At 39.4% G+C, this 72,089-nt stretch overlaps 1 protein-coding gene across 1 annotated transcript; it reads left to right on the top strand.

Moving 5' to 3' along the window:
- The first annotated feature begins 20,515 nt into the window (after positions 1-20,515).
- On the top strand, positions 20,516-71,211 carry znf366 (zinc finger protein 366). The gene is made up of 5 exons (XM_063047673.1): positions 20,516-20,651; positions 39,506-40,799; positions 59,444-59,635; positions 66,462-66,636; positions 68,988-71,211. The coding sequence occupies exons 2-5, from the start codon at positions 39,528-39,530 to the stop codon at positions 69,452-69,454; spliced, it is 2,106 nt and encodes a 701-aa protein (XP_062903743.1). The 5' UTR covers positions 20,516-20,651; positions 39,506-39,527; the 3' UTR covers positions 69,455-71,211.
- The last annotated feature ends 878 nt before the right edge of the window (positions 71,212-72,089 follow it).

Below are 72,089 nucleotides of genomic sequence, written 5' to 3'. Positions count from 1 at the left end.
TTCTTGATTGGTAAGGTTTCAAAGGAAATGGGGACAAGCCAGGAAAATGGAGTTGAGAGGGATAGTAGATCTGCCATGATGGAATGGTGTTTCAGACTCGATGTGCTAAATGGTCTAATTCTGCTCTGATGTCTGATGGTCTAAGTAGGCAGAGGGTGGGAACCATACAAACAGTGCAATTCCTAGAATCATGCACTTTATAGCCATCATAGAATCACATTTATGATAGGGAATAGTTGATGCCACACTGGAGAATATGACATTTTAAAAACAATATTTGCATTGTCACTAGCTGTTTTGATCATAGACATCTCACCCGGTGATATGACAGGTTCACTTATCAAACCAATACACTGGAACTGTACAACTCAAGATTTTTGGGCTTGTTTCCCAACATAAGTTCTAGATTTTGGCAAGGGATCAAGAACATTACCAAGCAGAGAACAAGTATTTCCTGCAAGAGCAGGAGGGAATGGAAGCTGAAGCACAGGTCATTCTGACACATTTCCCAATCAGATTACCAGAGAAGGAGCTTTCCTGTCTGCAATTTTTACTGGGATAAAACAAAAAGACAATCAGAAAAACTGCAGGGGAGGAGGGTAATGACACTGCCCTGAAAATAGAATATAACCGGATCTTCAGCTGCATGGAATAAGTGGGTGTGACTGTAGCACTAAGTGATGCTTCCACATATATTGTCCATGCAGCTAAGCAGCACTCCAATCTCAGTTAAAGCTGGCATAAATTGCCCTAGCGGTTCTTTCTAATTTATAATCAATAATCCATTAATCACAAGCAAGTATCGACATTTCCTGTAAATAATTTTTTTTTAAACTGCAGAAGTTAACGCAGAATTGCTCAGCAGGTCGGGCAAGAACGCAGAGGCACTGAATCAATATTTCATGTACAGGACTCCTTGTCATGAATGATGAAAAGGGAAAAACAAGTCAGTTTTCCGAAGGAGAGAAGATGGGGAAGGAATGCACTATCTATGGTAGGGTGGCCCCAAACGGAATAAAGGCTCAGTTTACATTAAATCTGCAACGTGTTGCAAATGGCAAGTTTTGGGAACATGCCCAGCAAATTGGATTAGACATTGGCTTTGTGGGAGAAGGCAGAGAGTCGTAGTAAAGGATTGCCTCTCTGAATGGAGGCCTGTGACTAGTGGAGTACTGTAGGGTCCGTTGCTGTTTGTCATCTGTATCAATGATCTGGATGATAATGTGGTAAACTGGATCAGCAAATTTGCAGATGACACCAAGACCAGGGGTGTAGTGGACGCAAGGAACACTATCATGGCTTGCAGTGGGATCTGAAGCAGCTGGAAAAATGGTAGTTGGAACTTAACGCAGACAAGTGCAAGATGTTGCACTTTGGTAGGACCAACCAGGGTAGATCTTACACAGTGAATGGTAGGGCACTGAGGAGTGCTGCGGAACAAAGGGATCGGGGAATACAGGTCCATAATTCACTGAAAGTGGTGTCACAATGGATAACATGGTAAATAAAGCTTTTGGCACATTGGACTTTGTAAATCAAAGTACTGAGTACAGGAGATGGGATGGCTATGGTCCCGGTGCGGATTGATGCAAGTGGGCAGTTTAAATGGTTCAGAACAGACTAGATGGGCCAAAGGGCCTGTTTCTCTGCTGTATTTTTTTATGACTCTATGACTCTAAACTAGACTATGAAAATAAAATAAGTAAAACTGACCCAAAATGAAGTCAGGCAGAAATGGTCAGTATTGATACAGAACAAAAGAGAGAGTGAGATATCTGAAGTTAGAGAATTCAATACTGAGTCTGAAAGGCGACAACATGCCCAGAGGGAAGATGAGATGTTGTTCACTGAACTTATGTTGCACTTCATTGCAACAGTGAAGGAGGCAACAGATAGAAAAGTCAAGTAGAATGGGATGCTGAGTTAAAGTAATAGACAACTGAAAACCTAACCTCAGCTGCAGTATCTATCTTTCCTCAGTGGCATCATAAGATCGCTTGCTTTCTTGAAAGGTGGCCATTTAGAAGGACACCCTGTGACAGGAATGCAATCATTTTGCTCCTCTTTAAAATCAGCATTTTGGTTTATGAAGAAACACAATGAGTTTCCCATGGGCTTTCAAGTCAATGTTAATAATAAGGTAAATAGTTTTGAGACTATTTTTATTTCCAAGGCAAGCCAGTTCAGCTCTATTGTTTAATAGGCACTCCCTCTAATTGGGAAATTCCTTCCTGACTGTCCAATATCAACGAAAATTCCTTCAAAATATTCATTTAGCTGTTGAAAACTTTAACTGAGTGCAATCACATCTTCAGTAGATGTGGGGAAACTTTTATAGAACTAAGATTTGTGATCATTAAAATAAGTTCAACTTAATTCATCTCCCCTTTACTGGTTGGAGGTATACAGAACATATGTAAATCTGGATCATTAAGACTATTTTTGTTTGTTTATGGATTCCTAGATATTTCACAGCATGGTGGATTGATAAAAATATTTGGCTCTCTTTGAGCCTCAATTTTACATGAATCTCACTTGTAACATCTTTCTACACATGCACAACAATTTGTCCACTAATAACTCAAACTTGGCTCATTTCTCAGTAAGAAAGGAAACTGTGCTTGAGGATCAGATTAACCGAAAGCTGAAAAGACTCTGATGGAAATGTTTCATCCATCGGGGAAGGGGAAGCAATTGAACTATGACTAATTTTCAGCTACCAGTTCATTAAAGTTAGAGAAGCAAGAAAGCAGCTGGAGAAACTCAGCGAGTTGAGCAGCATCTGTGGAGGAAAAGAAGTGTTGACATTTTGGGTTGAAACCCAACACCAGTTCCAATGTACGGTTTTGACCTAAAATATCAAAAAGTCCTTTCCCCCGCAGATGCAGACTGGAGGTGCAAGAGTGCAAATGCTGGAAACTGGAGCGACAGACAAAAAGCCTGAGGAATTATAAAAAGGTTGGGATTGATACAGAGAGCGTGGAGGAGGTGAGGTTGGAATGGGTGAAGAGGGTAGAGATGTTGAAATGGTAGGTGTCCCATCAGCAAATAGTCCAATCCAGATGAAGGGGCTCAATCTAAAACACTGACTGTCCAATTCCCTCCCTGGATGCTACCTGACAGGTTAGGTTCCTCCAGCTTTTTGTATGTTCCTGTTCCTGCAGTTAGTTTGTTGCTCTGTATTCTAGCAGTCTCTTATCTCTCCATTAGAGCTCAAGTCTAGCTATTCACTGAACTTTGCAAAACTGGGCTGGGTCTTCAGGAGTTGAGTTGAGTTACAGGGAAAGATTGAACAGGTTAGGACTTTATTCCTTGGAGCGTAGAAGAATGAGGGGGGATTTAATAGAGGTTTACAAAATTGTGAGGGGTATAGACAGAATAAATGCGAGTAGGCTCTTTCCATTTAGATTATGAGAGATAAATACGAGAGGACATGGCTTTAGGGTGAAAGGGGAAAGGTTTAGGGGGAACATGAGTGGGAACTTCACTCAGGGAGCGGTGGGAGTGTGGAACGAGCTGCCATCTGATGTGGTAAATGCGGGCTCACTCTTAAGTTTTAAGAATAAATTGGATAGATACATGGATGGGAGAGGTTTGGAGGGTTATGGACTGGATGCAGGTCAATGGGACTAGCGGAATAAAGTTTCGGCACAGACCAGAATGGCCGAATGGCCTGTTTTCTGTGCTGTAGTGTTCTATAGTTCTATGGGACATTTATCAACTGATTCCCTTCATAAAAAAGATATAAGTGCTCTCGGAGAACAAAGATCAGCCAACTATGGGAGAGAGCTTGAGAGTGCACATAGCTCTTCTACAGACCCAAGGCAGACTCAATGGAATGAATGGCTTCCTCTATAATATCATCTGATGATTGCATGAGATGAAACTTGACCTTAATTTCCAAGGGTCAATTTAAAGAAAGCATCAATGATGGTGATATAGTTTGTGACTTCCTTACATTGTTAACATTTGTGATTTACTTCTTTCATAAATCTAGAGTCATATGACAAATGACAAGTCATAGAGTTATACAGCATAGAAACAGATCCTTCAACCTAGCTGGTCCATGCTGCCTTCATGCACAGTCAACTAGTCAACAGGAAAACATTGGTTAGGCCACAGCTTTATTTTAAAACCCTTCTTTTAAATAGTGACCACAACTCCCCCCCAAGTTTTAGATTAAAAGACAGAGCATCCTCTCCACATCCTCCCTGTCAAAATACTGTATCTCAGAATCTTCTATGTTTGAAGCAAGTCATCTCTCACTCTTCTAAAATCTAGTTGATATGTCTAGCCTCTTCAAACTAGATATAGTCTGATTGAAACACTATAAGTAGAGGATATTCTCCAGAATGTAACCTGGGAGTGTTTCAGTTTTGAGGTGAGACTGTAGAGGCTGAGTTTGCTTTGCTTGGAGTGGAGGAAGTTAAGGGGAGGACCTGATCAAGGAATACAAAATTAGGAGGAGCATAGGCATGGTAGATTGTTTAAAAAAATCCTTCACAGAGACATTATAAATCAGAGGAAATAGGTTCAAATTAATTGGGTAAGAGTTTAATTTATTATTATTTTCACACATCTCAAGATACAGTGAAAAGTGTTTGTATTCATCGAGACAAACTATGCTGTATGTAAGTGTTGTATATCAAAGAAGCAAAAGCAAATCGAGAAAGCAGAGATAGTGTTGCAGTTACAGATAAAGCGTAATGCAAGTTGATAAATGAAATGCAACGCCATGTCGTAGTAGATTGGGAGATCAAGAGTTCATCTGCTGGTGTATGTGGTGTCCATTCAAGAGACCAATAACAATGCAACATAAGCTGCTCTCGTGTCTTTTGTACCATGCTGTCAAGCTCCTGTATCTTCTATCCAATGAGAGCAGAGAACATAAACTGACCGAGTGACATGTTTATGATGGCTTTTGTCTCGAGGCAGGAGGAAATACTGTAGCTCTGTAATTCTTGAGTTCTTGGGTAGAGCAGATGCCACAGCAAATTTTAATGTAATTGTAATGCTCTCTATGGACAATCTGTAAAACTTGGTAAGGATCACTGGGGACATGCCAAGTTCCTTACCTTTTGAGGAAGTAGAAGCATTTATTTGCCTTCTTAGCCAGAGTGTCCATGTGGCAATAACATCTCCTCCACAGTCTCTCCTGGCACAGATAAACCACAAAGCTGTGCACTTAGCTGCCTGCTCTATTCACGTTAGACTTTTGACTGTAAGCTCCAATGGCATATTTAAGTTTGCTGATGACACCATTGTCTTGGGCTCAGTCAAAGGTGGTGATAAATCAGCAAACAGGAGGGAAATGGAAAATCTGGCTGAGTGGTGCCATAACAACATCTAGCTCAATGCTAGCAAGACCAAGGAGGTAACTATTGACTTCAGGAGGAGGAAACCAGAGGTCCATCAGCCAATGCTCATCAGGGGACCAGAGGTGAATGTTATGTTTTGACACTCCAAAACATAAAACTAATTTTAAAGGAAAACAGGAGTGCCAGAAATATGAACCACAGTTTGTTTTTTTATGTTGTGGATGCTTTCTTACTCTTGTGGGATAATGTCTTTTCTGACAAGGGGTAGCACCCTGCTTGGCAAGAGAGACTTGTGGCTATGAATCTCAGGTTCAGAGGCCTTCTCCGTGGTGGTTGTAAGAGTTGACTCTGGGACTGCTGGAAGTGGTTCTGACAGCTCTGGACACCTTTCTTCTCCAACAACTAACTCTGCTCTCCTCAACTGATCAATGTGTTGTCTCTAGATGACATCAGACACAATCTCCACTGTGTAGGAAAGTGGTCCAGTTCTGTCCCTAATCTTTGCGAGTACCCACTGTTGATCACCTCTGCAGTCTCTCACCAGGACTGCTTGTCCAAGAGTGAAACATTGAACCTCCTTGTTTAAAAAGCATTGAATTTGTCTCAGCTGTTCGTCCTGCATACTCCTTCTGAGATTGGGTTTGAGGAGATCCAAGTGTGAACATGAGGGACAACCCAGGAGCAGCTTAGGTGGTGAGTTGTTGGTTGTGGAATGTGCTTCACTGAAAAATGCAAGGATGAAATTGGAAACCTTCTGATTCAGTGTCAGTGTAGTGCGCTCAGCTGACATTGCTCACAGTGCATTCTTTAGACTCTGGACAAACCTTGCCACCAAACCATTTGTAGCTGGGTGGTACGGTGCAGATGCAATATGTCTTATTCCATTCATTTTCAGGAATGACTGAGGCTGCTCCACAACAAATTGTGATCCATTGTCACTGACTGAGTGTCCTGGGACACCAGTCCTTGAGAAGAGGCTTCTCAACACATCAGCAGTGTGTGAGGTTGTCAGAGGCTATTGAGAACACCTACAGTCACTTCGTAGCTGCATCTACTGCTACGAAGAAATTTGTGCCCATGAATGATCTAGAAAAATCTACATGAATTCTGTGCCAGGGCAACACAGGCCATTCCCAGGGATGAAAAGGCACTGCTCTTGGCAACTTCTTGATGTGTTGGCCTCCCAAACAATGCATGGCAAGCTGCTCGGCCTGCTGATCTATCCCAGACCACCAACACTTGCCTAGATGATCGGCATGTAGCTCCTCCAACACTTTAGCCCTCAGGTGGAATGGTACAGCAACTCTCAATCCCCACATAGGCAACCCCCATCAAGGACAAATTCATCCTGGTGCTGATAAAAATGGAGGACTAGGATTTCTGCTGTACATTCTAACCATTTGGGATGGCCATTTAGACCTGATACAACATGGAGTCTTTTCTAGTTTCCCTTTGGACCAACTCTGTCATAATAAGGAGACTTTCAATATGGAGAATACGTCAAGAGGAGTGACTTTTTTGTAAATTTCTCCAGTATTTCCTTTTTGAAGGGTAAATGTGACAACCTAACAGCATTTCCATGATTAGTCATCCTCTTGAATTCAATCTTGTAATTGAGTCCTCCAGGAAACAGAGCCCATCCCTGCATTCGTGCTGCTTCTGTTAAGGAACACCTTTCTGTGGATTGAAGATGGACACCAGTGGTTGGTGATCAGTAACAAGGGTAAACGCTCTCCCATACAAATTCAGGCTGAAACATTTTATATCCCAAAAGAAGACACAAGGCCTGTCTGTCAAACTGTGCCTAATTTTTCTTTGCTGGTAAGGGAATGTAGTCCAAAGGCTATGGGGCATTCACTTCCATCACTCATAACATGTGACACTACTGCACTTATGTCATAGGGTGAGACATCACAGGCAAGCTTCAATGGACGATGTTGATCATAATGTATGAGTACAGTGTCTGATGTCACCATTTCCTTTACCTTTTTGAAAGCTACTTCACACTGCTGTGAAACAGCCGAGCCAGTGTCCAATTCCATTTTAATTAATTTGCCGTTTACTTCTGGTGTAGGCCAAATGCTTGTCGATTATTAGTTTTCACGCTGCAAATCTTAAGACTACTCAGTCCTGTGTCACTCTCATTATTATGTGAGCCCCTGCCACAATGGTAACACAACTTGTACAGCCAAGTTAGTCTCTCTTTAGACATTACAATTTTGTTCACATTCACTTTCATTCCTCATTGCAACTCATTTATGTCCCTGTTTGCTGTTTCCATCGATATAGCTATTTGAACTGCTCTTTTAAATGTAAGTTGCATTTCAGTTATGAGCTATTTTTGAATGCTTTCTTCTTGGATTCCTCAAGCTAAATAATCTTTCAGTGATCATTAAGCCCAGTTTTGAACTGACAACGCTCAGACAAAGGCTCCTTTTCAGCTGTGTATGCTGAAATGAACTCCCCTTCCTTTTGATTCTCCTTATGCAAACTAAAGAAGTCTACTATCAACAATGACTTTGTTTCCAATTGTTTCCGCAATATTTTCATGATTTTAACAAAGCTCATTTCAGCTGGTTTACTTGAAGCATTTAAAACTTTGAAGCAAGTAGTATGCCATTAAACCCAATGCACTCAGCAAAACTAATACTCTTTTCTGATTAACATACATCAAAGTTGCTGGTGAACGCAGCAGGCCAAGCAGCATCTATAGGAAGAGGCGCAGTCGACGTTTCAGACCGAGACCCTTCGTCGTCAAGGGTCCTGACGAAGGGTCTCGGCCTGAAACGTCGACTGCGCCTCTTCCTATAGATGCTGCTTGGCCTGCTGCGTTCACCAGCAACTTTGATGTATGTTGCTTGAATTTCCAGCATCTGCAGAATTCCTGTTGTTTACTCTTTTCTGATTGGCTATTTTATTTGCTTTAAAATACTGTACATTACAGTTATCTTTTGTGCAATCAAACACATCAATCTTTCCAACGTAGCCAGTCACTTCTGCTGCTTTTTTATGATTATTATCACTCAGTACACATTGTTTATGAACCTGTGAACACTTGCATTTTCTGACTTTTTGTTACTCAATCACCTTTCTTTTTGCAAAGAAAGCATGCTGTTCTGAAGAAAAAAAACTTTTTTAAAAAACTCGAACATCTCACTGCACTTCAACGGGTAAGGTAGTCATTTCAGATTCATTTTACAAGTACCCTGTCGCCACTGTTACGTTTTCTAACTCCAAAACGTAAAACTAATTGAAAGGAAAATGAAAGCTGGGAATACGTGTCTCTGTTCGTCTTTACTTCAAGCAAGGTGGCATGCATTATGTAGTGTTGTGATGATGTATACCACTTACGTACTTTTACAGACAACCCATTATGAAAGCAACAAAGAATGCTTGATCAAACAATATATTAACAATATTCCTCAAATATCACTGAAATATTAAATACACAACAGTGCAGAGGATCAGCAGCATTAATTTCTCAGTGTTATCATTTCAGAGGATCTGCCCTGGGTCCAGCACATAAGCACCATTACAAAAAAACAGCAATGCAACACCTCTACTTTCTTAGCAGTTTGCAAAGTTTCAGCATGTTGTCTGAAACCTTGACAAACTTTTACAGTGTGGTGGAGACTAAACTGACTGGTTGCATCATGGAAACACCAATGCCCTTATACAGAAATGCTTTCAAAAAGTTGTGGATACTACCCTGTCCATCTTGGGTAAAGCCCTCCCCAACATTAAGCACATCTGCACAGAGCCCTGTCACAGGAAAGCAGCATCCATCATCAAGGACTTCCATCATCCTGGCCATCCTCTGTTCTCACTGCTGCCATCAGGAAGAATGTATAGGAGCCTTAGGACCCACACCAGCAGGCCCAGGAACAGTTATTACTCCTCAACCATCAGACTGTTGAACCAAAGGGGATAACTTCATCCAAGTTCACTCACCCCATCACTGAACCGTTCGCACATCCTATGGACTCATTTTCAAGATCTCTGCATCTCACGTTCTTCATTTTTATTTCTTATTAATTATTATTATTGTTATTATTATTACTACTTCTTCATTTCTCTTTCTTTTTGTATTTGCGCATTGGTGTTGTCTGGGTGCAGTCTTTCATTGACTCTGTTGAGTTTCTCGTATTTACTGTGAATGCCTGCAAGAAAATGAATCTCAGGGTTGTGTATGGTGACATATATGTACTTTGATAACAAATTTACTTTGAACTTTAAACTTTTTGGCTGGAGCAGACCAAATTGTTGTAATATTTACACCTAGGGAGTTGAAGCTCTCAGCACCACTGATAGAGACAGTGGTGTGTACTCCACCCTACTTCCTGAAGCTATGATTATCCTCAGAACAGGTGCTCTGTAAGGATACATTCTCATGCCCTTACTTTACCCCCTACATACTCACAAATGTGTACCCAGATTCTGCCTTAACTTCATTACAAGTTTACAGATGACATAACTGGACTGTGCTGGATTTCAGACAAGACAAATCCGAGGAAGGGGTTTAGGAAGCATATGGACATGGTGTCAAAACAACAACCTCTCCCTCAACGCTAGCAATTGAAGAGCTGGTCATTGGTTTCAGGAAGTGAGGCCAGGGTTAAGAAAGGAATCAAAAGAAAAAAAGAAACCAAAAGCACTAGTGATTGAGAATATTGACCACCATATTGGTGAAGCCATGCCCGTATCCTATTCCCAAATCTGAAACGCTGGAGACTTCATGAAGTCATGCAAAATTTATCTGCAATAATCTACAAACTTGGGGATCAATTCACTGTAATCAATAAAAGGAAGAGGAGGAGATTTAGAAATCATTACAAAGTGGAAGTAGCAATTGAAACTCAGGTAGAACAGTAGATGTGGTGTATATGCATTTCAGCAAGGCATTTGATGAGGCACCCCATGCAAGGCTTATTGAGAAAGTAAGGAGAAAGTAAGGAGATATAGGATCTAAGGGGACCTTGCTTTGTGGATCCAGAATTGGCTTGCCCACAGAAGGCAAAGAGTGGTTGTAGATGGGTCATATTCTGCATGGACGTCAGTGACCAGTTGTGTGCCTCAGGAACCTGTTCCGGGACCCCTTCTCTTCGTGATTTTTATAAATGGCCTGGATGAGGAAGTGCAGGGATGGGTTAGTAAACTTGCTGATGACACAAAGGTTGGGGGTGTAGTGGGTAGTGTGGAGGGCTGTCAGAGATTACAGCAGGGCATTGATAGGATGAAAAACTGGGCTGAGAAGTGGCAGATGGACTTCAACCCAGATAAGTGTGAGGTGGTTCATTTTGGTAGGTCAAATATGATGGCAGAATATAATATTAATAGTAAGATTCTTGGCAGTGTGGAGGATCTGAGGGATCTTGGGGTCTGAGTCCATTAGACCCTCAAAGCTGCTATGCAGGTTGACTCTGTGGTTAAGAAGGCATATGGTGCATTGGCCTTTGTCAACCGTGGGATTGAGTTGAAGAGCTGAGAGGTAATGTTATAGCTTTGCAGGACCCTGGCCAGACCCCACTTGTAGTACTGTGCTCAATTCTGGTCACCTTACTACAGGAAGGATGTGAAAACTATAGAAAGGGTGCAGAGGAGATTTGAAAGGATGTTGCCTGGATTGGGAGCATGCCCTATGAGAATAGGTTGAGTGAACTTGGCCTTTTCTCCTTGGAGCAACAGAGGATGAGAGGTGACCTGATACAGCTGTGTAAGATGATGAGGGGCATTGATCATGTGGATAATCAGAACCTTTTTCCCAGGGCTGAAATGGCTAACATGAGAGGGCACAATTTTAAGGTGATTGGAAGTAGGTACAGAGGATATGTCAGGGGTAGGTACAGAGGAGATGTCAGGTGCGTGGAATGGACTGCCGGTGACAGTGGTGGAGGTGGATATGATAGGGTCTTTTAAGAGACTCTTAGATAAGTACATGGAGCTTAGAAAAATAGAGAGCTATGAGTAACCCTAAGTAATTTCTAAAGTACATGTTCGGCACAGCTTTGTGGTCTGAAGGGCCTGTATTGCGCTGTAGGTTTTCTACGTCTCTGTGTTTCTAACGTAACATTGCTGTTTTCTGATGTAACTTCAACCATTTTTGGAAACAGAATTTCTGCCCCAGGAAGAAAGGATGGAAATGAAGAGAAAACATTAAGATAAAGAAAGAAAAAGTAAAATAAGAGAAAATGCAGTCAAGGGAAAGAGTGAGGGAGACCATCAAAAAGGAACCACAACAGAAAGAGGAGAAGGATAGCAACAGAGGAAGGACACAGAATGGTGGAGAACATCATGATCAAAGGGGGAAAGAGAGGAATAGAAAGAGGAAATAGAAAGGAAGGAGGACAATTGAGAAAGTACAGTATGAAAGGAAAGATTAAAAGAGCAAGAATAACAGGGGAGAGGGAAAGTAACCAAGAAGAATACCTTTCACCCATGTAACCTAATATTGAGATGTTGTTATCCAGAAATGATCAAACTTGAAATAGTCCAGACATGTTTTAAACTAATATTCTCTGAGTATAAGAAATGCTCCAATTTATACCATGTTGCATTTGAACAATTGGATTTCCCAAGCAATGCTCCAAAAATTCCATTTGTTCAGTATTTGATGCGCAGTATCTGAGGGTTTAATTCATACAAACGTGAAGGTGAATATATAAGCCAGAAGCAGGAACAGGCCTCTCCACCCTGAACCTGATTTACTATTTTATAAGATTGTGGCTGATTTTGAATGTAACATCACTCTATCTTCCCATCTACTCTTGAACTTCATTTGTTAAATGATGGACTCATAAACTTCTGATCTCCCAATCTGCCTCAGTGTAGCCCCTGCACTTTCCCTTTCTCTGTAACATGATATTCTGCATTCTGTTTCCTTTCCTCTACCTTGATGTACTAATGTATGGCATGATCTGCATGAATGATCTGCAAACCTTTTCACTCTATCTTGGTGTATGGGATGATAATAAACCAATCCCAATTTGTGGATTAGTCCTTAATCCCTCTGCTTATCACATATCCATATAGTCCTGCCTTAAAAATATTCAATAAACTGCTTTCACTGCCTCTTGGAGGTAAGGGTTCCAAATGCTCGTGAGCTTCCTCCTTCTGTCTTATAAAATACTGCTAGGTTTGCTAATTAATTTCAGTGCTTGCATACCAGCCTGCTGTGACTCATGTGAACATCTGAATCACTCAGCTCTGCCAACCCTCACCATTCCGATAGTGTGAAAGGAATATAACCTTCACTAGGAATAACCCTGAAGTTTGTCCAAGGAAAGCTGTGGTCATTCTGTCAACTGAGAAGCAGTAAAGTGGAGAGCTTTAAAAAGTGGGATTAGTATACTGTTTGGTAAATGTTGGGACTGCTGAATGAAATCCAAAAGTAGAGGTCAAGCCTTCGTATCACAAGCACCATTCAGGAGAAACTTCCCAGTGTTTACTAATTTTTCTTTCTTTGTCACAGTTCGTCTTCTTATGCACATTGGCTGTTTGTCAGCCTTTGTGTGTCGTTTTTCATTGATTCTATTGTATTTCCTTGTTCCACTGTGATTGCCAGGAAGATAATGAACCTTAGGGTAGTCTATGGTACCATACAGTTATTTTCATAATAAATTTATTTGAACTTTGAATTTAAGAATCCATCTTTTAAATAAGCACTGGGTCAATTCAAAGAAATGTCCTTCTTCTGTACTAGTGACACAGAGCTCTGTGCAATTGGATGCAGGCTTTTATTGTTTTGTATTCAGGTTTTGGGATATTGGTGTTGCTGGCAATGCCAGTATGTACTAATCGACAGTAATTGCTCCTGAGATGATGGTGGTGAGCTATCTTCTTGAATCTTTGCAGTTGTCCTGGTGAATGTACTCCCAGAGTGCTTATTGAGTGACGAGTTCTGGAATTTAGATCCAGGAACAATGCAGAGACAGAAAAATACTTCTGTATTAAGATGGTGGACAGCTGGGAGGGGAACCTGCCAAATGGTGCTGTTCCTTGCTGTTGCCCTTGTCCTTCTTCAGTAGATCTCAGGCTTGGGGAGGAGTAGACTGGGTGAACAACTCAGTCTATAGTTCAGATGAAACACATTGCAGTTGCTGTGTGCTGGAAATGCAGTAAGTAGGGATATATAAATTCTTTGGGATAGGATACATAAGCATTTGGAAACCTATTGCCTAATTAGGGAGAGCCAACATTGTTTTTGTGTGGGTCAGATTGTGTCTTACTAACTTGATTGAGTTTTTTGACAAGTTGACGAGAGAGATTGATGACGGTAGCAATGTGGTTGTTGTCTGCGTGGATTTTGGTAAGGTGTTTGATGAAGTCCCTCAAGGGAAGCTAATCCAGAAGATTAAGATGCATGGGGCCTGCGGCGAGTTGACTGTTTGAATTCAGAACTGGCTTGCACAGAGAAGGCAGAGGGTGGTGGTCGAAGGGACTTACCTGAGTTGGAGGTCTGTAATTGGTGGTGTTCTGCAGGGGTCTGTACTGGGACCTCTGCTGTTTGTGATGTATATAAATGACTTAGATTAAAATGTAGATGGGTGGGCTTGTAAGTTTGTGGATGATATCGAGATTGGTGGAGTTGTGGATAGTGTAGAAGACTGGCAAAGAATACAGCACGATATAGATATGTTACAGATAGGGACAGAGAAATAGCAGATGGAGTTTAACCCAGACAAATGTGATAAATGTGACCTTGGTAGGGTAAGTTTAAGGAGACTGTACACTGCTAAGGGCTAGATCCTTAACGGTGTGGTTGTGAGATATCTTGGGATCCAAGTTCATAGCTCCTTGAAAGTGTCTACAAAGGTCCATAGGGTGGTTGAGAAGGCTTGTGGAATGCTTGCTTTAATTAGTCACGGCATTGAGTTCAAAAGTCAAGAGATTATGTTGCAACTTTATAAACCTCTGGTCCGGCCCATCTGGAGCATTTCATACAGTTCTGGTGGCTGCACTGTAGGAAGAATGTTGAAGCTTAGGAGAGGGAACAGAAGAGTTTTACTAGGATGCTGCCTGGTTTAGAGGGCATGTGCTATCATGAGAAGCTGAATAAACTTAAGTTGTTTTGTCTGGAGCACCAGACACTAAGGGGAGATCTGATAGAAGTTCATAAGATTATGAGATACATTGATGGAGTAGACAGGGAGTATTTGCTTCCCAGAGTTGAAATGTCTAATACCAAAGGGCATGCATTGAAGGTGAGAGGGGGTAGGTTCAAGGGGGACTTGGTGGGTAAGTTTTCACTCAGTGCCATGAATGCCTGGTTTGCACTGCCTGGTATGGAGGTAGAAGCAAATACGTTAGAGGCCTTTAAGAGACATTTGGATAGGCACATGGATGTAAGGAAGGTGGAGGAATATGGACATTGTGTAGGTCGGAGGGATTAGTACTGAGGTGTTTTTGATTTGCTGATTCAGCATAAGGTTGTGGGCCGAAAGGCCTGTTTCTGTGCTGTACTGTTCTATATTCTATGTGGTGTAAAAAGAGAGCAAAAAGTGAGATAGTTTTCATGGGTTCAGGAATGAAAGGGTTAACATACGAGGAACTTTTGATGGCTCAGGGCCTGTACTTGCTGGAGTTTAGAAGAATGGGGGTCAGGGGGAGAGATATCATTGAAACCTATCGAATATTGAAAGGACTAGGTAGACTGGATGTGGAAAGGATATTTCCTGTAGTGGGAGAGCCTAGGACCAGATGGCACAGCCTCAGAATAGAAGGATGTCCATTTAGAACAGAGATGAGGAAAAATTAATTTAGCCAGAGTATGGTGAATCTGTGGAATTCATTGCCACAGACGGCTGTGGAGGTAAATCATTGCGTATATTTAAAGCAAATGTTGATAGGTTCATGATTAGTAAAGGTTTGAAAGGCTACGGGAGGAAGGCAGGAGATTGGGATTGAGAAGGATCAGTCATGGTGAACAGACTCAATGGAGCAAATGGCCTAATTCTGCACCCATGTCTTATGGTCTTATTGCTCTACTAAACATAATAGTTATGGTGAAACTTAGCAGTCTACTAGGTCATTTAGGAGTCAATTGCATTGGTGGGTCTGGAGTCACATATAGCTCTGTGACAAGAATACACATAGATGTTAGCTGTCCTGTGTGATCAGCAGTTGGTCTTCCACCTGTCTTCGGGAGAGAGAGAGATAAGGAAGACAATGGAACTGCACTTGGAGATGTGTAATGAAGGGACGGGAGAGAGAGCTGTCTAGAGCGGCTCCCCCTTTGAACCCTGAACTGTTTGAAGTGATGGACAGGCGATACCCCAGCAGGGGGATAAAAAGGGACAGGTTCGCTAAGGCAGGACACACATGACACCCGAGCTAACGAGACCCTGGAAGCGGTGCGCCTCTCACAAGTCGGTGGGAAGCTTTTGGACGGCTGATCGCGGGATCAAGTCATAAGCGCACAGGGTGGAAAGGCATGACCGGCGGGAACCTGGTGTGTGTCCACCCTTGCCTGGGTGCCAGGTTCAGCGCAAAGAAATGGTCGTATCTGGAAACAGAGGGGTCACGGTCGGTGACCTCAGATGACATCACAAAGGGCTCGCCCGAAAGCTGACTGCGAAGGTCTGTGTGGAAGCTGTGTTGAATATTCATTCGTTTTGCTCTCTCTTCCCCCCCCCCACTGTCCATCGCCATGGCAACGATTACTGCGAACTGAACTAAATTGAACTGGACTTTGTGTCACTTTGAAACTGGTCATTTACCCCTAGACAATGATAGAGCTTGATTAATCTTGTTTTCTTAATTCTGTGTACATGTGTGTTTATCATTGCTGAACTGTTGCATTTATTATCCTTTTTGATTAGAGTACTGTGTTGCTTGTTTTTTTAATAAAACTTTCTTAGTTCTAGTAATCCAGACTCCAACTGAGTGATTCATTTCTGCTGGTTTGGCAACCTAGTTACGGGGTACGTAACAGCTCCAATTAGGTAAAAGTGCCAGATCTCTTCCCATGTGGGGCATTAGTACAACAATTCAACTTTTATTGTCATTTTTACTAAGACTAGCTATTGTTCCAAATTACAGAACTGCCATTGAGAGATATGTGGCCAGATCTCGGACTGTTAGTCCAGATGTTAAAATTACTTAGTGTAGTAACATAACTACTGTACTACGATCAACTAACAATTCCTTACATCGTCCAATTAAGTACTGTTGCACCCATTACGGCCTTCTTTCAAAACCTGCCTTCCTTACTGTGTTTAAGATCTTCATTTCACTTTCCTTAAGGCATTGAAATATCCTGATGAAGGGTCTTGGCCTGAATCATCGACTGTTTATTCCTCTCCATAGATGTTGCTGGACCTGCTGAGATCCTGCAACATACTGTAAATGTTGCCCTGGATTTCCAGAATCTGCAGAATCTCTCATGTGAACAATGATAATTGTTTTTTGATTCATTCATAACTGTCATCAACGAAACAATGAAACAACGAAAATGCTAGGAGCATTATAAGAAAGGTGGATGAGCTTAGAGCATGGATTGATAACTGGAAGTATGATGTGGTAGCTATTAGTGAAACATGGTTGCAGGAGGGGTGTGATTGGCAACTATATATTCCTGGATTTCATTGTTTCAGGTGTGATAAAATTGGAAGGACAAGAGGGGGAGGTGTTGCATTGCTTGTCAGAGAAAATATTATGGCGGTGCTCTGCCAGGATAGATTAGAGGGCTCCTCTAGGGAGGCTATCTGGGTGGAATTGAGGAATGGGAAAAGTGTAGTAACACTTATAGGGGTGTATTATAGACCACCTAATAGGGAGCGAGAATTGGAGGAGCAAATGTGTAAGGAGATAGCAGATATTTGTAGTAAGCACAGGGTTGTGGTTGTGGGAGATTTTAATTTTCCACACATAGATTGGGAAGCCCATACTGTAAAAGGACTGGATGGTTTGAAGTTTGTAAAATGTGTGCAGGATAGTTTTTTGCAGCAATACATGGAGGTACCAACTAGAGAAGGGGCAGTGTTGGATCTCCTGTTAGGGAATGAGATAGGTCAGGTGACCGAGGTATGTGTTGGGGAGAACTTCGGGTCCAGTGATCACAATGCCATTAGTTTCAATATAATTATGGAGAAGGATAGGTCTGGACCCAGGATTGATATTTTTGATTGAAGAAAGGCTAATTGTGAGGAGATACGAAAGGATTTAGAAGGAGTGGATTGGGACAATTTGATTTATGGGAAGGATGTAATAGAGAAATGGAGGTCATTTAAAATGAAATTTTGAGGGTACAGACTCTTTATGTTCCTGTTAGGTTGAAAGGAAAGGTTAAAAGTTTGAGAGAGCCATGGTTTTCAAGGAATATTGGAAACTTGGTTCATAAAAAGAGAGATATCTACAATAAATATAGGCAGCATGGAGTAAATGAGGTGCTCAAGGATATAAAGAATGTAAAAAGAATCTTAGGAAAGAAATTAGAAAAGCTAAAAGAAGATACGAGGTTGCTTTGACAAGTAAGGTGAAAATTAATCCAAAGGGCTTCTACAGTTATATTAATAGCAAAAGGATAGTGAAGGATAAAATTGGTCCCTTAGAGAATCAGAATGGACAGCTATGTGTGGAACCAAAAGAGATGGGGAGATTTTGAACAATTCCTTTACTTCGGTATTCACTAAGGAGACGGAGATTGAATTATGTAAGGTAAGGGAAACAGGTCGGGAAATTATGGAAACTATCATGATTAAAGAAGAGGAAGTACTGGCGCTTTTAAGGAATATAAAAGTGGATAAGTCTCTGGGTCCTGACAGGATATTCCCTAGGACCTTGAGGGAAGTTAGTGTAGAAATGGCAGGGGCTCTGACAGAAATATTTCAAATGTCATTAGAAACGGGGATGGTGCCAAAGGATTGGCGTAATGCTCATGTTGTTCCATTGTTTAAAAAGGGTTCTAAGAGTAAACCTAGCAATTATCGGCCTGTGAGTTTGATGTCAGTGGTGGGTAAATTGATGGAAAGCATTCTTAGAGATGGTATATATAATTATCTGGATAGACAGGGTCTGATTAGGAACAGTCAACATGGATTTGTGCGTGGAAGGTCATGTTTGACAAATCTTATTGAATTTTTTGAAGAGGTTACTAGGAAAGTTGATGAGGATAAAGCAGTGGTGTTGTCTATATGGACTTCAGAAAGGCCTTTGACAAGGTTCCACACAAAAGGTTAGTTAGGAAGGTTCAATCGTTGGTATCAATATTGAAGTAGTAAAATGGATTCAGCAGTGGCTGGATGGGAGATGCCAGAGAGTAGTGGTGGATAACTGTTTGTCAGATTGGAGGCCGGTGACTAGTAGTGTGCCTCAGGGATCTGTACTGGGTCCAGTGTTGTTTGTCATATACATTAATGATCTGGATGATGGGTGGTAAATTGGATTAGTAAGTATGCAGATGATATTAACATAGGTGGCGTTGTGGATAATGAAGTAGGTTTTCAAAGCTTTCAGAGAGATTTAGGCCAGTTAGAAGATTTGGCTGAAAGATGGCAGATGGAGTTTAATGCTGATAAATGTGAGGTGCTACATTTTGGTAGGACTAATCAAAATAGGACATGCATGGTAAATGGTAGGGCATTGAAGAATGCAGTAGAACAGAGGGATCTAGGAATAATGGTGCATAGTTCCCTGAAGGTGGAATCTCATGTGGATATGGTGGTGAAGAAAGTTTTTGGTATGCTGGCCTTCATAAATCAGAGCATTGAGTATAGGAGTTGGCATGTAATGTTAAAATTGTACAAGGCATTGGTAAGGCCAAATTTGGAGTATTGTGTATAGTTCTGGTCTCCAAATTATAGGAAAGATGTCAACAAAATAGAGAGAGTACAGAGAAGATTTACTAGAATGTTACCTGGGTTTCAGCACCTAAATTACAGAGAAAGGTTGAACAAGCTGGGTCTTTATTCTTTGGAGCGTAAAAGGTTGAGGAACTTAATAGAGGTATTTAAAATTATGAGAGGAATAGATAGAGTTGACATGGATAGGCTTTTTCCATTGAGAGTAGGGGAGGTTCAAACAAGAGGACATGAATTGAGAGTTAGGGGGGAAAAGTTTGGGGGTAACATGAGGGGGAACTTCTTTACTCAGAGAGTGGTAGCTGTGTGGAACGAGCTTCCAGCAGAAGTGATAGAGGCAGGTTCGATATTGTCATTTAAAGTAAAATTGGATAGCTAGCTGAGAGTAAATGTTCGGCACGGACTAGAAGGGCCGAGATGGCCTGTTTCCGTGCTGTAATTGTTATATGGTTATTTGGTTATATGGAAACTGCTTAAGGAACGTGAGCACTTTCTCACAATAGAAGTAAATAAGTGTATTGATCATTTTAGTATCTAAATTGCATGGTTTCACTGAACTGTGATTTACTGGGACACATATGTAACGAACTAAAATCTAGAAATCTGCAAGCCTGTTGAATATTAATTAATTTTTGTGCATGATTTTAGAAACAAATAGGCATGGGGTCCAAACACAGAAAACTTGTAGATGTTGCACATGCTAAATCACTTGTGTTGTCCATGTCCATGTAATTTATTTTTGAATAAGTCTTTAATTTATCTTGTGTTTTTATGTTGATTTGGAGGTATAATATTTACTTAACCAGGTTGTAATTAGTTAAACGTTGTAAAATTTACCATATCCCTTTACATCTGCTGTAACTTGTGAATTCAAGAGCAGCTTACTATAAGCATAAATCACTGTTCATTAACAATAAAAAAACCCACAATAAATGCAATTATAAACATTAATCATGTTCCTTTTATATAATGATAGTGATCCTGTTGATGCCATAATATTCTGTGTACATTATTGAATTAAATTATGTTGATCATTTGAAATGAGGATCTTCAGCTTTTGATGTAAAACTGAGATTGAAAATGAATGCTTACTATTAATAACATGGGTACAAGAGATTTTAAAATGCTTTTTGTTCACTAGATTATGCTTAAACTCTCAACTTTCTATAAAAATAACAAACTGCTGTAAGCAAGCAGTGCCCCAATCTGGGCTGGGAATGAAGGTTCAAACTTCTATCTAATTTCCTTTTTTGTTGTTTCCATATGAATCTCTTTTTTTTCTGAGAGAAAGATGACTATCTGGAGTTTCCTTATTTTTTTGCAGGAAGTCAAAGGGCTGTTGGCTTCCTCTCCCCTCCCTTCCTTCCTTTTTTTCCGAAGGTACTCATCTGAAAAAAAAGAGAACGAAGTAATTCTGTTCCTGTTCTCTTTCTTGGGTAGTTTCAAACTCTGACGCGATTAGTACCTTCTTTTAATCAAATCTATGTGTGGAGGCTGTGAGAAGCAGGTAGCCAGACACCACTTTATAGGCTCACTGGTAAGTTTCACAGAAAAATTCAGATTTAATTTGTTTCACAGTAAGTTTCAGATTTAATTTGTTTCACAGAAAAATTCAGATTTAATTTATGTTAATTGAAAGGTAATATCCTTGTGATTTTTAGTCTGACAAGGTATACTTGTCTAATGAATGCGGCTAATTAGAAACATCTAAAACCTATCGAAATGCACATATTGCTATATAGCTTGATGGTTTGGTGAGACTTTCGTCATTTGGAAAATAATAGTTCATAAGGATAATATGTTTTTAGAAAAGAAATAACAGAGAATTGTCAATAAGTTCTGGGTGAAGTGCAGTAGATATTCTGTTTTTTCTTTAAAAACTGATATTGCATATCTTACATCCTTCTCAAAAAAATTTAGATCAATCTGCATGAAAGACCAGCTCTTCAGCAAGTACTTCTTGCATCATTCAGTCGCAGTGATTTAAGTCAGGTCTTCAAAACTACATTTTCATGGTTAGAAACAAAACTGCGCCCATGATTTAGGATGGTCCCAAAAATAATTGTAGCATTTGAAATTTTTAAATTTACAGATGTCTTACTTATTTTTGCCAGTTTAAATAAACCAGCAAAGTAATAGTAATTGCATCATTTGTAGGCAAGTGGTGTATTGTGATGGATTAATATTCATTTTGATAAATGGTCTCAAAGGTTTTGAAATTACCTGATTTTGTATAACATTAATGCAGAGAGCCACACAAAACTTACATTATCTAATACATTCATTCATGAAATCTTGTTGAAATGTGCACATTCCATTTCAAAAATTCATGAAGTGGGTAGAAATAATTTTAATTAATATTAATGCTTAAGCACAATGTATCTAAACTGTTTAAACAATCTTTTCTTTTCTGAAGACATATTACTTAAAATAAAACTTAAATAATTTGGAATATTTTTCTAATTTATATTTTAAAATAATCGTAAAATAATTTGGGTAAAGACTGCACACACACACATGCATTCTCTCTCTCTCTCGCGCGCGCACACACACACACACACACACACACACACACACACACACACACACACACTTACAAAAGATTCCCAATAATGTACATAATAGAAATAATTATTCAGTGGCATATATTTGCAGTTTTGCTTCAAATGCAGAAGAGCAAATTGAAACTAAAAGACTTAAAAGCAGGAAGTGTTAATCCATTTATCAGCAAATAAAGGTACATTCCCAGAGCAGCAGCAGAAGTCTTGTCTCTGCTGTGGAGAGTATCACATTCAAACCAGCAGAGAAGCCTTCTCAATTTCACTTCTCTATTTCAGTAAATCTTTTTCAAAACACATCACAGATTTTCCACTGATAAATTGACTGTCAATATTTTAATATACTGAGATGTTAGTCCATAAATTTCCACAGCAGATCCTGCACAGCCAGTATTGGAAGAACTTTTGCAATTGCCTATTAATGCACTATTTCACAAGAACTTCAAATAGAATAAAATGTCTGTCTCATAAAGATATTATTTTCTAAGTGGATAAGCACATTGACATACAATGTTAAAACATCTGCAATCGAACAACGTATTTCATTCCATATGATCCACTTTGGAATTAATCAGAGACATGATCAGGAACTACATAAATTGAAGCGATACACACTAAAAGCTAGAGGAACTCAGCAGGTCAGGCAACATCTATGACAAAGAGTAAACAGTTGATGTTTCGGGCCGAGGTCTTTCTTCAGTACTGAGTTTCTCCGCATTTCGTGTGTGTTGCTTTGGATTTCCAGCGTCTGCAGATTTTCTCATGTACATGAATTGACGTTTATTACTTTTTTTAGAAGTTCTGCTCTGGTAATTATTTATGACAACAATGTTAATGTAATAAGGAAAAACAGATTCTCACTTCTGTAATATTTCTGTATACAAGCAGATTCACTCTCCCAGGACATGACTATTTGGTCACTGACACCCCATTCCACCACCATAAGTATTTGTCATTCTGACCCTTGACTCCTACACCGAGGGGTACGAGGGAAGTAGGCACATGGGCACGCCATGCTGACATGGAAGTATGTTGCTCTCTTTTCAAAGCTGCTGGATCCAAGTCCTGGAATTGTCTCCACACTCCCCCCCCCCCCCACCACCCCATAATCTTGTAGGAGAACTTTCACTGCATTGTTTAAGGAAAGTGATTTACTTTTATCTTAGAGGTGTAGAATAAACACTAGCCTTGCCAGTCAGGAACCTGTTCTGAAGAAATGATTATAAAGCAAATACAATGCATAGATATTAAACTGTGTTGGTAATGGATGCATTGCAATATTTTTGAGTAATTATTTACTTGTTTATTTTAAATGAGTTTTTAGATTCTCTCAACCATGATGTTCAGCAAGTATTGGAAAATATATTCAAATAAATAACACAAATAAGAAATGAAAATGTCACATTGAGTAAATAATGACACATAAAACAGGCAAAAACAAAAATATGATGAAAATCTATAAACTACATCTGGCATTCTTATTTTCAAAGTCTGTATTTATCTTCCTAGAACCTATGTTTTATTTAAGTTTCTACAATGTCTCTTTGTCATGTGTTATCTACGTGCTACATTGTCTCTGTGGTAACATTACCTTTTAGTTTGGAACAGTAGTTATATCTCCCACCTTATAGACATGTGCATGACCCAGCGTTGCTCTGGTGGAGGTACTATCTTAATCTGATGAAAATGACTCCCCCCACAATCCGGCTATGAGGAGCAATTGGTTTCCTGCACCGACCCCTCTCCCACAGCACCACTTCCCAGCTTCAACAAATAGTTCAAACAGACAAAAAGAAAGAACATGCTCAAAAATATTCCACGGGTCAGGCAGCTTCTGTGGAGAGGGAAAACGAAGTTATTGTGAACAGGTAATTACCAAATTTTGAGCAAATCGGCGGTCATTGACATCTTTCTGTGTTGCACAAGTTGCTTTTCTTTTACAAAATGTGGATGTTGCTGGCATCCATCTCTTGTCCATTCTTATTTGCCCCTAAACAAAGAGGTGAAGTAAATTGGTTACATTGGTGGGCCCACACCCTCCATTAAACCAGACAGTGTTGGGATGGCAGATTTCCTTCCCTGATGGACATCAGTGAACCAGATGTGTAGTATGATAGTTACCATCATTGAGAATAGCTTTATAAATGCAAATTTTAGTGAGAGGAAACCAATGAAGGTTCCCCAGATGGATTTCTAAAATGGCTGGTTTCTGCTCATGAGAGATTAAGCAGACTGAGAATATACTCTAAAGTTGGGGGACCTCATTGAAATGTAATTCTGGTGGAACTTGTCAGGATGAACATAGGGATTTTGTTTTCCCTGCCTGTGAAGTCTAGAACTAGGATCACAGTCTCACAATAAGAAATTGACCATTCAGAGTAGAGATGAGAAGACATTTCTTGACTCAGAGTTCCTTAAACGTTTGGAATTCTCTACCCAAACAAATTCGGTGTAAATCCATTCACCAAGTATATTAATGATTACTTTCTTAGAATTTAAGGGGTTCAAGGAAAATGAAGACAGAGCAGGAAACTGATGAACAACCAGTGGCTATCTTATTGAAAGGAGGAGCAAGCATGATTGCCTGAATGGTCTACCTCTGCTTCTAAATCTTAAGTATTTGTCATACTGCTATGGAGGGATTCAACATGTGCTTATCGATAGTCATAAAACTCTGGTTACTCTTCCAGTAACTATGGCACTATGCATCCATGTTCCTTTATATCCTCTAAACATCTGTATAGCTACAGTCTTGTTAACTGTGAAATATTAGTGATGTTTAGTAGTTGCAAAAGAGATTGTGTGTAGAAAAAGTATTTCTTTCCAGTATTTGATTTGTGGACTTTTTGAGAAAAGGGAAAGCCATAGGCACTTCGACACTAGGTTACTTTGTAAAACATGGTATTGGTCTTTGTTCATTTGCACTGATAGCCTTCAGCTCAGTACGAGGAAAAAGAGCCCACTCTACCATGAGATCTCAGCTACAGTGCTATATCAGCTCCATTTTGCCACTCTTTCTCAGATTCTCTTTTGATTGATCCCCGCTTTTTATATATCTCTGAATGAGCCACCCACATTCACAGATTTAAAAAGAATTACTTACCTCTGGGTAAAGAAATGTCTTGTTGCCTTAATCCAAATAGGTGACTTATTATCCTTATTGTATAATCCTTAATTCTCAATTGTTCTACCAGGAGATATATCCTCAACAAAACTGCACCAACTAGAGCGATTAACTGGTGTGCAAAAGACAACAAACTCTGCAAATACAAAATGAAAGAAATAATAAACAAACAAACAAATAAATAAATATGAAGAACATGAGATGATGAGCCCTTTAAAATAAGTACATAGATTGTGGGAACATTTCAGTGATGGGACAAGTGAAGTTGAGAGAAGTTATCCCCTTTGGCCCAAGAGCCTGATGATTGAGGGGTAATTTAATTTCATCAGGGAGAAGGTGGCAGAGTTTGTCATCAAAATATCAGTTAAAATTGATACCTGTACCCCGCTGGAAGTCCAAGAAGAGTGTAAGGCCATTGATGTTTCCATACCAGGCTGTGATGCATCTAGTTAATATACTCTCCATGACACATCTGTAGAAGTTTGTCAAAGTTTTAGATATCATGCTGAATCTTCACAAACTCCCAGTGAAGTAAAGGCACTGCCATGCTTTCTTCATAATTGCACTTACGTGCTGGGTCCTGGACAGGTCTTCCAAAATAATAACACAGGGGAATTTAAAGTTGCTGACCCTCTCCACCTCTGATCCCCCGGTGAAGACTGGCTAATGGACTTCTGATTTCCTCCTCCTGAAATCAATGATCAGTTCCTTGGTCTTGCTGGCATTGAGTAAGAGGGTGCTCAGCCAGATTTTCATTCTTCATCCTATATGCTGATTTGTCACCACCTTTGATTCAAACTACGACTGTGGTGTCATCAGCAAATCTGAATATGGTGTTGGAGCTGTGCTTCAATTCACCAAAATCTTGCTTTAAAATACAAACTCATGAAAGACACCATATCTTACTATAAATACAAGCCTGACCCAGTTTTAGAGTCAGAGTCACACAAATTATATCATGACCGATCCATTATTACTGATAGGACAATCCATAATAACCGTCCAGATATACTCGCACAGGATAAACAAGCAAGAACAACTTACTTAAAAACATTGCCATTCCAAAACCACATAACTTACAGAAATGGATAAATGAGAAATACTAGAAAGATGCTGAATTAAAAGAAGAAATTGAAAGACCATGGAACATGAACAGGGCATATATTGTCTCAGTAATAATATCTACAACTGCTATTATCCTAAAGTTATTACACAGTAGCATTAAATATTTTTCCTAGGCAGTAATATTTGTAAATCTCAAGAAAGCCACAATACTAAACATCACTAGAATAGTCTGAAATTTCCTAGCAATTGAGAAATGAGTGTGTTTTGCTCTGCATGTGCCTCAGGTTTTACCAGCTTGAGCCCTCAATAAATAAGAAAATAATAAATAAATAAGCAATAAATTTCAAGAACATGAGATGAATTGTCCATATGTTGTGGGGACAGTTCAGTGATGGGGTGAGCGAAGTTGAGTGAAATGCTCCTCATTGGTTCAAAAGCCTGATGGTTGAGGGGATATAACTGCTCCTGAACTTGTTGGTGTGGGTCCTGAGGCTCCTGTACCTTCTTCTTGATGGTAGCAGTTATGAGAGAGCATGACCTGGGTGGTGGGGATTCTTCATGATGGACGCTCCTTTCTTGCAACAGCGCTGTGTGTAGACGCACTCAATGGTGGGGAAGGCTTTACCCGTGATAGACTGGGCCGTATCCACCACATTTTGTAGGATTTTCTGTTCAAGAACATTGGTGTTTCTATACCAGGCTGTGATACAACCAGTCAATATACTCTCCACTGCACATCTACAGAAGTTTGTCCAAGTTTTAGATATCATGCCAAATCTTTGCAATCTTCTAAGGAGGTAGAAGCACTGCCATTACTTCTTCATAATTGCACTTACGTGCTGGACCCAGGACAGATCCTTTGAAATGATAACATCGAGGAATTTAAAGTTGCTGATCCTCCCCACCTCTGATCCCCCGATGAGGACGGGTTCATGGACCTTCAGTTTCCTCCTCCTGAAGTCAATAATAAGCTCTTTGGTCTTGCTGGCATTGAGTGAGTGAGTGATGTTGGGGCACCACTCAGCCAGATTTCCAATCTCCCTGCTATATTCTGATTTATCACACCTTTTATTCGGCCAATGACAGTTGTGTCATCTACAATCTTAAATATGACAATGGAGCTGTACTTAGCCTCACAGTCATAAGTATAAAACAAGTAGAGCAAGGAGCTAAACACACAGCTTTGTGGTGCACCTGTGCTGATGGTGATTGTGGAGGAGATGCTGTTGCCAGTCCGAACTGACAGGGGTCTGCAACTGAGGGAATCAAGGATCCAGTTGCACAGAGATATTGAAGCCTAGGACTTGAAGCTTATAGATTAGTTTTGAGGGGATCATAGAATTGAATGCCGAGGTGTAATCAATGAAAAACATCCTGATATATGCACCTTCACTATCCAGTTTTCCGGGGTTGGGTGAAGAGCCATTGAACTGGCATCCGATGTGGACCTGTTGTACCGGTAGGCAAACTGGAATGGATCCAAGTCTCCTCTCCGGCAGTAGTTGATATGTTTCATCGCTAACCTCTCAAAGCACTTCAGTACAGTAGATGTAAGTTCTACTGGATGATTGTCATTAAGGCAGGTTACCACATTCTTCTTAAGTACCAGTATAACTGAAGCCTGCTTGAAGCTGCTGGATACCTCAGACTGCCAAAGCGAGAAGTTAAATATATCAGTGAAGATTCCAATCAGTTGATCAGCACAAGTCTTTAGTTCTTGGCCAGGTACCCCGTCTGGGCTGGAAGCTTTCTGTGAGTTCCCCTCCTGAAGGACGCTCTCAAGTCAGCTTCAGAGGCTGAAATCACAGGGTATTCATGGACTGTGAGATTTCGTGGAAGTGCCTCTATGTTTTGGCAGTTAAAGTGAGCATAAAATCCATTGAGCTCATCTGGGACTGAATCCTTGTTGGCACCTTTGTTGCTTGATTTCACTTGAGCTATGGTGCAACTAAAGCTCTGTAGAAAGAGAGCAGGACCTTCTTACTCTGAAACCTCAATAAAAGCCAATGTATCAATTGCTTCCACAGATGCTTATTGTTAATTTTTTGTAACCTTCATATCAGAGTTCCACATTTTATTAATATGTTTTAGACTTTCAATTTCCTCGGCATTCTCCTTGAGTAAAGTGGGAACCTTTTAGCTTTCTCATATATTGCTCCATATGATCATATATTCCAGACTAATCATTTAATTGATCTGTAAAACTTTGTGGTCTTTTGTAACTCCTTAATGCAATTTAGGTGGTCAATGGTCACAGGCTGAGAGTGCAGAGGTATATGAAATTTCAGGGTCTATTAGTTTAGCAGAAAAAATACAGTACGATAACTAATATCCCAACCATTGAGCATACCTACATGAAACACTGTCACAGGAAAGCAGCATCCACCATCAGGGACCCCCACCACCCAAGACATGCTCTTTTCTCAAAGAAGGTACAGGGGCATCAGGCCTCACATCGCCAGCTTCAGGAACAGTTATTACCACTCAACCATCAGGTTCTTGACCCAAAGGGGATAACTTCACTCAACTTCACTTGTCCATTCATTGAAATGCTCCTACAACCAATGCATTCACTTTCAAGGACTCTTCATCTCATGTTCTTAATATATATTGTTTATTTATTTATTATTTTTCTTTCTTTCTTTTTGTATTTGCACAGTTTGTTGTCTTTAGACTCTGGTAGAACACCCAAGTTGGGCAGACTTTCACTGATTCTCTTATGGTTACTATTCTATAGATTTATTGAGTATGCCCACAAGAAAATGAATCTTAGGGTTGTATATGGTGACATATGTGTATTTTGATTATAAATATACTTTGATCTTTGAACTTTAAAAAGTTTTTAAGTGGGGCCTCAAACAAACAACTAAATAGATACAGAGAAAATATTTTTTATTCAGCACAACAAAATCTGTTATTTTTTATTGGAGAGCAGAAAGCGTTATTGAAACTGTGTATTGTTTGTTGGAGCTCTAAACCACTGGCTATAAAGCTGTCCTCGTCAAAACAGTTGTTTGGAGTCACTATAAATTTGGAGAATAAAAAGAAATCCTAATAAAACACAATAAAAGTAACTTACTGCCCTGGATGAGGAAAGAATCCTGTCATGAAACAGCAATTTTGGAGGAGACAGGTTTTATTAACACATTAGAGAGGCTCTGTAAGAGATGAAGCGCTGAAGCAAATAATACTCCTTGCTTCTATACATAATCACTGCTTAGCAAGAAAGCGCTATGAGATTTGGGAGACAAAGCTAAGAAGATAATGATTAGGCAGAGTTATATCTGTAAACTCAGTCAACTGAAATGTTGATTTCCTTAAGTTTCAGACTCTTGTATTTTTGGCACATGACTGAAAGCATTCCTTGTAATTGAATAGGCTTGTTTTGTTTTGACAATATATCAATTCCAATGGACTACAGAGCTCAACTTTAACTCATGAAGAATATATAAGAGCATTAACCAGTTTTAAAGGGAAGCATCAGTTTATTGGTGCACCACTTTGACACGATAAGTTTAAACCAACCTATGTTCTCATATGAGAGATCATGTGGAATGCTCCTCAGAAGTATCAGCCTCTGAATAAGAGAGAATGGGAAAGTCAAATGTAAGGCAATTGCAGGAAATATTACATTGAAAATGGGACCTGCTTAGATGGGAACCATGTCAGGATGGACCAGCTTAGATGGGGACCATGTCAGGATGGACCAGCTTAGATGTGGACCATGTCAGGATGGACCAGCTGGCCCAAAGGGCCTGTTTCCATGCTATCTCACTCTTTGACTCTAAGCAGGGGAGCCATAGTGAGGGAGTGGGAGAAGGAAGAGGGGAGGCAGAGAGACAGGGAAGAATGTGAGGAGCAGAAAAGCGGGAGAGGGAGAGAAGGAGTGAAAAGGAGAGAGTGAGAGTGGAAGAGAAAGGGAGAGCGTGAGGGGAGGGAGGGAGAGAGAGGGGGAAGAGAGGGGGATAGGGAGGAGGGAGGAGAGGAGGGGGAGGGAAGGGGAGAGGTAGGAAGAGGGGGAGTGGTAGGGAAAGCGGGAGGGGGAGCAGAAGGAGAAAAGGGGCAAGGACAGGTAGAGTGAGTGGGAGAGGGTTAACAGTGAAGGAGATAGAATACAAAAAGATTGAGAATTTGAAAGATGTTAATGTGTAGAAAAGAGAGAATTTAAGATAAATAAGGGACAGATAAATACAGAAATGTTCAACAGGAAAAGAAATGGAAGTGGAGAACGTAAGATACAATTGTTCTGCATATATATATGCACTTCATATGCAAATATACTGTATGTTTGCATATTTATTAATTAATGAAAGGCTTAAAAATCAATTCAAGGGTGAATTGGAGTTGGATTTGTTAGTGGACTATTTAACTGACATTGCTGTTTAGTTGCCTGCCACAAAGAAATGTCGGATTTGTGTCTCCTGACGTTTTCATCAGCTTATTAGTAAAACATTTGGTTACCCAGATTTGAGATGGATGGAAAGGTTGATAGATCAGAAGATAGGAGTTTTGATTTGTTGGTTTCATTGGAAAACATCATTTCTGTGGGCCATGTCTGCAAAAGCATGTCTCAAATCAATAAAACAGAGCAAGAAGATCTCAAGATTTCCTGAAGATATAAGAATCAGTATTGGAAAGCAACAAGATGATTTTCCATCATGATCAACAACGCAGAGTAGCTATGGTTTGTATGTGGAATGAATCAAACGCAAATGAACAGATGACTCATCTTTTAATCCTTTTTGGGTTTTCATGGATTGAAAAAAAGACTTAAAAAAAAAGGTAAAGTGTAACAGAGTTGAAATAGAATGAAAGGATAGAGAAAGATACAAACTAATTAATTTTGTTGCAGGCTTAGGAAGAAGTCATGAGAACTATTGGCATGATGAAAGTCAGTAATGGTCAAATACAAAATTAATTAACTTAATTCAAATTCATTATCAAAAATTACATTTTACTTGACAGGCCCTAGAACAAAATAAGGCCCTAAGGCAGAGAAGTAGAATTAGGCCATTCATTCCATTGAATCTGCTCTGCTATTCCATCATGGCTGGTTTTTTTTATCCCACTCGACCCCATTCTCCTGCCTTCTCTCCATAACTTTTCATGCTGTTACTAATCAAGAACCTATCAAGTTCTTCTTTAAATATACCTAACGTCTTGACCTCCACAGCCATCTGTGGTAACACATTCCACAGATTTGCAACTCTGGCTAAAAAAATTAATCATCATCTCTGTTCTAAAGGCATGCCCTCCTATGCTGAGTCTGCGCCCTCTGGTCCTATTCTCTCCCACTATAGGAAACATCCTCTCCACATCCACTTTATTTAGGAAATCACGTAAATGGAAGATTATGTGAGGGAGTTATGCACGTACCTCTCCCATTATTGTATTGGCTGTTGTATTTGTGCAAGCAAGGCACATTAGCCAATGCTGCCTCATTTTCACCGCAATGCTCCACATTCTGCTGTCTTTTATTTCAGAATTCCAAGATTCGTACAAAACTAAATCATGCACATTTTCTTTTCCAGATGCCTAAATGACATCCACACACCTAGACCTATGTATCAGAACATGTATAGCGGCATAGTGAGAGACAGATTAACATAATTAAATAATCAGACAAGTTTCAGGAAGAATCATCTTGATATTGTGGCATCATGACATGACGTGGTTTAGAACACTGTACCAGTTTTGTTTTTAGATAGGAATCCCCATAATGTTGTGCCCAATCAAGCTACCCTCCCGATGTAAATCAAAGTGCAATGTTATCATTTACATTGACATTCTCAATTGGATTGTTAATGCGAAAATCCAAGCAGAATTCACACGAAATGTACAGCACCAATTCCTAGCACTGAATGGTGTGCTGTAGATCAAAGTAGCAATAAAGTTTAATTTCTTCCTATGAAACTGAGACTTTGTCATGTTTTCAGTTGTTTTGTTAACAAATAAATTGTGTCAAGGGCCCAAGCAAAAGCAGACAAAAAACATGGATTGCTTTCCTACTGAGTTCTGCGGCAGATATGTGCAACTTGCAATGGCTTTCCCAGATGAGGATTTTCTATCTTTGCCAATGCTTTCATCCTGAACTACACCAATTAATTTTAAAAGGCACAGTAAGTGATAGAACAAACTTGCATAATGAATTCATTAGTAGAACTAAGTTAGAAAACAAGTTTTGAAATTGCTTTCAAATCAGATGATTTATTTTATTCCACTGATCCAGTTGTCTTGTGGTCATGCATACTCCTACAGACATAATGAAAGGATTATCTAAATCTAGGTTTCTAGTTAACATTTCAGTTTGCAGTATCTTTAGGCAGCCTTGTCTGCTGATAGATCATGGTGGAAATCAGAATGACTTTGTGATACTTTAAAGTGTTGGTCAGTAAAGCATGCCAGAGCATCTGATTCTTAGCTAGGGAGGCCCTATTAGCAACAGTACAACACCAGAAAATGGCAATTTTGCTGTCAGTGATCCTGCACCGGATGTTAGCAGGAAGAACTAGTAGAAATGAAGATCATGTTATTTTCTTTTTCCATCTTCCTCTATCCTCCCAAAGAAACCGTGGCTCTGGACTGAAAACAAAACCATTTATTCTGCCATCTGGTTTAGTGCTGCCTGCAGATTTTGAACAGCATTTATTATAGTTCTGTATCCTCTTCACAATGAACAGAACTGAACTGATCTCCATGGAAAATTACCAACAACTTCCAAACACCTGAGTAAACTCCCTCTATTTCTTCCCTTCTAACCAGTCTTTTATTCAATTTGTATAACCACTCTTCTTTGATGGTCTGCTTTGAATATGAAATCAAAGACTTTTTGAAAGACAACATGCACCACATAACATAATTTTCCCACCAATTTAACCACTAAATCCATCATTTCCCAAAGAACTGAGTCAGCGTCTGCCAACATAATCTATTTGTTTCCCCAGTTACTAACTACATACATTGTCTTACTATTTAATTAAAGGGGTCCAAATTTTTACATATCAGATTTGTCAACTTCTGAAATTAATGAATCAAAGAAAATACATTATAGAGAGATCGCACTCAAAACTTTGACTCTGCACAGTTCATTCAATGATTAACCTCCTCTGTTGTTCTTTTCTGTCATACTCACAGTTTATTTTCTTTAATTATGTATTTAATTATTTTTGTGGACTAATAATGAAGCTGTATCCAATACCCTCTCAATCTCTGCAATCCAATCCGAATAACTTATTATGCAAGATATAGCGTTTAATCATTGTCAGCTCTTTTGCCGATCACCTTGAATTAGAGTCCTTTAGTTGTTGTTCCTTCATTCATTAAAATTCACGAAATAGAAACATATCCATGGTCCTACATGGTAACATATTCAATGGAATTGGCTTTGGAAGCAAAATTCAATGTATCACAATATTGCAGGTTCCACATGTTAGAAGAGTGACTGATTTCTACCTCAGTTTTCCCTCTTGTGTGCTCTATGATTTCAATCACCTTATTAAATTCTAATGAAGGTCTTGTCCTGAAACGTTGACTGTTTACTCTTTTTCACAGATGCTGCCTGGCCTGCTGAGTTCCTCCAGCATTTTGTGTAGGTTGCTTATCAAATCTCCTGCCAGTCTTCTCTGCTTCTATCAATCCATATATTTGTAAATCATTATCACTGGGAAACAATAATGAACAATAATGTGCCTTTACATTTTACCTAGGGCATGGTACCCAGAACTGGATGGAATTAATGTTTGATATAGCTCTAATGACCTTGAAATCTCATAATGACTTACTCTCGTCCCTTCAGAAATGCATGGATTGCTGAGAACTGATGATTCATGCTACTTCTTTGAAGGTCTCTCATGCCGTCCTTCTGCCAACTGAGTGTTAGATCTCACAAATGTCTCTACTGGTATGCTGACCCACTTCAAATCCACATGTTCTTCTTTTCAGACAACAAAAATTTCCAAAATTTCAAGAAATTTATGTCATATTCTGCTGACACAAGCTGCATCCTGTGGCATACATCCTGGCTCTAAAGGTTTCAAATAGTTTTATTTACCTCAGGTTGCAAAATTTTCCCTTAAGTTTTCCCCACTTGTGATTAATTGTGTATTTGTCCTTTCATTTCCAACCATTGAAGGTAATTTGCTCTTACATATCTTTGTAATTTTGAATAAAAACATCATCATTCTTTTACTTTCTTAATTGCAATAAAACACATTATATCATTGATCACTAAAGAGGTAGGTACAGTCTGAAATTCTGACAAGCTTCATGCTAATTTAGATAAAAAATAAATTATTATAATTTAAATAATTAAGAACAATAATGTTACGCAAACATTTTGCAAGCTGTAGTTTGCAATGGGAGCCCATGGGAAGCATTAGCTTTCATCTCACTTCCTTCATCGGACTCTTGTTATAACTGTTACTAATGATTTGTGAAACCCACACTTCACAGTAGTATCAAATCACAGCATAGTCTTCTTAGAGCAACTCATAGATTCAACACAGCACTCCTGTCAGCCTTTGGGATGGCATCTAGAAATTTTAGAGGCAATTTTAATGGATACTGACCCTGTTTCAAACAGTCTTTGTAAAGAATGGGAAAGGCCATACTCATTTCAGAGTTTAATATGAATAAAACTCAAAGAGCTCTACTCTGTTTAAATAGCTTCAATTATATACAAGTAGGAAATTGAGCATTTGTAGTTTTCAAGGAAATGTTTAATACTAGCATAGTGTAGGCCATCATTTGACTAGTAACAATAAGACTGCATCTTTCCACTTATCAGCCCACGATTTTCCACTGACTTTTTGAGGGGCTGTGGGTTACTTGAAACTGATCTCCCCAGCCTGATCTGTTCAGTGCTCGCGATGTGGCTTCCATCTCCTCCAGTCCTTGACCTTTCCAATCCACCTAGCTTCACCTATACACCTTCCAACTAGCCTCTTTCTCCTGCCCCCACCTTTTTATTCTGGCATCTTTCCCCTTCTAGAATTAGGGGTCCTTCTATTCATCAATGTCCCCTGAGCCCCACCATATATTTCCTAATTTTATTAGTCCTCCCAAAATGCATCTCCTCACACCCAGCTGGATTAAGTCCATCTGCCAACTCATGAAAATCATTCTGTACCCTAAAACACTGCTCTTCATTATAAACACCACATTGAGTGACGGGGAAGCTGGGTGGCCAAGTGGTGTGCTCTTACTTCTAATTCTTATTCTCACTAGATTAGCATTAATCTTTCAGCTCAATTTCCTTCTCCTACCTACTGCCCTCATCTCATGATTCTCTTAAAGCTGAAAATCAAATTCCATTGACCTTTGCCTTCAGTATTCCTAATGACTAAGTATTCATGTCACATTGGGATAGAAAATTCCTAAGATCTGTAAAACCTTGAATGAAAGAATTCTGGTATAACATTGGACAACCATGTACTCAGTGGCTATTTCTTCTTTATCATAAGAATCCCTTTGGGTTTGAGAACAAGAGTGGGTTCTGAAGTGACTGGTGTGTCCTCCGCAGAATTTACCAGAGGTGCAACAGTTGAAATCTGACAGGAAGGTGGTGGTTGTCTGCGCTGTTTTGCTTTAATTTCACTGTTTACATTTGACCCCCACGTATATGTCAATAAGATGTCAATAAAATTGAGAGAGTACAGAAGAGATTTACTAAAATGTTGCCTGGATTTCATCTCCTAAGTTACAGAGAAAGGTTGAACAAGTTAGGTCTTTATTCTTTGGAGTGTAGAAGGTTGAGGGGAACTTGATAGAGGTATTTAAAATTATGAGGGGGATTGATAGAGTTGACGTGGATAGGCTTTTTCCATTGAGAATGGGGCAGATTCAAACAAGAGGACATGAGTTGAGAGTTAAAGGGCAAAAGTTTAGGGGTAACATGAGGGTGAACTTCTCTACTCAGAGAGTGGTAGCTGTGTGGAACGAGCTTCCAGCAGAAGTGGTTGAGGCAGGTTCGATGTTGTTGTTTAAAGTTAAATTGGATAGATATATGGACAAGAAAGGAATGGAGGGTTATGGGCTGAGTGCAGGTCGGTGGGACTAGGTGAGAGTAAGGGTTCAGCATGGACTAGAAGGGCCGAGATGGCCTGTTTCTGTGCTGTAATTGGTATATGGTTATATAGTTATATATCTGTCAGAGAGACTTTAAGTGCCTGATATCTTTCGAGATGCTTCTTCATCATTTTGAGCAGTCTTGGGCCAAAGACTTCCAAGAATTAGAGAGGATGTTGCATTTTTTTTTCAAGGAGATCTTGCGGATGTCCTTGAAGATTTTTATTTTACTGGGAATCATCTGTTTGCATGGAACTCAGAATAAAGTGCCAATGCAAGGAGTCGATTGCAGGCAGTGTAACCTGTCCAAAGCTGGTTGAGTGTGATCAGAGCCTCATTACTGAGAATATTGGCATAGGAGAGGATTAGAGTTGGTTCACTCCTCATGCTAACAGACTTGGATGAATTTGATTAGGCAGCATTGTTGGTACCTCTGTAGCTGTTTGAAATGGCAGCCACAAATTGTCAATGACAAGAAGATTGGGATCCTGCTACACGGTAGACCATAAGCTTTATGTCAATTTTGAGTCCTAGTCTTGGAATGTTCATTTCCTCAGGCAACCAATGACACAACCTTGCCTGATCTCAGTAAGTACTGGGATTGGGTTTGGCACATGCCCATTTGTGACCATCTCAGCTTGCATGAAATTGTGGAACAGATGAAAAACAGTAACAAATCTTTGAAGGCAGCTTAATTTGAGAAGAATCCTCCTTTTTCCCACCCAGTCAGTATTTTGTAGCCTTTTATGAAGTAAAAATTGTTGCCTATACCCTGGGCATCAGTGGTAGACAAAAAGCCCTGCTATGGCGTTCCCTGCAGCAAAGAACAGGAAGAAACCTCTGTTATTACCACAGTCTTCATTCAAGAGAATTGTCATTTAAATACCCTTCTTTTTCCAGGAGATTGATGAAGTTGCACCATACGTACTTTAGCAGGTCTTTTCAGCATCTTTCTGAACTGGTGTCAACTTTATAATGTGGCTTGGAGTCAAGGACACTTGAGAAGAAGAAGGAACAATTGTCCAGATGTTCAGTCACAGGATTAGTTATTCAGTGGTCCTTGAGTAACAATCCAATAATGACTTCAAATCCCACTGCAGTAGTTTAAGAATTTAAATTCATCCTTCTAAACAACCTAACATTTTTGGTATGTCTATAAGTTTAGCAGGACAGAGACAAGAAGAAGTTCAAGTGGAGACAAAATACTGGCATGGAATGTTGGACCAACTCAACCATACTGTGCTTAATAGAGTCATAGAACACCACAGCACAGAAACAGGCCCTTCAGGCTGTTTCAAGTCCATTCCAAACCGTTATTCTGCCAAGTCAACCTGCCCCCAGACCACAGCCCTCCATATCCTTACCATCCATGTACCTATCCAAATTTCTCTTAAATTTTGAAATTGAACCCGTATTCGCCATTTCCGCTGGCAGCTCATTCCACACACAAACAAACAGCCCTTTGCGTGAAGAAGCTCCCCCTAAACATTCCACCTTTCACCCTTAACCTATTTCCTCTAATTCTAGTCCCACCTAACCTCAGTGGAAAAAGCCTCCTTGCATTTACCCTATTTATACCCCTCATAATTCCCTAAGTAACTTTCACGGTTCTCCTCCCAGTGGTTGCTGACATCACTGACCTCACCGTTATTGATGAGCTCTCCTCCATTCTTAACATTTTATATCATGGGTCATTTGTGTTTGGGCCAGAGTTGCTCTAACAGCACAGAAGAATTGACACGTCATGATTATCAGTCCAAGCAATACACACTAAAAAATGACCCTAATGTCGACTGTACCTCTTCCTATAGATGCTGCCTGGCCTGCTGCGTTCACCAGCATTTTTTAGTGTGTGTTGCTTGAATTTCCAGCATCTACAGATATCCTCGTGTTTGCATGATTATCAGTCAGTAGTTTGGCACTCCGTCTTGTTTCTACTCACCGAATGTTTTTTAGATCTGAAGATTTTTGTTGTTGTTTAGCCTCAATGCCTCCTTCTTTGCCCTTGAATTGCGATGAAGTTTCCTAACAAAGAATGTGCCTTTGGTGATGGAGGTGAAGGAGTAGACTGGATAGTGGCTAGTCTAGTGGACATTGGCTCCTGTTACAGTTTTGGTGGTACAGGATCTTTCAGTCTCATGCTTTTCTTCTTCAATATTTTTATTATTAATTTCTACATAAAGAATACAGAGTACAAGAAATATATATTATAAGTCAAAAAAAGACAGAATAATACCAATACTTATTTGAATCACAGTTGCAACTTCATTACTCTACATTCATGTAAATTAAATTAAATCATAATATTGAAATATGATAATTTTATATTATACAGAAAAAAATTCTAAACCCACTACCAAGATTGAAGCTGCTTGGTAAAGAAAGAAAGAAGGAAACAAAATCCTTATCATATAGTGAAATATGTTATTAGTCAACATCTGTACTTTAACAAGAAATCAAAGATTTTGAAAATAGTTCAAAAATGGTCCCCACAATGTGTGAAAGTCTTGGCTAGATTCAGAAATTGAACAACGGATCTTATCTAAATTTAAACATGACATAACATCACGTAACCATTGAGCATGAGTAGGCAGAACAATATCCTTCCATTTAAGCAAGAGCGTCCTCCTAGCTATAAGAGAGATAAAAGCCAAAATGTGCAAATCAGATGTCTCCAGAATAATATCTTTTTCTCCAACAACACTGAATAAAGCAGTCAAAGGGTTACGCTTAAAATTTACTTTGAAAAGTACAGAGAAAGTTTGAAATACTTCCTCCCAGTATTTCCCAAGATTCGGACATGTCCAAAACATATGAATTAGTGAAGCTACTCCATTATTACATCTATCACAAAAGGGAGATATATCTGAATAAAAATGAGATAGCTTATCCTTGGTCATGCGGGCCCTATGGACCACTCAGTCTCATCCTCAGACAATGATATCGTCTATCAGATGGCAATGTCTGAATTTAGGCTGCTCTCATATAGAAACTCCTTAAAGACAGCATTGGAATTGAACTCCGATCTCTGACACTTGATCTACCAAAGTGCCATGCTAACCGCTACACTACCCTGGCACCCCTTGATAATTGCAGATTCTAATTCCTATTTAGCACAATTTCAAATGAATTTTGGGTGTAATTGTGCCAAACAGAATATGTATATGATGTTTCTCATTTCATAGTTATTTTTGAATTATTTCTATCATGATCTCTTTTGACATAGCATGTTATAAATATTTATTCATTAATCAAAACCCATCCTAAAGAGCTCATGCACAATTTCTAAACATTTTTGGGGTTTTTTTTTGTGAGTGGCTTTCTGAATAGACCAGCATTTTATCCCCATCCCCAATTTCCTTACAGATAATGGGAATGAGTCACCTTTTAAAACTTTGCTAATGTCACCTTTGGTTTCCATTGGGTAAGAGTGGAAATAAGAAGTTTTAGAAAAATTGGATAAAACCATGGAAGATTACATTTACACTGAATTATGAATTTTCTGTCATCTGTTTTACTACTTCTGATTGTCATATTCACCACTGATTTTAATTTTTGTGTTATTTCCTCTATTTTAAGAAAGGAAGTTGGGCCACCATCAATGGAGGACAAGTGTAGAAATGAAGAGAACAAAGACATTCATATTTCTAGAGATGTGAAAGAAATACGTACTTCTCCACACTTTCCCATGCAACCTCTTCCACTAACCATAAAAACTAACAAATTTGTAGCCTTTGAAGATGATGAACCAGCAATTCCCTATTCTGGAAATGACATATCTAATGGAGGCATGGAAGGATTCTCATCAAGCTCTGAAGGAGGATCTCGTAAAAGGAAAAGTACTCCTACAAAAGTAATTCATGCTGTTCATTCAGAAGACTTGCCAAAAAATGTGGAAGAAGACATCAAAGTTGAATTGCCATCACCAAAACCTATCAGCCAAATGATAGACCTGAGCAATGTAGGATTTCAGCTGTTCAGAAATTTTGATCACCAAGACACTATGTGCTTGAAGCACGATCCCATTAAACATAACGTAATGTGGCCTACCAGTCCTCTGATGTTGCATCCTTCTCAGCCGTACTTTGCCAATGTTCCTCCAGAATTCATGCTTCCTTTTGTTATGGCACCATCAAGCCTGCATCTAAGATATCCCCTTTTCCAAAATACTCCTCTGAGCAATCTTAATGCCGCTACCACTATCCCAGAAGAAAAGAAGAGTGCAGTTGAGCGAGTTGATGTTAACATTCAGATTGATGACAGTTATTATATTGATGTAGGTGGCAATCAGAAACGTTGGCAGTGCCGAATGTGTGAGAAGTCATACACGTCCAAGTACAATCTCGTGACACACATTTTGGGACACAGTGGCATCAAGCCGCATGCTTGTTCTCAATGTGGAAAGCTCTTCAAGCAGTTGAGCCATCTGCACACTCATATGCTCACGCACCAGGGCACCAGGCCTCACAAGTGTCATGTTTGCCACAAAGCTTTTACTCAGACCAGCCACCTCAAGCGACATATGATGCAGCACAGTGACGTAAAACCATATAACTGCGGCATTTGTGGGAGGGGCTTTGCTTATCCAAGTGAGCTTAAAGCCCATGAAACCAAACACACAAATGGCCGTGATAACATCTGTGTTGAATGTGGACTTGACTTCCCCACTCTAGCCCAATTAAAGAGGCATCTTACATCCCATCGAGGACCAACCCTGTATCGTTGTGATGAATGTGACAAAACTTTTCAGTATCCAAGTCAATTGCAAAATCACACAATGAAACATAAAGATATTCGTCCATATATCTGCACTGAATGTGGAATGGAATTCATTCAATCTCATCACCTCAAACAACATTCCCTGACTCACAAGGTAGGAATTTCCGGAGAAATAGAAAAGAATGTTACTTTAAATCCTTCTCAAAGATGTAAACAGAGAAAATAATTATCTACAGCTGGCGACAATGTTTTTTGATACCCCTTACCAAAGGAAAATAATTCTTACTATCAATCCTCCCATAGTTTTATATACCTTTACCAAGCCACTCAGTCAGCTTTAATCCGGGGAAAACATTCCCTATTGAACCTGTTCTTATAAACAAAGCCCTCCACTTAGAATGGAGGTGAGAAGGATTATCTTTAGCCAGAGGGTGGTGAATCTGTGAAATTTATTGCCACTGGTGTTTGTGGAGGCCAGGTCATTGGGTGTATTTAAGACGGAGATTGATAGGTTCTACATTAGTCAGGGTGTGAAAGGTTATGAGGAGAAGGCAGGAGAGCAGAGTTGAGAGGGAAAATGGATCAGCCATGATGGAATGGCAGAGCAGACTTGATGGGCTGAATGGCCTAATTCTGTTCCTATCTCTTATGGTCTAACTAAATTTTCTGATAGTTCAAAGAAAGGTAGGTGAGCAAGTTGTGAGAAGGGCACAAAGGATAGAGCAAAAAATTGGCAGATGGAATCTCAGATGGGAAGTTTTTGGAAGGAAGTATGAAAATGCAAAAAAGGAAAATGAGACTGCAAATGTTGTAGTATAAAGAGATCTGGGGACCCATGAAACACCAAGCATCTATATGCAAATACAACATGTAATTAGGTAGATAATAAAATGTTTGACCTTTACTGCCATAGATAATGATACCAAAGTAAAAAATGGCTGATGCAATGTCTGAGAGGAAGTAACAATGGTGGATATCAGGAGGATGAGCTCCCTAATGGGAGTCTCTAGAATTTCATAAAACAGTGCCAGACTCAATTAAAACTCTCTTAATGTGGAGATGAGGAAATTGTTGTGTATTTAATGTTTCAGTAATGTTTGAATAATATTGTAAATATATTATTTGATTACACAATTATCAGTTATATGTAAAAGTACATGAATGGCATACGTCATGATGCCACCATGTCATAGGTTCATGCCTCACTACAGTAAGAAAAAGTAGACACATTATCCCTGGCTCTGTGTTTTTCTTTTCATTAATTTTATGTTTTTGGAGTTCCAGAACATAACAGTGGTGATGTATAATTTTTAAAATGAAACAAAGATGATTACTTACCTGTTGAGGTGCAGTGAGATGTTCGAATTTAAAAAAACACAGCATGTTTTTTTCGTCAGAGAGGCAAAAGATGGCCAAGTTTTAAAAAAAGGCAGAAAATGGAGAAAATTCTTGGGTTCATAAACAGTGAGTACTGGTTGATAATAATAAATTTTTAAAAAAGCAGAAATGGCTGGCTACATCAGAAAATTAGACAGATTCGATTGCACAACAGGTACTCGGATTATACGTTTGTATATACTGAATGAATTGAGCAGTATTTTAAAGCAAATAAAATAGCCAATGAAAAGTGTGTGCCAGTGTAACTCAGTGTAATAGCTTGAAAAGTATGCAGTTTGCTTAGAAGTTTGACTGCTCCACCCAAACCAGCTGAAATGAGCATTGCTGATATCATGATATAATGCAGGAACATCTAGAACCAAAACCATTGTTTACTGCATAAGGCTTTAGGTTTCATAAGTGGAATCAAAAGAAAGGGAAGTCCATTACCACTTATGTCGCTGAATTGAAGAGATTGTTCAAGCATAGTCAGTTCAGTGATGGGCTTAATGATGTATTAAGAGATGGTTTAGTTTGTGGAATCTTACCAGAAAGCATTCAAAAATGGTTCCCAACTGAAGCACAACTCACTTAAAAGAGCAGCTGAAATTGTTGTATCAATGGAAACAGCAGCAGAGATGCAATTGAGTTGCAGCCAGGAATGAAAGTGAGCATAAACAAAATTGCAACATCTAAACAGAAACCTGCTTGATCAAGCAAATAGTGTTATAGTTGTGGCAGGGGTTCACATACACCAGACCAGTGCTGATTTAAAAGTGAAGCTTGCAGAAAGTACCACGAAGTAGGAAACATACATAGAGCATGTCGGGCAGAATAAAATAAATGGACTGCACAGTGAAGAGAAAAAGAAAACGGTCAAGTTTTGTTTCAAAAAGGGCACTAAGTTGCATACTGTTGATGAAAAATCGGGTAATGACAAGAATGACATAGGGCCGGATAATCTTGAGATTTTCAATATGAAAACCAACCATAAACCAGCAATAAGGTTTACACCAGAAGTGAAAAGCAAATTAATTAAAATGCAGTTGAATAATAGCCAGCTGTTTCAGTCATTCCACAAAATGAGTTTGAATGGCATTTCAAAGATACTGAATTGATGACTGCAGATATCCAACTAAAAACTTACACTAGAGAAAAGATAACTCCTGTGGGAATGACATTTGTAACAGTGAGATTCAAGAACTAACAAGCCACACTGGGCTAGCATGTGGTAAAAAAAAACAAGAGGACCAGCATTGTGTGGCCATGAGAGGCTGAGACAACTATGACTTGATCGGAGATTCATCCACCATTTGCATGCCACATTGCCCGCGATAGAGTCAACTGAAAGTGAATTAAGAAAGGCACTGGATGATGCTACAGCATGGCATTGGAAAACTCATAATATCAAGGGTAAAATAGAGTTAAATGAAAATGCCACACCTAAGTTTTACAAAGTCTGTTCGGTTCCTTGTACCATCCATGATAAAGTAGCCAGTGAGTAGAGTGCATGGAGGCTGAAGGAATTCTTTCCAAGGTTGAGTGGAGCCCATGGACAATGCCAGTGGTCCCCGTAGCCAGGAAGAATGGGTCTGTCAGGATCTGTGGTGATCTTAGGGTCACCATCAACCCAGTAATGAAAGTAGATCAATACCCTCTGCCCAGGATAAAGGATATCTTTGCAAACCATTCAGCAAAGTGGGCTTAGCGGATGCCTGTCTACAAATGGAAATGGAAGAAAAGTCCAAAGTGTTTTTCACCATAAATGCTCACTAAGGGCTTTATCACTATAATAGGCTTACTTTTGTAGTAGTACCTGCACATTGGCAGAGACCTATGGACCGGGTGCTGCGAGGTTGCCTAGGCACTCAGTGTTACTTGGATGATATCGTTGTTACCGGTGAGGATGACAAGGAACATCTCCAAACTTAGTGTTCAAAAGATTAGAAGGAGTATGCAGGACAAACAGCAGAGATAAAATTGAGGGATCTTCAAACAAGGAGGTTCGATGTTTCACTCCTGGACAAGCAGTCCTGGCAAGGAACTACAGAGCTGACTAAAAGTGGGTACTCAGAAAGATTAAGGACAGAACTGGACTGCTCTCCTACACAGTGGAGATTGTGGTCTGATGTCATTTGGAGAAGACACATCGATCAATTGAGTAGAAAGGCGTTATCCCACAAGCATATCTGTATCTATCTATCTATCCATCTATACACACACACACACACACACACACACACACACACACACACACACACACACACATATGCATATACATATATATGACCAGAGAGCAACATGTTAAGTATTTGATTTGAGAGGGTTTCTATTTTGATTTAGCATTTATATCCAAGCAGGGAGGAGTGCTGCAGCATTTAATATTTCAGTAATATTTGAGAAATATAGAAAATAAATTATTTGTGAAGCATCCTTTCTTTGCTTACATAATTCATTAAGGAGAAAGAAGAAAGCCCTTAACTCCGAGTGGAGTCATCGGGACACAGTCATTACGGCGTTTTTTTAGCAGGCTTTCTTATTTTTATGAGGCCAAGTTGCTAGCTCGACACTCACGGGGATGAAAAGCGTGCAAGGGAGCCGGCTCGATTCGAACTCGGGAGCCTTCGCTCCGAAGTCCGGCACTGATGCCACTATGTCACCAGCCGGCTATAATTCATGATGTTATATATAAAAGTACGTGAATAGCATATGTCATGATGCTACCACATCATATGTGCGCATCTCACCGAAGTAACAACCACATTATTCCTGGCTTCGTGATTTCCTTTTGATTGGTTTTATATTTTTGGAGTTACAAAACATAAAAAAAATTCTTCTCCCAGAAGAACATGAAGCTCTGGAATTCTCTACCTTCAATATACAAGGTGGAGACTGACAGGTATTTCCTACAAACCTTATTCAGAGTTGAAGAGAGCTCAAAATGTTCTTTGGCCTCCTCCTGCTTCTTATGTAGCTGTGAACTTAACGCTATCCAAAATTCTGCCGCCTTTGTGAACTCCTGCCAATATCCATTCACCTATGAGCCTGATGTTTTCAGTCAGCATTTTGACCCAGCCAAGTAGTAACTCAAAGTTAAATCCCCTTTTCAGATGTATGCACTTCCAGAATCTCCCACTTTGCTTTGAGATTTCTCTGCCTCTCCAGAATTGGCTTCTTGTTTGGCCACGGTTTTGATTGTATTAGCAGTCATATCTTTACTCCGAAGTTTTATAGTAATCTGTTAATACCTGCATTGTACTGCTGTCACAAAGCAACACATCGCATGACTTATGTCAGTGATAAACCTGATTCTGATTCTGAAGTCTTTCAGCTCTGGCATTTCCTCCATGAACTTCCTCACACTAATTTTGAAATCCACCTTTTGATACTCATTCCTAATATCTCCTGCTGTGTTTTGGTGTTAAATTTTGTTTAGAGAACTTTGAGAAGTGTGCCTTGAAATTGTGCTGAAAAAGGTAAAATAAGTGCAAGTTTTGTTGTCTTCTTGTTCATGTTTACAATTAAGTAGTACCTTTTTTAAAAAAATAAATGTGTTCACATTGAACCCTTTATGAGCTTATTCTGTAAAGTGACAAGAAGCCTATTTATATATAGACCTTATACACCTTCCAATCCCTGAGAGACTTTTCAGAGAGGTATGGACTTCCTCATCTAAGATTTTGATGTGCCTGTGATTGGAGTGATTTATCATATTAGCGTTTTGTAGGAAGACTTGATTACAAAGAGCTAATTATCAGAAATCAACTGTAATGAAGATAAAATTAGAGTATGTTCGGCCATATTTGGTTTGTAGGAAAACTTTGCCTGCTCAAGGTTCCCTCCAGAATTTATCCTAAATCAAAATTCATTTTAAACTTGTCCTTGTTAAAAAAAACGGGCAGAGAAATCTGTGCTGGTGGCATCTCCTTTCACTGCTGTGTCCTGCCCTAAAGACATTATGAATCTATCCAAAAAGCAGAAGAAAACACAGCAGATGCCATAACTGAAATGCAAACAGAAAAGGCTGGAACCACTCAGCAAATTAGGCAGCATCTGTGGCATTTATGTGAAAGTCCTTAAATCAGATCTAGTAGCATTTAGAAGATAGGCAAGCTTTGTAAAGCAAGGGGAGAGGTGTGTGTGTGGGAGGGGAGTGTGTGAGAGAGCAAAGGAAATGTCAGTGATTTGTCATCTATTTTGTGCAACTTTTCACAGCCATTCTCTTTGTTCTCTCTCCCTAACCTCTCCCCCATTCTGCAACTCAAAGCTTGCTTATTTTAACACCAAGGTCTCAACAGAGAGGTGATGACAGTGTATTAATGCTGTCAATCTGCTGGGAGAAGGTATAAATAGAAAGGGCGATTAAGAGAGAAGAAAATTAATATCCACACTGGAGCGATCAAAAATGGAACAAAACAATTGCTGGAAATAAAAAATGAAGGAGAATGCTGGGAATTCTTTACATTTTTCGTATGCTTTAAAATGACTGCCACTTTAGTCTGGGGTTGATCCTCAGAGCTACCCCAGGCTAGTTCTTTCTAAGCCTCCTTTCCTGCAGGACATTCACCAAATCCAATGCAGCACATTGACCCTCATTTGACTTCAGATTATAGGGATCTGAATCTACCACAGATTGGGACTGTGTCTATGGGGCTAATTATTTGGTGTTCTCAGAACCAAACATGAATTAGGAGTGAGTTTTCAAGAAGTGTCAATCAAAATGTGAATAGCTTTTCAAAGGAAGTGTTGTGAAGGTAAAGGGATTATAAGAGCATTAGAATGAGAAAAAATGTCATTTAACCTTTGGGAGCAATTTCGTCTAAATATTATTGTAAAATCTGACTCAGTACAGGTAAAAATAAATAAAAATGCAAATGCTAGAAAACAGAAATAAAAAAAGATAATACTGGAAACACTCAGAAGTCAGGCAGTATCAGTGAAAAAATTGAGATAACACTTCAGGTCAAAGACCTTTGTTGGCAGTGGGAGAGAGAGCAAGCCAGTTTTAAGCTGCGTGAAAGATTGAGGATGAATGGAACAGACAAAAGAAATGAAAATCAAACAAAATATCTGCAGATAATGATGTATTTTATTAACCTCTATAAAGTCACCATTCTGCCTCCTACCTTTCAGTGAGAATAAACCCAGTCTATCCAATCTTTCCTTGTATGTAAGGCACCTCATTTCAGGTAACACTTTGGTGAATTTCTTCTTCACTCTGCCAAATGCTACCAGATCCTTCCCATCTTGTGGTGATCAGAACTGTACACAGTTCTCCAAGTGTGACCTGCCCGATGACTTGTGCAGCTGCAACATGACATTCCAACTCTTATACTCAATTCCTCGACCTATAAAGCGGAGCATAATAAATGTATTCACCGGTATTGCCATTTTCAGGAAGCTACTATCTGTTCATCAACACTCCTGAGGTTCTTGCCATTTACTGACCACGTCCTGCAGTATTTGATGTCCTAAAGTGCATTACCTCACACTTGTCTGGATTGAATTCACATGCAATGGGATTGGCTTGCCTAGTTGTTCACTGATATGGAAAGGATTGCAATGGAAAGAGGTGTGAAGGAAAGTCAGGCTCTATTTGTTTGAATTTTTAAAAATATATTTCTTATTGTAACATAGTAATTTTTTATATATTGCACTGTGCTGCTGCCACAAAACAACATTTCATGACATATGTCAGATATAGTAAACTTGATTCTGATTCTAATTCAAATAGTCACTGGAGTTTAGTTGTGTGGATTGTGATTGCTTAGAGGAGGTGAATGTGTCGAGCCATGTTTGGCAGCATGTGGTATAGGTCAAGCACGCAACTGGGCTGGGATTTGGTTGTGAAGGACCTAATGAAGACCTGTAATACAGGATGGATTGTCCAAAACACACAGTAAAATCTTAGAAAGGCACTATGTTGGAGAACCTGGCTTCAAACCCCATAGTCAGTCCCCTTTAAAGTGGCACAGATGCAGGATTACACTTCTTGTGGAAGCTGGCCAAGCAGGCATAAATGAATTTTAAGCAAATCGCATTCATCCGTGCCTCGAGCACTGCTTGACACCAACATTTATTAGCACCATGAAGGACCTGCAACAAATCTGCCATCCCATGAGATCCACAAAATGAGTACTTGATTGTACTTTTTGATTACATTCTCTCACGTAACTTACTGATCTCTTACACTACATCAAATAATTCCTTTTCTATAGTCTTTTCCCCATTTAATACAGCATCCAAATCCTGATTTTCATAACCATACTCACTTGTGTTTAGCCAGCGCAATGGATACAAACTGTTGTTATCTCAAATTTTAACCATATTAAGCAATTATTTTTATAAAAATTGTTCCTCTTCAGGCACCTTTCCCTGACAGATATTTAGCTACATTAATCATTTCCCCCTTGGTTTAGAAGGCAAGGCAGTGCCGTTTAAAGAATTCCTCTGGTTTGTTTTTAATTAAACTCACAACTAAACATACTCGAACACAACAGGAAGGGACGCCGCCTCTTGTAGTTAACCTCTTGAGACTGCAGCAGCTTTCCCTCCAGAGGATTAGAGCTACCAGCAACAGACAAAAGAAAAGTTGAGGAAGTTGCTTGAAAGAGGACAGGATATAAGCAAGGCTGCAAACATGATAGATAGAAAGACCATGCCACTCCTGATACATACACAGCAGGAAGAGGAAAGCAGCTGGTGCTGAGATGTCTTAAAGTTGTTTTGCTTTTTGCTATTCAGTACAAACTATTCAGTGGCTCTTTTTCCCATCATTAGATGTGATACTTCAACTTCTGGTGTAATTCTGCATAAAATTAGTTTTCAATGATAACTGCTATTTTGGATAGTAGGCGTACTGAAACACTAGAGAAATGTTGCTCGGACATCATAGGGGGAATCTATTTCATGTAATGAGTGCTCATTAAAATCAGGCTTCATGGGGCTAGCGCAGTTTTGTATGATATTACAGGAGAGTAATATAATTCTAATTCTTCTTCGGTTGTCCATTGAAATCCGATGAGGATGTCCACTCCTTCAACGGTGAGATCTTTGATGACTATACGGTCCTATCCTGGACCCACAAGCTCTATTGCAGGTGGGACATGTATATGTACTAGTGGTGGTGGTAGTGGTGGCAACCATGGCTGCATTTCTCCTGGCTCTCTTCTGCTGTCTTCTGGTTGTTCTTTCCATCTCCAGAATAAGAACCCCATCCCTACACAGCTGTCGCCAAGCGGTATGATCAGCAGCAACCTCCTCCAGGTCCTCGGGTCTGATCTTGCACTTCCTTAAAGCATTCTTCATCTGATCCTTATAGCGCTTTCTCGGCCTTCCATCTGAGCATCAACCATGATGTAGCTGGCCGTTTAACACTCTGTGGGGTAGCCGACATGGGGGCATGCTGACGCTGGGTGATCATGGCCTCAATACTCCTGCAGATGGTCTTAACAAGTATCTCAGTGTGAGGCATCCGCTCACGCCTGGTAATGCCCAGGATGCGCTGGAGACAGCATATGTGGAAGTGCTCCAAGGACTTGATGTGATGGCTGTACGTTACCCAAGCTTCACAGCTATAAAGGAGGGTGGTGACACAGACTGCCTGGTATACGACGACCTTTGTGGAGGGACAAAGGCTCCAGTTCTGAAAGAATCTATGCCGAAGTCTCCCAAAGGCAGTTTATGCCTGTTTAATGAAGCTCTGGATGTCATTGTCAATGCTGCTATCCCCAGAGAGAATGCTCCCCAGATAATTGAAAGATGGCACTACTGACAGCTTTTCATCACCAACAGTGAAGGCAGGTAGAGTGGGTGGGACACTGGTACTCCATTGGCAAACCACTTCTGTCTTGGTGGTATTGACAGTCAGCCCCATCCTACTGTATGCTGTCACCACCACAATACATAAAGTGTGAATCCTAGGTCCTCTGTCAATAATTACCCAAACATATCTATTGGAAAGTAGGTTGTGCAAGAGGCACCATGTGCTTGCTACAGCTGATGGGGCCATACTGTCAGAGATGGCCACACGGGGCAACAATCCTGCAGGTAGAGGAACTGCAGCAACAGATAACTTAAAGGTTTGCAACAGGTTATGTCAGAATTAACAGTCAGCTGAGTTTGAGGCAACTCCTCTATCAAATGTGGAGGCAGGTGTTCATGCACTTTTCAAGGCCTGCATCTTGCATTTGTCCTGTGTGGCAAGTATGCAATAATGATGTGAATCATGGATTTAACAAAAGGATGTTGAAAGCATTCAGGTGAGACAACATCTGCGAAGAGAGGAAGAGTTACTGTTTCAGGTCAAAGGCCTTTCATCAGTATTAGCTAAAATTAACACAATTTTCAGTTGCACAGAAGAGAGAGAGGTGACAAGAATATCTATTATAGGATGAAGATCAACAGAGAACAAATGGCAAAATGGGTGTGATGGCAGCTGAGGGAATCAAAATGAAATATTAATCCCGTTTTTCCCTTTGAGATACTACCTGGCTTACTGATTATTTCAAGTATTTTCTGCTTCCATTTCAGATTTCCAACATCTGCAGTTTTTGCCTTGTGATGAGGCAAGAGGCAAAAATCATGGGTTGCACATAATTGCAATGCACCTGGCATTCTTCTGTGTAAGCACAACGGACACATAGAAGACAGAGTTATCATTTCCCAAATAATTTCAGGCACTCAGAGAGTTGCTAGTGTCTTTTCAAGTAAAGTTCTATGTAGTACAAAAACACTATGCAAGATAACTTCTAGCCCATTGACTTTATCTACTCTTCTTGATATTTACCAAGAAAGCACTGCATGCCATTCAGTTCTTAAGTGGTAAAAAAATATTCATAGTCAAGTGCTGGACAATAAAAGAGCACAAGCTATCTGTTTGTGGCACTCAAGGTCACTCTGCTTATGAAATTTGTCACCATCAGCGTCTTGCCATTGGTCAAAATTCAACTGAACCAGCTGTCTAAGTCCCTGTAACTACAACAGGTCAGAAAGTGGGTTTCCTGCCCTGAAAGACAGCTTCAGACTCGCTTTGTAGGTGAGGTGAAATAATTTTCCTGTTAGAATCTTTGTCCAACTCTGACAATGAAGCACCTTCAGCTTCTTCTCATGCTTGTAAAATTGGGCAATAAATGATCCCTATCTAGTTATGTCTACCCCGTGTGAATTAATTTGTTTCAATACTGGATTCTGTGAATTATTCACGTTGTTTCTTTTGCGTTCCTTAGGCTTAGCAATAGTGATTTCAAAGGACAATTAGAAGCAAGCAATGTTGCCGAATAGAGAGAAAACAACAGTAACTGCTACTCTACACAGAGGTTTTGGTGTGCTGGTTCATGAACAAACATTTGGGAAATAAAGGGATATAGATCTTCATAGCTGGGCAGGAGGGATTAGTGTAAGATTTAGGATCTTTGCAAAGCTACGGTAACCCACATCTGGCGGTTCCCATTTATTAGTATATCTGTCTATTTATCTATTTCCTTAACTATCTATTTATTTAGAAGTATAGCACTGTAACAGGCCCTTGTGCCCAATGAGCCTGTGCCGGCCAATTAGACCCATGTGATGTCTTTGGAACGTGGGAGCACCCAGAGGAATCCCACACGGAAAATGTTGAACCTAAGGCTGTTCTCTACTGCAGAAGTCAGTGTAGACCAAAATAAAAGAATATATTGACAAAGGACGTAGATATATTTCTTAATGCTAAAGGGACCAAGTGGTGAGTGTACAGAAGGAGCTGCCAGTGCAAGTGCTAGATGCGGGTACAGGTACGACACTTAAAAGGCATTTGGACAGGTAGATGGATAGGAACGGTTTGGAGGGATATGGGCCAAATGCAACAAATAGAGCTCACTCAGTTGGCCAACTTGACTGGCTTGGAGCGGCTGAGCTGAAGGGCCTGCTTACTCTGCTGTGGCTTTAAATGGGGAACTTGTATAAAAGTGGATGATCAGCCCTGATCGTGCTGAATGGAGAAGCAGACCCAAAGGGCCGAATGGCCTAACCCTGTTCATACTTTCTATATCCCTATGTGTCATATAAGATGCAGGAAAGGATTGATGGTGCAGCTACAGAGAAGCTGTTACCCCAATGAAGAATCTAGAACCAAGGGAGACCGGAGGGTGGTACAGTTTTGGGAAAAGACTGTTAGGGTTACTGAGGTCTGGGATTCTTTGGAATTCCCTATTGTAAAAGGTGCAGTCATTCAGTGAGTGATGCAGGGACATGAAAGCATCCTCAAATGTCTATGTGAGTGTAGAGGTCCTGAACTAAAAAGCGATAGTTCAATATAAATTTCCTGACTGTGCTGCTGAAGTACTTCTGACGTGATGGCATTCCCCCAGCATTTACATTCAAAAAATACACATTTCAGAATGTTTCTGAATGTCAGAAACGTTCAGAAATATTTATAGGATTTTTGTAGTTTTGACAGCTGGATAAACCAGAAGGTGAGGATTTACTAAAACAAATGAAAATCCAAAAAAAAAACAAAATAGCATACACTGGAAATCTAAGATAAAAACAGAAGAAGGTCATTCAAGAGGTTGTTACATCTGTAGGGGAAGAAATTGTATTAACATTACAGTTTGAAAACCCTTTATCAGAAGTGGGATGAGTCTGAATAAGCTGATATAGCTGCAGAGAGCGTGGGCAAGGGGATGTATCTGGTGCAGTAAAACCAGGGTGACCAGTAGCGATAAGCTATAAAAAACATCATTTGGTCAATGATTGAATAGGGACAGTTAGTGGGTGAGAACATAGACAAAAGGAAATTTCAAAGTTGAAAGATCAAACTTGAAAATAAATTTATTATCAAAGTACATACAGTATATGTCACCACATACAACCCAGAGATTTGTTTTCTTACAGGCATACACAGTAAATAGAAGAAACACAATAGAATCAATGAAAGACCGCACCCAACAGATGGACAAACAACCAATTTGCAAAAGACAAAAAACTATGCAAATATAAAGGAAATATAATAATAATTATAATAAATAAGCAATAAATATCGAGAACATGAGATGAAGAGTCCTTGAAAGTGAGTCTGTAGATTGTGGGAACGGTTCAGTGAGAGGCCGAGTGAAGTTACGAGATGGACTGGGCCGTAGCCACCACTTTTTGTATACTCTTCCATCCAAGGGCATCAGTGTTTCCATACCAGACTGTGATGCAGCTAGTCAATATACTCTCCACTACACACCTGTAGAAGTTTGTCAAAGTTCTTGAGGTCATGTCAAATCTTTTCAAACTTTCAAACCAAATTGGTAAAGGTGCTGAGGAAGAGGATTTCTTGGAATGTATGCGGGATGGTTTTTTGAACCAACATGTCGAGGAACCAACTAGAGAGCAGGCTATTCTGGACTGGGTTTTGAGCAATGAGGAAGGGTTAATTAGCGATCTTGTCGTGAGAGGCCCCTTGGGTAAGAGTGACCATAATATGGTGGAATTCTTCATTAAGATGGAGAGTGACATAGTTAATTCAGAAACAAAGGTTCTGAACTTAAAGACGGGTAACTTTGAAGGTATGAGACGTGAATTAGCTAAGACAGACTGGCAAATGACACTTAAAGGATTGACGGTGGATATGCAATGGCAAGCATTTAAAGGTTGCATGGATGAACTACAACAATTGTTCATCCCAGTTTGGCAAAAGAATAAATCAAGGAAGGTAGTGCACCTGTGGCTGACAAGAGAAATTAGGGATAGTATCAATTCCAAAGAAGAAGCATACAAATTAGCCAGAGAAAGTGGCTCACCTGAGGACTGAGAGAAATTCAGAGTTCAGCAGAGGAGGACAAAGGGCTTAATTAGGAAGGGGAGAAAAGATTATGAGAGAAAACTGGCAGGGTACATAAAAACAGACTGTAAAAGCTTTTATAGATATGTAAAAAGGAAAAGACTGGTAAAGACAAATGTAGGTCCCCTGCAGACAGAAACAGGTGAATTGATTATGGGGAGCAAGGACATGGCAGACCAATTGAATAATTACTTTGGTTCTGTCTTCACTAAGGAGGACATAAATAATCTTCCAGAAATAGTAGGGGACAGAGGGTCCAGTGAGATGGAGGAACTGAGTGAAATACATGTTAATAGGGAAGTGGTGTTAGGTAAATTGAAGGGATTGAAGGCAGATAAATCCCCAGGGCCAGATGGTCTGCATCCTAGAGTGCTTAAGGAAGTAGCCCAAGAAATAGTGGATGCATTAGTGATAATTTTTCAAAACTCGTTACATTCTGGACTAGTTCCTGAGGATTGGAGGGTGGCTAATGTAACCCCACTTTTTAAAAAAGGAGGGAGAGAGAAACCGGGGAATTATAGACCGGTTAGCTTAACGTCGGTGGTGGAGAAACTGCTGGAGTCAGTTATCAAGGATGTGATAACAGCACATTTGGAAAGCGGTGAAATGATCGGACAAAGTCAGCATGGATTTGTGAAAGGAAAATCATGTCTGACGAATCTCATAGAATTTTTTGAGGATGTAACTAGTAGAGTGGATAGGGGAGAACCAGTGGATGTGGTATATTTGGATTTTCAAAAGGCTTTTGACAAGGTCCCACACAGGAGATTAGTGTGCAAACTTAAAGCACACGGTATTGGGGGTAAGGTATTGGTGTGGGTGGAGAATTGGTTAGCAGACAGGAAGCAAAGAGTGGGAATAAACGGGACCTTTTCAGAATGGCAGGCGGTGACTAGTGGGGTACCGCAAGGCTCAGTGCTGGGACCCCAGTTGTTTACAATATATATTAATGACTTGGATGAGGGAATTAAATGCAGCATCTCCAAGTTTGCGGATGACATGAAGCTGGGTGGCAGTGTTAGCTGTGAGGAGGATGCTAAGAGGATGCAGGGGTGACTTGGATAGGTTGGGTGAGTGGGCAAATTCATGGCAGATGCAATTTAATGTGGATAAATGTGAAGTTATCCACTTTGGTGGCAAAACTAGGAAAACAGATTATTATCTGAATGGTGACCGATTAGGAAAAGGGGAGGTGCAACGAGACCTGGGTGTCATTATACACCAGTCATTGAAAGTGGGCATGCAGGTACAGCAGGCGGTGAAAAAGGCGAATGGTATGCTGGCATTTATAGCGAGAGGATTCGAGTACAGGAGCAGGGAGGTACTACTGCAGTTGTACAAGGCCTTGGTGAGACCACACCTGGAGTATTGTGTGCAGTTTTGGTCCCCTAATCTGAGGAAAGACATCCTTGAAGGTTCACCAGATTGATTCCTGGGATGGCAGGACTTTCACATGAAGAAAGACTGGATGAACTGGGCTTGTACTTGTTGGAATTTAGAAGATTGAGGGGGGATCTGATTGAAACGTATAAAATCCTAAAGGGATTGGACAGGCTAGATGCAGGAAGATTGTTCCCGATGTTGGGGAAGTCCAGAACGAGGGGCCACAGTTTGAGGATAGAGGGGAAGCCCTTTAGGACCGAGATTAGGAAAAACTTCTTCACACAGAGAGTGGTGAATCTGTGGAATTCTCTGCCACAGGAAACAGTTGAGGCCAGTTCATTGGCTGTGTTTAAGAGGGAGTTAGATATGGCCCTTGTGGCTACGGGGGTCAGGGGGTATGGAGGGAAGGCTGGGGCAGGGTTCTGAGTTGGATGATCAGCCATGATCATAATAAATGGCGGTGCAGGCTCGAAGGGCCGAATGGCCTACTCCTGCACCTATTTTCTATGTTTCTATGTTTCTAAGGAAGTAGACGTGCTGCTGTGCTTTCTTCATAATTGCACTTACATACTGAGCCCAGGACAGATCCTCTGAGATGAAAACACCAAACAATTTAAAGTTGCTGACCCCCTTCACCTCTGGTCATCCGATGAGGACTGGCTCATGGACCTCCGGTTTCTTCTTACATCATTCCTACATAAAACAATAGACCATAAAACCATAAGATATAGGAGCAGAAGTAGGCCATTCGGCCCATTGAGCTGCTCCACTATTCAATCATGGGCTGATCCAATTCTTCCAGTCATCCCCACTCCCCTGCCTTCTCCCCATACTCTTTGATGCCCTGGCTAATCAAGAGCCTATCTATCTCTACCTTAAATGCACCCAATGACTTGGCCTCCACAGCCGCTCGTGGCAACAACTTCCACAGATTTACCAACCTCTGACTAAAGTAATTTCTCTGCATCTTTGTTGTAAATGAACATTCTTCAATCCTGAAGTCGTGCCCTCTTGTCCTGGACTCCCCTACCATGGGAAATAACTTTGCTACCTAATCTGTTCAAGCCTTTTCCGAATGTTTCTATGAGATCCCCCCTCATTCTCCTGATCTCCAGGGAATAGAGCCCAAGAGCTGCCAGACGTTCCTCAAATGGTAACCCTTTCATTCCTGGAATCATTCTCGTGAATCTTCTCTGAACTCTCTCCAATGTCAGTATATCCTTTCTAAAATAAGGAGCCCAAAACTGCACACAATATTCCAAGTGTGGTCTCACGAGTACCTTATAGAGCCTCAACATCACATCCCTGCTCTTATATTCTATACCTCTAGAAATGAATGCCAAGATTGCTCTCACCTTCTTCACCACCGACTCAACCTAGAGGTTAAACATAAACTGGAGTTGCAACATAAACACAAGAAGCCTCTGCAGATGCTGGAAATCCAAAGCAACACAGACAAAATGCTGGAGGAACTCAGCATGTCAGGCAACATTTATGGAAATTAATAAATGATCAACGTTTCGGGCCAAAACCCTTCATCAGGTTGCAACATGTAGAGAGGGAAATGTGTTAGCAGATTGGGCTGAGAACGTGCTGAACTCCAAGTAGGAATAACAAGGGGAAAACAAACAACAAACAAGCCAATATCACAGATGGATGACTGATCTCAACAAAAATCAAGTTACCTGAAGTGATAGAATTCAAAATTAAGTCCAGAATTTGGCGATGTTTCTAGACACTGGACGGTTGCTGTTCCTCAAACCATCGTTTAACCTCACTGTGATAGCACAAGGGGCCACAAACCAATAGTTCAGAGTGGGAGTGTGATGGTGAATTAAATTGGTAGACAATGCCAAGCTCTGTATCACTCCAGACTGAATGCAGGTGCTCCACAGAGGATTTACTGACTATCTAACCTTTTGTTTGGGCAATTTGGTGGTGGGATATGATGAGATTTACAGTACTAGTGGATGGTTTTGTTGTTATGGAGGGCCTTAGCACAGAGCTTGGTGATGGTACTTCATTGCAACTTCTCAAGGTGGCATGCAGGATGATAAGTGAAGCCTCCTTTTGTAAGTCAGCAGTGATGGTGGGCAGTTTGCCACTGATTGCAAATTCTGGACCGTCGTGTAGATTTAAGACTGAGATCAATGGATTTACCAATGGAATGATAGAACCTAATGGGAAAGGAGGCTTGACATCTTTATACAAATAACTTTTGAGGTAAACTCATGAAGTGAGAGTCTATTGAAATGAAGGAACAGATGAAAACATTATTAAAATGTGCTGGAAAAATTAATGGCACTAAACTCCAGTAAATCTCTGAAGACTGATAATCTGCTTCACAGAGTACAAAAAGAGATAACTATGGAAATAATGGATGCATTGTTTGCTATCTTCCTGTGATGACTGGATTGTTGAAGCAGGAGAGACTGAGTAGACTAGGCCTGTATTCATTAGGTATATTTTTAAAAATTCTAAAAGAGTTTGAGAGTATGAGTGAAGACAAGATATTTCCTGGGCTGGTTGTCTGGAACCAAGGATCACAGTTTCAGTTAAAATATTTGTGACTGAGATGAAGAAATCCTTCACTCAGAGGCTGTAGAATCTATTGAATTCACAACAACGGAAAGGACTGAATCTATTGAAGAAGGAGAGTGATAGACTTCCTGGCACAAAATGCTAGGAAATGTGGAGTGAAGGATATTTTGGTACTGAGAAAGAAGATTAGTCATGATTGCACAGAATGGCAGAGCCGTCTCAAAGGGACGAATAGTCTGCTTGGCTCCTATTTTATCAAGTTTCAGGTGGAGGATAAAACGTGATTACATTGCATGATGAGATGGGCCACATAAGCCAATTGCATTTTGATATTTTAGGTTTTTATGTTAATATTAGGAAGATGAAATCACCATGGATCAACATTAAGCTTGCGTTGAGAATGCTCTGCTAACTTCATCAGTTTTAGGTGGATGCTGAAGAATGAAGCATTTTTAATGAGAAGAATTCATTGAAGATTGTTCAGGAGTTGGAAACTCAGAGTCCTCTTCCACTGCTAAGTATAGGTGGGGTAGGACTTCTGGCTGGTAGTCTGTGAAGAATCAGAATCATAAGCAAGTTTGTGGCCGACCCTAAGAGAGGCTGGGGATATTAAACTGAATCTTTGTCTCTCCAACATGAGGGACAGTATTTCTAGGGGTGATCTTACTGCAGAAAAGTGATGAATTCTTAAAAGCAATTATGTCATTCTACAATGAAATTGATCACTTTAGGCATTGATGTCCCAAAGTTTTTTTAACCAGTGAAAATGTCATTGAAGTGTTATCATCACCATGACAGCCAGTTTAGCACAGTATGGTTGTGAAACAGTAAAGATCCTTTGACCGGAAAAGTCAACTTGCTTTCTCTTTCTGAAGGTGCTGCCTGAATGTTTCTATCATTTTCTGTTTTATTTATGGCCAGGTGATCTGTTTTTGGTTGGATTAGCTATATGAGTAAATAACAGTTAAGACACTAAATAGGTTCTTCTGTTGATTTTAATGTTTATAATGTGTGAGGCTGGATATGGGCTTAGCACTGTTCTTCTCAACTGCACTGCAGAGTTTGTGAAGATTATGTGTTCTTGAAAGCTGACTTCTCTATGGAGTCGTTTTGGTAAACATGGACCTTCTGACAGAGGTGGGATGGCTGGCAGTGCATTTTGTATCTTTGAAAATCCCAGTATAGAATGTGCATCTGCTTTCAACAGAAATTGAAACATATTTCATTCTTGAGATAAAAGTTCAGATGGAAGATCTGACTTCCTCGCTTCCCCCACTCAGGAGCTCCCATCTAGAAGCCGCAGTGTTAACCCAGATAGAACTGAATTTCATTCTGTACCTTTCAACCCCTCCCCACTTCACTGACAGTCATATTATAGATAATATCCTGGGACTCAATTGAATATCAGGACTCCTAGTCTAGCCTCAAGTATGATGAATAACCATTTGGGAGGATATAGGTACAGAACTGAGGCATAAGTCAATGCATTTTGAAATGGAAAAGGGAAAGCAAAGAAAAAAAAATAGAAGCATTTGTTACATCTAGTTATCATATCTCTGTGGCCTAGATTTGAAACCGAGATGTAAAGTAATTAAAAAGTACACCAAATTGACATATATGAAAGCACAAGATGAAATGCACCAGGGGAATTCCTATAGTAAAATGTTTCCTCTTTTTGTTTCTTGTTTCAGGGCGTGAAGGAACATAAATGTGGGATATGTGGACGTGAGTTTACTTTGCTGGCAAACATGAAGAGGCATGTCCTTATTCACACCAACATCCGGGCTTATCAGTGTCATCTTTGCTTCAAGAGCTTTGTACAGAAACAAACATTGAAGGCGCATATGATTGTCCACTCTGACATCAAACCTTTTAAATGCAAGGCTAGTATTGACTAATGAAAATCAGAAAAAAATTGCTGGGAACACCCAGCAGGTCAGGTAGTTTCTGTAGAAAGAGAACCAGAGTTAATATTTCAGTTCAGTGACCCTGAACAGCTGAGTCTTTCCAGGATTTTCTGTGTGCATTGATTAATTGTGCAGCAGAACAAATAAATTGTTTCCTCTGAAAGATGTCTAGGTTTGACTACCCAGTTGCTGCAAAGTGAAATTAATAATCCAATTTGCATTTATCAAGTTGCACATAGAAGTCCATGACTAGTTTGTCTGATGGCAATATCTTTTCCAAACATTTTGCATAGAATCCAATAACACAAAAAGTCTTAAATAGATAGACTGCAATTGCAGATCAATAGTTACGCACAAAATACTGAAGGAACTCAGCTGGTCAAGCAGCATCTACGGAGAGGAATAAACAGTTGACAATAGGTCGTGACTGTTTATTCCTGTTCATTTGTCCTTCATCAGGACAAATAAATAGATGCTATAAGGAAATTATAATATAAGCTAAAGGATGATAAGTATTGTTATAATTATATAGAGTTAAATGTCATACAGTAATTTGCTTCTATAGGGAAGGGCATAAAATGAAGCCGTAAAAGTAACTATGCTGTAAGGTAAAAAGAATCAAATTAGGATTAACAAGGGTGTTCACTTCTTTTCATGAAATCATAACTTTATTATGGTAGAATAAGAGTCATGTGGAGAAGTCCACTCATCTACACAGTCCACTCTTGGAATGATATGGACCTCATTCTTTATCTACAGCACCACTAATTTTGGTCCCTTATCTTAGGAAAGTGTCAAATGTGAATAGGGGTATGGGAGAGAGATGAAAATGGGCACCAAACTCAAAGTTAAATTCAAATTAATTTGCTGAACGGGGTGGGGGGGGAAATGGGTAGATGGGGGGAGGTGTTGAGATGATTTGAATATTTGAATGCTCACCTGCGCTTGCAGAGATTGGAAGAGTGACCACTTAATCACTGGCCTGTTGCCAATCTATTTCTCACTTGGAATGGAGAGGAAAGTGGGTGGGCGAACAGCTCCTGGGTGGGCTCTGCTATCCAGATTGCAGGCAGTTGTCATAGCAGGGATAATGACACATTGAGTGGGGAGATCTATGCAGCCCTCATCGTGTCTGAATAAGCAGTACTGTTGGGACCAGGTGGTTTGAAGATTTATACGCAACTTGATTCCTTCTGGTTGGGTAGAATTTTATTCATAAGAGGTGAAATATCAGGCAAACTTGCAGAACGCATGAATTGTCCTGCTTATTCTCATGTCAAGATTCAAGATTGTTTAATGTCATTTCCAGTATACAGTTGTAAAAGAGAACAAAATAGTTGTTACTCTGGATCCAAAGCAGCACAAAAAAAACACAATTAGGTGAAGTTATAAAATAATGTTTAAAAAACATATTAAATATAAGTAAGTAAGATAGCTTATACACATAGATAGATTGTATGTCCATAAAGTGACGGGAGGCACAGGGGTGTCTGTACTGACAGGAAAAGATAAAGTAGTGGTGGTAAGGAGTGTGGAGGGGTATGTGGAGGTGTTGATCAGTCTTACTGCTTGGGGAAACTTCACTGCTTAACATTAAGTGTCTTCATAGTAATACTGTTTAAATATCTTAAATTTATACAGTACCATGCAAAGGTCCTAGGCACATATATATAGTTAGGGCGCCTAAGATTTTTCCACAGTACTGTATTTGTCAACGTGGAGTGGAGAGCAAGTTAATAAATCAGGCGGGAACAAAGAATGTTGGGAATGACGAAGGTGGAGTGCCATGGGAGGGGTGTGGGACAGGTGGCAGAGAAGAAGTGCCAGGGTTGGGGATGGTGCGGGTGCAGACACAACCTGCCATGAGACACAAGCAATGTCATTTGATTCCAAACAAATGCTTTATGATCATTACAGAATGTCTCTCTGGTGCTTCCCACATCCTCTTCTTTCCATTCCCCTTTTCCCAACCATGATTTCCCTCTCCTTGACTCCTTCCAACTCTCAGTCCATAATAGAGACCCATATCAGAATCAGGTTTATCATCACTCACATACATTATGAAATTTGATTTTTTTGCAGTAGCAGTATAGTACAATACATAAAATTACTACAGTATTATGCAGAAGTCTTAGACTATCTCTCTCTGTCTCTCTGTCTCTCTCTCTCTCTCTCTCTCTCTCTATATATATATATATATGTATGTATATGTGTGTGTGTGTGTGTGTGTGTGTGTGTGTATGTGCCTAAGACTTTTGCACAATACTGTATATTTGCACAACTCATAATGCCACCTCTCATTTCAAATGACCAGCATTAATCTTATGATGATTCAGTAATTCCAGGAACCTTCTTATTCTGGCTTCTCTCTCCTTCATTTCCAATCCTGGTGCAAGGTCTTGGCCTGAAACATCAACAGTTTATTCCCTCCATTCATGCTGCTTAACTTGCTGAGTTTGTATAGTACTTTATGTCTATTATGAGCAATTTAGTGATTAAACACACAAGAGATTCAAAATACAGTTTCTGAAAGTAGATTTATTTTCTAAATGGAGAGCTCTGTAAATTTTATCTAGCAACCTGCTGATGACATGAAGCATTTAAAATGGAAAAGCTTCATCAGAGCATTAGTCCAGTGGATGCTCCTCTCATTTGCCAGGCATCTGAATTCTCAGCTCTCACTATGTGCTTCAAAGATTGTATCTTACTGTAGATAGTAACTTTTAAAATTTTTGTTCAAATCTTTCATAGGACAAAATTGGAACCAGACAAGACTCAACTACAAAGCGTTACTTCATTAATTCAATTCTTTCTTCAATATATTAAAAACTAAAGAAATCATGACCTAAATTTCACTATCAAATGAAGATTTTATACACCTGAAAACTGTCCTATTGAGTTATAACTATTTAAAACAGAAGAGAATAAAAGACAGTAAACCGGCAGAAAATCCAGAAGTACCCTTAGGATTTAATAGCAAGTTACAATCCAAAAAAAAAATCATGAGGCCAAGCAAACAATTGGAGTTGTTTGGTTAAAAAAAAAGGAACCGACAGGTCAAAGTGAGAGTTCAATAAGGAAGAGCCAATTCTGACTCCTTTCTTTAACCACAGAGCTGGCCAGTATCAACGGAGGGGATGAAATCACACTAAATCATATTCAGATATAAATACATCACAGTTTTCACATTATTCTACCTGCATAGCACATAATAATGAAAATATGTCACATACATGAGAAAGATTGACAGTTATTTAATTGTTCATTAAATAAGCAAACCAAGCATTTTGGGCCAACAAACTGGATAATCTCACATAGCAATCCGGTGCTGGTGGTGCTGCTTTCTCTACACTGGGCAGATTGGGGACTGCATTCAGTGCCTCCCAAGCCAGCTAGAGTCTACCAGTAGCCAGCCATTTCAATTCCACTTCATGCTCCCACTCTGACTGTTTGTCTATAGTCTCCTCCTCTAATGAAAATTAGATGAACAATACCTTATGTTCCAGCTGGACACTCTCTAACCTGGCAGCATGAACATTAAATTCTCAAACTTCTGGTAAGCGCTCCAGTATATTATAATCCTACAAAAAAAACTTCATTTACAGGAAAATTGAGCTCACAACATAATTTTTAAAGAGTCATGGTTCCCAAAAGTAGTCACTTAAGGGCAAGTTTAGAAATTATTGCCATCACCCACTTATTATAGCGGGAGTCCCATTCTTTTCAACTGATTTCAGAATACAAAATATTTTAAAAATCTAAAAAAAAAGTAGTGCCTAATTGTGATTTACACAGTAATTAAAAGAGATTCTATACTTTTTGAAATATCTTCAAAATCACATTGGGAATTAGTGACCAACAGCTATTTATATTATACATATCCAAAGATCATTGAAAATAGTAATGAATGCATATTTTCTAAATGATAAAGGGTTAATGTATTCAGAAAAACTAATACACACATTCTATGATCATTCAACTTATTGTTTGGGACATTGTAAGTAAAAATCTGTTTCATCATCAAAGGCTGATGTTGGCAAGCAGAGGGTTAAAACAGTGACCAGATAGATGCCTTTTGGCAAGAGGCTCCTCTTCAGAAGGAAGGATATCGCTATACTGACTGCCTGCTTAACAATAGTTTCATGTCCCTGGGGAACTTTCTGCAAATAGATTTCATCTCGCTTTCTCTTGTACTCCTTAAAACTTCCTGTTTTCTCACGGTCCTTTTGGACATTTTACAGACTTGTTCCCTCTCTTTGAGAACTCGGAAACCTCTCCAAAAGAATTCATAATGTGCACAGCAACACTGTTTCATAATCTCCTCTTCCCAGAGAATTTCAATTTTGGACTCAGGGCTATTTATAGTGGTGAGGTGGCTACCTGTTACTATGAAATTATAAAGATGAATAAGTTAAAACTGTAACTGACTGCAGATTATTGAAATGATTATTGAATAATTGCGAATTACACTTATTGAGTTTTTATTTACAAAATTTCAGGACTTTACAAACACAGTCAGGGGTGTATTGGTATCAAAGGTTCTGGTCATCAAGATAATATCATTCCTCAATAAGACACATGCAACTTTCTTCTCAACTTGGGAGAGAAGGTTGGTGGGTGTCCTGCAATGAGTGACTTACCTCTTAAACCCAAAGCTTTAAGATCATCTGCAAAGCATGAGTTAGGGATGGAATAGTCTCAACTTGCCCAGATGGCTAGTCTCAATAAATTCAGTACCATCTGGGACAAAGTGGCTTGCTTAACTGGCAGGGTATCTAAATGTTCAATCTCACTCCTGCTCGCCACACTGGCTGTACCACGTTTTCTTGCCTGGGCTGATCTAGACCCACAGTTCTCACCACCGAGAATGATAAGGGCAGCAGTCCAAAACAAAAAACTCTACCATAGCTGCCACTCTAAATTGAGCACCATTCTAACCTGGAAATATAGAATTGTTCCTTCATCTTCACTTGAGATAAATCCTGGATATTCTTGTTTAAGAGCACTGTGAGAGGACCTTCACCAGAGGGACTGCAGTAGTTCAAGAACATGGCTGACCTGTCAAGACAAGGGCATTAAATGCTGCTTCTGTCAGCTGTGCCCACATCAAAAGCAAAATTAAAACTCTAGGCTACCCTCAGTCAGTGTTATTCTGTCGCCAACCATGATGAAATGGCCAAATGCAATATGTTGTGACCTATCCATTGATTTGCTCCAACTTTCCAGAAAATTTTGTAATGTGTACTCCATGCCTTTTCTTGAAGTTCTGCCTGAGACTGAGATCTTGACACATTTTCCCCTCACCTAAGACTCTGCATTGATCAGTTGCCGAAGTTGCTTTATCTACAGTACCCAAGATATTGGAAACAATGTGTTGAATTTTCTTCCAAGTTGTGTTTTTCTCTGATCTGAGAAGGTCCTGGTGTCTGCTTGTTGTCCCCAATCACTGTGATCGTGAGCCAAGACTTACTAGATGAAATCTCTGGCAAAGGGCAGGGATTGTCAATGTTAACCGGAGAAATCATACCTTTGGAGCACTATTGAACATGGTAGAAAAGATCTCCTTAAAGGAAAGTTTATGTAATTTTCAAATCACTGACAATTGACAATGCAGCACTTCCCTGAAGTGTCAACTTAAATGTTTTGCATACACTTCAGCAAGGACAATTAAGTCACAATCAAAGATGTATGGTTGGCATTCAGCTGCAATATTTAGCCATGTTCATCCAAAAACAGAACAGGGGCAGAATGCCCACAACATGGATTATTCCTTCTAAAGACATCGTTAGCAAACATTTTAATGTCCTCTCAAGCTGGAGTGAGATTCCTTCCTGTTATAGGAAACAAGGAGGTTGAATAGTTTGCCTGTTCTCAATCTCTTCCTCCAGCAATGTCTTTTAAAAACAGTTGGGTAGTTAAGTTTTATCCCATGATGTAGGAATGTTCCAAACCGGAAGCTGGCACAGGATTCCTGCAATCAGCTTCACTAACAGGTTTCCTTTATATTACTGGAATTCTGTCTGGAAGAGAAGCAATTGGAGAAGTAAGAATAGATAAACAGACATAGAGTGGTTGATAATATAAAGATCAATAAATATATAGATCTCTTAGTAGGCAAATAAATAGACAGACTAGCAAATAGATAAATATCCAGAGACCAGTCTAGAGCAAAGAACAAGCCACTGGAGGAACTTAGTGGGTTAAGGCAGATAAACATACAGGTGTTTGATCATGTGATTGTTTGAAACTAAGTCAAAATTCACTGGCTCAAATAAGTTTTCTGCACCAGTACTGTATTCAGAAGCATACGGGGATAATGTGTATCATAACTTGGATGGATTTTCAGTACAATCTTTGTCTTTTTCCCATCAGAAACAAATGCAGCAACATATTGAATTCTTGACTGCACAGTTTAGAAATACTTTTCACTTTCCATGTTTTTGTTTTGGAGCATAGTGCCACAGAATTGGAGCTAGTACCGAACAAAGGATTTAAATTTCCAACATGTACAGCTTGGAACATCTGACAGGAATTATACCTAACACAGAGCTCTACAGGCTGGGGTGAAGCATTGCTGCTGGAAGTTTGCAGTTTCCAATGGGATGGTGTGAAATACTGAGGCAGCAACACTTTTACTAACTGTAAAAAAAATCTCAGAGATCTGATTTAAGCCGTAGCAACTACTTTTGGATCGCACTGTAGTCCTGAGTCTGTTCTTGTGTTATTTAATATGTCTGCAGAATATTGCTTTCTAAGAAATGAATGAGTCCCATTAACATTGTGTTTTTATTTTCAATGACAGCTGTGTGGGAAGGAGTTTAATCGGATGCACAATTTAATGGGCCACATGCACCTGCACTCTGACAGCAAACCATTTAAATGCCTTTATTGCCCCAGCAAATTTACTCTGAAGGGAAACCTTACTCGTCACATGAAGGTTAAACATGGAGTCATGGATGGAGGGTCTGATTCACAAAGTAAGAGCGTAAATTTTAATAATGTATAGAGATTTCTGTGCAAAACATTGAAAATTAATTTAACAAAAGCAGGAGTGGATTGAGTTTACTGCAACTGAATGTAGCACTGTGGTTGTGTTATTGGGTTCGCAATTGGAGTCCATTGCAAATACAAAATTTAGTATAGACTGTCAGATACATTGTCTATCGCTGGACACTGAAAAGGTAGAGCCCTTGTCATTAAAGAAAGTTGCTGTGATATTGAAAAGATCTTGTAACATAACATCAGTGCAGTCATTCACAGCTTATGCCATGGAAAATCGTCAATATGGATGAAGCCTGGTTCCACTTTTCTCTTCCCCTGAAGAATGGGATGTACAAGTAATGTAAACATCCCTCCAGGTACAGATCTCTTTGCTATGACAATGATGCCAACAGGGAGATGTCATTTTACTGCTCCTGATGCTATAGCCTGGAAGGAACCCAGAGATTAAAAATGAAGAGGTCAAGTGGATGACGAACTTTGCCAGCTGTGCATCCTGTGCCCTGGTTCTGAGTTACGTGATAACTCCTGCAGGTCACACATCTCTGTGATGACCTCCCCATTAGATCAAAGCTGTCTGAGACAGTGCATATCAGTGAAATTCAGGTAGTAGAAATGACTATTGCCATGTGTACATGCCTGATACTTCATCTCGTCCCTGGTCCTCCTGCTCACTCTTGGCTGATTTCTTGCTTCCACCACCATTGCCTTCCAGTCCCATTGTAACAAAATGTGCAGGTTATAGGAACACACAGTCAGAGATGAAAATTGGCTGTAGTAATGAATAGCAGACCAGAAACACCCAAAAGTTAACCTTCATAGATAAGGGGCAGACCTTGCTGAAGTAAGGACAAATGGTTGAAAAGAGAGCAATGAAATTGGATAGAGTGGAAAAGGCATCAGTGCAATCAGTACAATAAGATGCAAGACAAAAAATTATTCAACATTTATAGAATGTTATATTTTAGATACATTATGTCTAAATGTATAGAATGTTATTTTATAAAATTCATAGAAATCAGAATCAGATCAAAAAACTCATTTCTTTCTTTATATACAGTCTTTTTTGTGATGTGCTCACTCCCACATTTCTGTGAGGAAACTTTGTGTGTAAATATTTTCAAAAGCTCAAAGGTTATCCTGTATAGCTTACCCCTGAATCTTTGTTTTTAATTCTGTCCAACTTCCTTCCACGGACTATATCCTCCTGCCATCCTCACTACAGAGGCCATTGTGTAATGGTGATTATTTGGTTCTATCAACACACACCATCCCTCCAGGACTGATTAAAGTGCAGAGCTAACATTTCTCAGGCTTGAAAAAAGAAGCAAATAGGGAGGAACACAAAATGGAGAGCCAGGAGCAAGAAAGGTAAAGAGTAAGGACAGAGAGAAGGGCAGGAATGTGATGTAGAGATGCAGAAGTGTTTCAGTTATTGAAGGGTAGTGTGGGGTGACGTCAGCTAATAAACTGACAATATTTAAACATAATTCATGAGTGGGTAATTAATTAACATTGTGAAATAATTTTCCTTTTTCTTCCTTAATCTATTAAATTTACTGGTTAATGACAGTATCAATTCTCTAAATTAGGAATATGTTAATTCTTAGTATCCCTTTGCTTTCACATAAAGCATATTTGGACTCCAACAGAATGAAGTGTCTGTTCTTTTCTATTGACATCAGCTGTAATAAAATGTCATAGAGCGTTATTCTGTCTATCCAAAGTCAGATGAATAAATAAGTTAGTTATCCCATCAGCATGTAGTCCAGAGGGGATGAAATTTTTTGTCAGTTTGAATTATTTTCAGCAGGCCTGTGATGTCATGATGAGGAGAGATTCACATCAAACACTTAAGTTCATACACTCTAAAATTCATGGCATTTTATTCTGCTTCATCCAAGTTGTGAATGAGTGCATCTTCACTTCTTGTGACCCTGCAATAGCTGTTTTGGTCAAATCCAGTACTCAAAGGGTAGGTTCAGAGAGCAATAATTTTCAAACAATGGCATTAAAAATATAACCTTCAGTCAAAACACACTAAATGTATTGTTTATTTTTCCATTCCATTTTGCTGTGTTTCTCCACTAGCAAATGATGACTAAAAAATGAAAATTTGAGTTTAGTATGTCTTCTGTCAATAATTGAGTATGGTGAGTGGAATTGCATTGTCTCAGCACAATTTGGTCCATTAGGTCTAATCTTATTCTGTTCAGGAGACCTCATAGTTTTTAAAAATATTTAAGGATACTATTCTTTATTGAAAATAACATGAAATATCTCATACAATCTGTCGATGGATGATCATGTTAATGTTCCTTAATTTTAGGTTTCAGGAGGAGAGGACGTATGGGATTCGCACAGAGCAATCTAATGAATAATTTTGTGCAGGAAGAACCCTTTGATCTCTCTCAAAAGAGCAGAGTAAAGAATGTATCCCACTCTGATGGCGAGAGTGCTAAAGGGAGCTCTTGTCAAGAAGAGGAAGAAGACAACTACTATACAATAGAACAATACAGTCCTGATGAGTTTTGCAGAGAGGACAAAATATATATGCCAGAAGACTTGTCCCAGAAGACAGGAAGACTGATCCAAGATTTCAGAGACTCGGACAATGAAGTGCTAACCAAAAGAAGGGTAATAAATGAGGAAGATGATGACTTAATAACTCCAGAAAATTTTATGCAGCATGGAACTGAATCTAATAAGCACAGCCCTGCTTCCATGCATTATCTATTTGATATCAATGAAAATTACAATGACTATTGTCTTGACAGCAGGTGCAGCCCAGTGTAAAAATATCAGAGATAATAAAAACTCATTACCGTAATGATTTAGAACTCTTAAATACAAAGGATTTTTATAAACAGAATGTGGGATGCTGGTTGAAAATCAAAGGCATGAGGGACACAATAGTTTTGTCATTTTAATGTTTGTTTGAATCATGCAATTTATTAGTTTGCAATTTCTCTAACCATCATTCACACAACCTTCACTACTGTCAAATGGCAGATCTGACATTGACAATTCATGTAAAAACATTGATTCTACCCAAATATTAATGCTTCATAAATTTTTAAACTGTTCACCAGACAGCCATAAATAGATGTCACCCTCAGTATATTTTCTGACTGCTATAAAAATTGACTATTCATTATATGCACATGTACTAAATGTAGCCAGTTTGTATTCTGACAATGATACGGAAAGAGAAATTGTTTACTATGTTAATAGGAAAGGGAATGTCCAGAGTAACTGCAGGTTTGTCAAACGGTCAGCATGCAAATTAATATTACTGTTTCTCCAGGTGTTATTTTGAGTGCTTATTTTGAATGTATCTGTCTAAATGTACCTGTCAGTATAATTGCTAATCAAATGTTAAACAATCACATTTTGCTGTATTTCTCTGGTATATGTTCTAGATTTAAAATACAACTTAAATTATGCCCTCCAGTGTAAACTATCTTATCCAATCCAAGGAAAGAGTTCTGAGGTCTTAAAATATATTCCCTGAAGTATGAAGCAATGCCGGAACAATCCAAACCAGCAGCATAAGGAGACAATGTGCAACAATAAAATAAACTATTAGTTTCAACAAAATGTAAAGTCTCATATGTTTGTCATCTGTAACTGATCTTAAGTAAGATAAAGAAATGAAAGAATGCTCTTTTACAAGGGACTTGATTGCTTTGCTTTTCTTTGGTCCTAGTGAAGATTTCATTTCAAAAACTCCTACATAATTCAGGTCATTCAGGAGTAATCATTGATTTAGAAGCTCAGGAATGACAAACCCACATGATTGCTGTGGATTTAAGTTCCGGTGCTGGCTCATGCTTGAAGTTTGCCATTTAAGTAGGAAATAAAGTAATTTCCTTACATCCAGTCTACATCACACTGATGTGGTTTATTTATTTCAAGGAGGCATGGAGAAAATCTGTATACTCTCATATCTAAAGCACTACTATAGTCTACGTCTATTGGTGTTGAAAACTGTGGTGGAGTTAGTGTATGCGAACACAAAACTGAGAGCAAATGGCTGGATGCAGGCAATCATGAGCTAGTTACTGGAAGGAAATCAGACAGAGATATACCTTTAAACTTAAGCATTTGTTCAGAAGGTGCTGCCACAATATTTTATCATTTATTCATGCACATATTCCTAAATATATTTAAAAAGCACCAGATATGTGTGCTGAAAATGATTGTTTTTCAGTATTTCTCAAAAAATTAAGGGAAATGTAGAAAAGCACAAATATGAAATACATATAGTAATGATCAAACTGCTTGTATTTATCTTCACTGACAACATAAGTATATATTTTCTTCATCACTTTTGTATGTACTATACTCTCAAGTGGGCAGTGGCTATATTTATCAGAATCACAAAATAGTACCTGACCTGTATGGGTTGTTAATTCCACTCACTTTTCAATAGTGACAAGACTAATAGTTCCAGCATGTTTTCAAAATGATTAATAATACAGTTGCAATTTACATTCCTAATTGTTACATATATTCTTTTATAATATCTATATAATTTACTCAATAAAAATATATAAAATGCATCATATGTTTCTGAATATCTTGCTGAATAAATTTTCTGCAATGAGTACAGAATCACTGAATATTTTCCATAACTTCCATTTCAAACTCTTTTTCCAGTATTTGGGGGAACAGGAAGGGAAGAAAGTCAGTCAGTTCCTAAAATATGTTCTGCCATTTTATTCAATCAAGGTTAGACTCAACTTTATTGCCATTTAATAGTTCATGCGAGATCCCATTTGAATGTCTTAACTTCACATCAATCTTAGTTATAAAAAATTACAATTGGTACAGTTTGAACTGGGGAATTCCAGATTTCTACTGCCTTTTCACTGGAAATATACTTCCTGGTTTCACTCCTAAATGGAGCCCTAATTTTATTCTTGATAACCTCCATAAAGGAAATACATTAGAATCTCTATGTCCAGAGTATTGAATCTTTCCTTTATTGTTGACAAATAATTTTACAAAAGTGGAGAGAATGCTGGGTCAAATGCTTGGTATTTTTTTATGTAGGGCGCTGAAATTTTCAAGAGTCTAGTTCCACATGAGAAAAGAGATAGGATGAATGTTGAAATTTTCACTTAAGTAGACTGTTTGGGGTTCCGTTAAAAAGGATAGTACCTCTAATATGAACCTCACTACCACACAAAATGGCAGTCTGCTACGTGGTTTAATTCTAGGAAGATGTTATTAAACCTGGAACATAAGTATTCTGAGGCAATTCTGACAAACTAACATCTGGAACTTAACTTGAAAATTGTTCTAAGGGTAAAACGGAGAGATTCCCAACATGAATTTATTCTCTTGAATGTGTGATGTTGATAATTTCATTGAGATTCCAGGACTTGGAAGGAATTGATAGAGTAGATAGAAACACTGAAAAATA

Source organism: Mobula hypostoma, chromosome 5, assembly GCF_963921235.1.
Source record: "Mobula hypostoma chromosome 5, sMobHyp1.1, whole genome shotgun sequence".
Classification (NCBI taxonomy): Eukaryota; Metazoa; Chordata; class Chondrichthyes; order Myliobatiformes; family Myliobatidae; genus Mobula; species Mobula hypostoma.
The sequence above is the reverse complement of the archived record's forward strand: the minus strand, read 5'-3'. Positions and strand labels throughout refer to the sequence as shown.

Coding starts and splice junctions, on each gene's coding strand:
- znf366 (XM_063047673.1), top strand. CDS start 39,528: ATGGAGGACAAGTGTAGAAATGAAGAGAACAAAGACATTCATATTTCT. Junction 40,800..59,443: donor AACATTCCCTGACTCACAAG/GTAGGAATTTCC, acceptor TTCTTGTTTCAG/GGCGTGAAGGAACATAAATG. Junction 59,636..66,461: donor TCAAACCTTTTAAATGCAAG/GCTAGTATTGAC, acceptor TTTCAATGACAG/CTGTGTGGGAAGGAGTTTAA.